Source organism: Artibeus jamaicensis, unplaced genomic scaffold, assembly GCF_021234435.1.
Source record: "Artibeus jamaicensis isolate MK-2021 breed Jamaican fruit bat unplaced genomic scaffold, CSHL_Jam_final contig_61, whole genome shotgun sequence".
Taxonomy (NCBI): Eukaryota; Metazoa; Chordata; class Mammalia; order Chiroptera; family Phyllostomidae; genus Artibeus; species Artibeus jamaicensis.
Genome location: NW_026521906.1, coordinates 229,312 through 300,736, shown reverse-complemented (window position 1 = coordinate 300,736; position 71,425 = coordinate 229,312).

The window sequence follows — 71,425 nt, the reverse complement described above, 5'->3', positions numbered from 1 at the left end:
CAGAGGGTGGTGTATTATATTATGATAAATATAATTTATTTACTTTTTATCTTCATTATTTTTCCATTACCACTTAGTTCCTTTATACTTCCTCCATGCAGAAATCATCATATTGTTGTCCATGTCTATGAGTGCTTTTTCTTTTTTGCTCAATCTCTCCACTCACTACCTTCCCCTTCACAACTAGCTATGATATGTTCTCCAACTGATTCTGTCTCTGTTTTGCTTATTTCAGTCTGTTCATTAGATTCCACATTTGAATAAAATCAGGTGGTCTTAGAGAAAGACCACTTAATTGGAAGGTTTAGTTTAGTTGGGACAATCAAGGAGTCCATCTCAGAAGAAGTGACAACTGATTCAATCTCTGAAGAAAGGGTTAGGGTTTACTAGATATAAAGGAGAGGAGAAAACTGCCTATACAAAGCTGAAGCAATAAGTGAAGGAGCTTGGATATGGTCTAAGACTGAAAATCAGTGTGCCTGGAGTAAGGAGATTGAGAGACTGTTGTTTATAAGGAGGAAAAAACAGAAGGCTGGATGAAGTAGAGCTTTGTACGTTATATTAGGAATTTAGACTTTACCCTAAAAGAATATGTATCTAATAGATACATGTTCTTTGAGGTTTCCTCAAAGAAATCCTTTGAGATCGGTAAGGTGTTGTAATGTAAGGGATGGTATTATTAGATTTTCACTTTTAAAAGTATATATATGGCGGTCTGACTACAGTATTGGGGAGAGAAGTATATTTATGGGAGATCAATCTGGAGATTATCATAGCTATCTGAATTTAAGACAATGGAAGTTTGAAGTATGAGGTTGTACCAGTTAATGGTTTGTGCTGAAATAACTGCCAAATTTGAGACATAAAAAAAGAAGGCGCCTATACCCTTTGTGAGAGCATGGATGGAACTGGAGAGCATTATGCTACATGAAATAAGGTAGGTGGTGAGGGGAAAATACTATATGATCTTACCTTTAGCCAGAACATAATCAACAAAAGAAAAAAACAAGAAAATATAACCAGAGACATTTAAATTAAAAACAATCTAACAATATTCAAAGGGGAGGAGGGAGAGACAGTGGGAAGAAGGGTTTTCAGGAACTACTGTAAAGGACACATGGACAAAACCAAGGGGGATGGTGGAAGCAAGGGAGGGAGGTGGGTTTGGCTGGAGTGGTGGGGAGGGGTGGGGAGAAAATGAATAAAACTAATTGAATAACAATAAAGTAATTTAAAAAATCAAACAAAGGTTTACCTATCATTTATTCAGTGTTTTTCATCAGTCTGGCAGCTGCCCTTGAGGCATATTTTCCAGGCTGTTTGACCTTATGCCATTATAATTGTTTAATTAATTTCATAAACCCTAGACAGAAGAGAGAGAATGGAAAATCTCACACTGACTTTTAAGTGTTTCCTCAAAGAACTGACCATGTAACTCCTACTTACATTTCATTTTTAAAAAGTCACTTCTGTCATGAGTTACTTCAATGGGGTAGAAACTGCACCATGTCTAAATGAACAGCTAGCATCTGGTCTTTAGGTCTACTTTGAACACAGTTTTCAACTGGGTCAATTCTGCACTGAAGGGGACAGTTTGCAAAGACTAAAAATAATTTGTGTTGTTACAACTGAATGGTTGTTACTGGCATCTAGTGGGTGGACAAGAGAGATAATGTTAAAAATCTTATAATGTACAGTACAGTTCCCCATTTAAAAAAAGGGTTTTCTGGTCCAAATGTCCAGCCTGGTCCAGTAGTGCTGAGGTTGAAAAATCTTGCTCTAGTCTCATGGGTAACTGAAAATTTGGTTGTACTTTTCTTGCAATACACACTGACAATGTATAGAAATATATGGAACTCTGCTGAGCTTCTTAACTACTAACCAAGCATCTGTACCAGCCATGGAATTTCCAGGTCATAAGGCAGTTCAATTTTTAGTTTTCTGAGGAAATTCCATATTGTTTTCCAGAGGGGCTGCACCAGTCTGAATTCGCACCAATAGTGCACTAGAGTTTCCATTTCTCCACAGCCTCTCCAGCAATTCTTGTTTGTTGATTTGGTTATGATGGCCATTCTGATTGGTGTATAGTGGTATTTCACTGTGGTTTTAATTTGCATCTCTCCGATGGCTAGTGATGCTGAGCATCCTTTCATGTGTCCATAGGCTCTCTGTATGTCCTCATAGGAGAATTGTCTGTTTAAATCCTTTGTCCATTTTTTAATTTGATTGTTTGTCTTCCTGGTGTGGAGTTACATGAGTACTTTGTATATTTTGGAGATCAAATCCTTGTCTGAGGTATCATTGTTAGATATTTTTTCCATACAGTTGTTTCCCTTTTGATTTTACTGATGTTTTCTTTATCAAGGCAGAAGCTTACTCCCATTTGTTTATTCTTTCCTTTATATTCCTGACTGTAGACTTTAATTTATTATGAATTTATTCTTGTGTGTGGCATAAGAAGGTGGACTAGTTTTATTTTTCTACATGTATTTGTCCAATTTTCTCAACACTATTTATTGAATAAACTATCTTTAGTCCATTTTGTGTGATTGCTCCTTTGTCTAATATTATTTGAGTATAAAAGTGTGGGTTTCTTTCTGGGCTCTTTATATATTCCACTGATCTATGTGTCTGCTTTTATGCCAGTACCATGCTGTTTTGATTAATAAGGCCTTATAGTATAGTTTGATATTAGGTAACATGATTCCCACAGCACTTTTGTAGTATGGGTGGAATGCAGTTTGCTGAAGCCACTATGGACCACAGTATGAAGATACCTCAAAAATTAGAAATGTAACTGCCTTATGACCTAATGATTCCACTTCTGAGAATTTATCCAAAGAAACCTGAAATACTCATTCAAAACAATAAAAAACCCCTATGTCCACTGCAGCATTATTTACAATCACCAAGATACGGATGCAGCCCAAGTGTCAATCAGCAGCTGAATGAATGAATCAACTATGGGGCATTTATACAATGGAATACTACTCAGCTGTAAAAAAAAAAAAAAAAAAAAAAAACAGAAGAAAATGTTACCATTTGTGATAGCATGGATGGAACTTGAGATCATTATGCTAAGTGAAATAAGCCAGTCAGACAAAGACAAATACCATGTGATTTCACTCAGATGTGGAATCTAATGAACAAAATGATCTAACTTTCAAAATAGAGACAGACTCATAGGTAGAGAGCAAGCTAACAGCTCTAGCATGGGGGGATAGGAGGTGGATTGATCAAACAAAAAGGAAAAAAAGGACTAATGGACAGGACAAAAAAAGTGTGGTGATTGAAGGTGGAAGGGGGTACAAAGAGAAAAATTGTTATGAGGGAAAAAACAATAAAAATATTATTTTGCCCCAACCAGTGTAGGTCACTTGATGGGTGGCATCCCACAAAGTGAAATGTTGCTGGCTTGATTGCTGGTCAGGGAGCATGTCTAGGTTTCCAGTTTGGTCCCCATAGGGGCATGTACAAGTAGCAACTGATTGATGCTTCTCTGTCACGTTGATGTTTTGCTCCTTCTCTTTCTCCCTTCCTTCCTCTTTCTCTAAAAATACATTTGAAAATATTAAAGATTATTTTTCTTCAGTTGATTGCTTATTGAAGAAGTATTTCAAATAATTTCTAGATGTAGAAATATGTTTTACTAATTATCAAGACCAGTAAACTGATAGAATGGACAATATGAATTTACTTGGCAGTTTCTCTGCTGGGTAACCTTTCTTTCCTTTATCATGCAATTTCACACTTTTTTTCTACTGTGTATTACTACATTATGTTTTTATCAGGGAGTGCACAATCTAAGCCTTATTTCTGTAGAATGAAAGTCTTAGTCTCTTTCTTAGCTAGGAAAGGGATTTGGGACACAAGAAGACATTCCCAAAGCACACAAAATTCCACTGCTTGTACTGTTACTCACTCTTGGTTTGAGAAAGACCAAATTTATTCTATTGATTTTATGTGGAAGACAAGTGCCAGGACTAGTACTACATTCTAGTGTACTTTCTGTCCAGATCAACTGTGGTTTTCTGGATAAATGTGGTAGTGGTAACTACCAAATTTATATGACTATAGTGACTAGGTGCTGTGCCACTCATTTACATAATTACCTATAAACATAAAATAAATCCAAAAGGTAGGAATCATTATTCCCATTTGGACAAAGTATGGCTGGCTTTCAGTGATGTTAAATGCATTGTTACATGGTCCTCCTCCAAGTAAGACTTAAGAGTTGAACACAGGTCTACTCTATGACCTGCCATAAAACCAGAGCTAAAATTGTTGACATTACAAAAGAGGATCTCCATTTTCCTTCAGCTATGGCTAAGGAATAAAAACCTGTCTCATACATGAGCAAATGAATTTTTTCAATGAACCTAACTGAGTAACTGCTTATTAATTTGAAACCCAAAACAATAATTTGTTTTTACTTATTTTTTGTTTACAAATATTTCTTAAATTTGATGCATTGACAAAAGGTCCACAAGCATATTATCTGTCACAAACATTGTTTACATTTTGTAGGAGACCATTCTGTGTGGTATGGGCCCAGCTCCCACTCAGAGATGCACAGGACCCTCGCCCATGGATAGGTTCTCCCATGGGGAATCAGGCCTGCAATGTGCCTAGGCCACTTTAAGTCTTGCTTTTTGCTAAAAGCTTCCTCACCCTGAATTGAGATACCAAGTGCTTACTGTAACTTCCTAAAATCCATGCTAAACCTTCCAAGGACAAGTGTAACCAGTTCAACTACTTTTCCCTTTTCATTTGCAAATATCCCTCTTTGGGATGTGATTAGCAGCATTGGCTCCTTTGTTTTCTGTAAAAGGTAACCACCTAAAGCAACCTGTGCATAGTAAATGAGGACCATCATGTAATGTGCAAAAAAAGAAATAAAGGTTTGTCATGGTGGAGGCCACAACTTTTGGCTTCTCTTGAGAGCAAAGCTGCCTGCCCTTTTCCTCCACAGAACTTGGTAGTCCATGTGAATGTCTCTCCTCCATCCACAATGTGGTGGACCCCACAAGCTGAGATCCACATCAACTTTTATTGTTTTTCCTCTTTTAGGTATCTTGTATAGGAGTCCTCAGTGGCTTTATGTTTCTTCTTAGATATGTTTAGGATTGCCATTATAGTGCTTTAAATTGATAAATTTAAAAGCACTATAAAGTGCTTTTAAAGTATAAAGATATTTTAAAATCCCCCCAAATTGATAAATTTTAAAGCACTATAAAGTGCTTTTAAAGTATCAAGATATTTTAAAATCCCCAAAACTAAAATATAAGAAGAATTTTAAAAAATATTTTATTTTATTACTTTTAAATAGGGGAAGGGAGGGATAAAGAGAGAAAAACATCAATGTGTGGTTGCTTCTTTTACACACCCTACGGAGACCTGGCCTGCAACCAAAACATGTGCCCTAGGCTTGGAATCAAACCAGGGATACTTTGGTTCAAAGGCTGGCACTCAATTCACTGAGTTACACCACCCAGGGCAAGAAAAGAAGACATTAAAAAAAAAAAGCACCTTAGCAATTTACAGTTATATTCACAAGAATAAAGTCTGATCTATCCAATCTTTGTATCTCCCTGCAAGAGACTAATAATAATTATAATAAAAAACCAGCATCTGTAGGCTGTTATCTTGTATGTGTGTTGGTGATACAACCCAAGCAGCTGTGCCCAATTGTTACCGAACAAGAGGTCTGGCGGGGGTCAATACTAGGCCCACCGAGGGATGCCAAAAAACTACTACAGAACAACAGGGGCCCCTCCCAAGGACAGTATACAAATATCTACTGGGCTCTTCTGTCCACCACCAATTGAAGAGACATCTCTCAAGGCCAAAAATTTGTGAAAAGGAAACAAAATGTTTATTTAATGCTATCCAGGCCTAACACCTCCACTAAAATATCAAAGTCCTTTAGGGTATACATCTACACACACAGCTCTCCCTTCTCCCACTGTCCAAACTCCAGGTACTGTAACTCAGGAAAAGAAGCACACATCTGTGTTTTAGGCCGCTGGCACCATCAGCTGTGACACCACGCAGGCAGGATCTCCAGTTAATCAAAAGTCATGTGGCACCTTCTCATGGTCCACTGGCAAAGAGTTCTTTGTACCAAGTTCCAGGCAAAGTCTCTCCTGCTTCCCAGGCCACGTGGCCTCTTCTATCTCTTCTACCAAGGTTTCAGGGGTCAGCACTCTGACCAAAAGCACGTGGCTTTCTTCTTCACCTGGCTGCAGGGGTCCCCATTCTGGCAAAGCCAAGTGGTACTCTTTCACTCTGCTGAAACCGCGTGGCTCTCCCTTTCACCTGGCTGCAGGGGTCTGCACTCTGGCCAAAACTGCATGGTTTTCTCCTTAATGGCTGCCACATCTGGGTTTAAATCTCCACACCCATCCTCCTTTGCAGCCCCATTTCCGACTCCTCCTACAATCAGTTACACCTGCCAGGACTCCCGTATTATTGCAAGTTTACTGGGCTGCCATTGTTAGTCTGGGCAGGTATGGCCCCATGGCGTGGAGTCAATCAACTCCAAGCTCTCACACAGGTGCTGTAACTCGGAGGACCTGCCCCCAGTTACATCCCAGGTAGAAACCATTCCCTTCTTCCTGGCTCAAAGCATGGTCACAGCTATTTAACATATCTATGAAACCAGTTAAAGGTTATAGATATGTTAAATGACCATTCCAGAGGTTAGCTGGGAAACTGTTGCTATGCTAAACAGCTCTCAATGGCCTTGGTTCCACTTGTTCCTTCCCGCTGAGTTGGGGGGCAGGGGTAAGAACATCTTAATATTTCCTGGAGATCCTGAGCTCTGGACCCCGTCCCAAATCCTATTTTTGGGGCCCCCCTCTTGGCTGTGCCCTGTTACACAACAAGTACTCATTTTGTAAAATGACAGTCAATATAGACCTTCAAAATATACATGAAATATTATTCAAAATAATAAATCACACTACTTTAGAAATGGCCAAAATATGGCTAAAAATAAGATTTCTTAGGATATTATTTAAAACTTTAAGAGAGTTAAAATGAAGTTTCAATTCATTTTAACTAAAAAATAAATATATTTCATCATATTCAGAGCATATTTAAATAAGTAGGTTAATTGGATTTTGAAAAAATACCATTCTTTCAATCAAAAATAATTCAGTTAATACTAAGCACTTGGAAAACGTTCAATAGTAACAAAAATGTTTCACTCAGGATATTAAAGACAAACAAAAAGAAGATATAAAGAGACAGGGCTGTTATAGAAAGAAAGTAAATTTAAAAATTGAGAATTAAAATGTTATAAGGATATTTGAATTAGTGAAATGATAAAACTATCGAAGGGAGATAAATGAGTGATAAGTTATTACATTTTAACCTTTAAAGTTAGAAATGTCAGAAACTTCAGCCAAGATGGAAACATAGGTGGATACACTTTTCCTCCTCACAGAACCAAAAGAAGTACAATAACAAATTTAGAAATAAAAAGCAACCATATGCTCTGGTTGGTGTAGCTCAGTGGATTGAAATCAGGCTGCTAACCAAAGGGTGTTTGGTTCCATTCCCAGTCAGGGCACATGTTGTGGGCCAGGTCCTCAGTAGGGTGTGCATGAGAGGCAACCACGCATTGATATTTTTCTCCCTCTCTTTCTCCTTCCTTTCTCCTCTCTCTAAAAATATAAATAAAATCTTAAAAAAACAGATTTCCAGAAAATTGAACTCTATGGAAGTTGGAAAACCAAGGAGTTAAAGAAAAAACATTCATTCAGCCTGGTGGAAAGGGTAGAGATGGTAACTGTGGTAGAGAGGACATGCAGCAAGGCAACAGCTGGAGGATAAGGTGGGTGAGGTGGTGGCTGGTGGACGGCATGTTCCCACACTCATTATGGGTAAACTAGGAGTAACTAGGGAAAGAGACAGACCGAGCAACCCAGGGTTCCAACTCGGGGGAATAAATCCTCAAAACCTCTGGCTCTACACAACTGTGGGAATTGTGGCAGCATGAGAAACTCCCAGCCTCACAGAAGAGTTCATTGGAGAGATCCATGGGGTCTTAGAACATACACAAGGCCACACACATAGGAATCAGCACCAGAAGGGACCAACTTATGTGTGGGAAGCTGGGGAAGAGACTGAAAACTGGCCAAGAGCTGAGCAAGCAGCATGTTTCCTCTCAGACCCCTCCCTCATATATAGTATCACAATGTAGCCACATGGGTTGCCCAACTTGTAGAATATCTAAGGCTCCATCTTTTACATTGTAACAGGAATGTTGACAAAAAAGATGGCCCAAATAAGAGAACAGATTAAAGCTCCAGAAAAAAATGAAGTGATGAAGAGATAGCCAACCTATCAAATGCACAGTTCAACACTGGTGATCAGAGTGCTCACAGAAATGGTTGAGTATGGTTGCAAAATAAAGGAAGAAGTGAAAGTTATGCAAAGTGAAATAAAGAAAAATATACAGGAAACCAACAGTGAAGAGAAGGAAACCAGAACTCAAATCAATGATTTGGAGCAAAAAGAAGAAATAAACATTCAACTAGAACAAAATGAAGAAAGAATAATTCAAAACAAGGAGGAGAGGCTTAGGAACCTCCAGGACAAATTCAAATGTTCCAACATCCAAATCATAGAGGTTCCAGAAAGAGAAAAAGAAGAACAAGAAATTGAAACTTTATTTGAACAAATAATGAAGCAGAACTTCCCCAACATGGCAAAGGAAATAGACTTCCAGGAAGTCCAGGAATCTCAGGGAGTCCCAAAGAAGTTAGACCCAAGGAAACACACACCAAGTCACATTATCATTAAGTTATCCAAGATTAAAGAGAAGGAGAGAATCTTAAAAGCAGCAAGACAAAAGAATATAGTTACCTACAAAGGAGTTCCCATAAGACTATCAGCTGATTTCTCAAAAGAAACCTTACAGGCAGGAAGGGGCTAGAAAGAAGTACCCAAAGTAATGAAAGGCAAGACCTATATTCAAGATTACTCCAGCAAAGTTATCATTTATAATGAAAGGGCAGATAAAATACTTCCCATATAAGGTCAAGTTAAAGAAGTTCATCACTAAGCCCTTATTATACAAAATGTTAAAAGGATTTCTCTATGAAAAAGATGATCAAGAACATGAACAGCAAAATGAACAACAAATGCAACTATCAACAACTGAACCTTTAAAAAAAGTAAAAGAAAACAACAACTAAGCAGACAACTAAAATAGGAACAGAATTACAGAAACAGAGATCACATGGATGGTTATTAGCAGAAAGGGGGATGAGAGAGAATGGGGAAAAAGGTACAGGAAGTAAGAAGCATAAGTGATAGGTACAAAATTGACAGGGGTATGTTAAGAGTAGTATGGGAAATGGAGAAGTCGAAGAACTTATATGTATGACTCATGAACATGAACTGAGGTGGGGAAATGCTGGTGGGAGTGGGGGTACAGAGCAGAGGAAAATAAAGGGGTGAAAAATGGGACAACTGTAATAGCATAATCAATAAAATATATTTAGGCCCTGGCTGGTGTAGCTCAGTGGATTAAGCACAGGCATGCGAACCAAAAGGTCGCTGGTTCAATTCCCAGTCAGGGCACATGTCTGTCTCTCTTTCTTCTTTCCTTCTCCTGTGTCTAAAAACAAATAATTAAAACCTTTAAAAAATAAAATATGTTTTAAAATGCAAAAAAAGAAAGCTCAAAGTGTGATAATAAATATGCATTAAGTATATGCGAAAAGTTCATTTTGTGTATTAATTAAACAATAGTTTAATGAATGTTTATAAGCTACCGAGTGTTCTGCTAGTCATTGACAATATTAAAATTGAATTCCTGGTCAAGGATCTGAAGAAGTTTGTAATCTATTAATGAGACAGATGTGTACACTAGCTATGAAAACAAAAAATGTTAAATAGTTAAAAAGGATTTATGATCTGGTGATTCTACTGCTGGGATTATATACCAAGAATTCTGAAACACCAATTCAAAAGAACATTGCACACCAATATTCATAGAAACATCATTTATAATAGCCAAGTGCTGGAAACAGCATAAGTGCTCATCAGAAAATGAGTGGATCAAAAAACTGTGGTACATTTACACAATGGAATACTATGCAGAAGAAATAAAAAAGGAACCCCTACCCTTCAGTACAGCATGGATAGAACTGGAGAGTATTATGCTAAGTGAAATAAGCCAGGAGGCGAGACAAATACTACATGATCTCACCTATAAGTGGAACCTAATCAACAAAACAAACATAGGAGTAAAATAGAAACAAAGACATGGAAATGAAGAACAAGGTGACAGCAAGCATAAGGGAGAGGGGAGGGGATCAATGGTGGAAAGAAAGGGAAGAATCAAGGAACATGGACAAAGGACCCATGGACAAAGACAACTAGGGTGGATGATTGAATGTGGAAGATGGGAGGAAGGTATGGCACAGGAGAGTAATTGGGAGAAACGGGGACAAATGTAAGTGAACAAGTAAGGGACAAGTGATAGAAAAAGAAAATAAATAAGTACAACTTTTTTTAAAGTATTAAATGTTAGAGTCGAAACCATAAAAATCCGAGAGGAAAACATGTGCTATAAAATCTCTGACATTGCTTAAAGCAATATTTTATCTGATACATATCTTCAGAAAAAGGAGACAAAAGACAAATAAACAAATGGGACTGCATCAAACTAAAAAAGAAACACAAAGCACAGCAAAGGAAACCATCAACAAAATGAAAATATGATGCACAGAATGGGAGAAAATATTCACTGATACATCTAATAAATAATTATCTAAAATTTATAAAGAACATTTTAAAATCAACACTAAAAAAACAAACCATCCAATTAAGAAATGAGCATAGGACCTGAATAGACATTTCTCCAAAGAGGGCATAGACATATAATAAGATGCTCAACATCACTAATCATCAGAGAAATGGAAATTAAAACCATGAATAAGTATATATTATTTTTATGATATACATACATCTTATATGCATTCTCTTTATTATTATCTGATATAAAGTTATGAAAACATTTTAGTACTTGAAATTTTAAAATATTCCACTGGTTATGTCCAATTATGCCAATATGTCTGATCATTTTAATCAATTCAGAGAGAAGGTAGACAATTTACCACTATACAAAATGGTTGCTAGGCACTATGAAGCTAAATGACTCGTATGAGTAACTGAAGTTCACTCTCATACTATATTTCTTTTGCCATCATATCAATGTCAAAGTTCAACTTTGTATTACTAACATTCAAACCTCCTCAAAAATGTTGGACCATCCTTTTCTATAAAATTGGTTTCAGAACAACAAGAAAATGGAGAGCAGCAAGAAAATACTGTTGTAATAGAGTCTGTAGGACAGGTTATGTTCTCTATCATAGTTTCAAGTTCATTCTAAAAACGTGAAACACTATCAATAAAGGAAGGCATATTCAAGATGGCAACATTGTAACCGATGAAGGACTGCTGAGTGTTTAGATAGTGATCATCTATTTTTCCATTATTGGCAGGCATCCTCTTTGAAGGGATGATGATGACTCTGGCTCATGTGGTCCACCACATTGTGGATGAGGCACCAGAAATTCACATGGACTACCAAGTCCTGTAGAGGAAAAGGGACAGCATGACTTTTTACAAGAAAAGCCTTGTATCTTGCCATGACCAGCCTTTATTTCTTTTCTGGACACATTACATAATGTTCCTCATTTACTATGCATGGGTTTGGGTTCACTTTAGGTGGTTACCTTTCACAGAAAACAAAGGAGATGATGCCGCTAATCATACCAGAGAAGAAGGACATTTGCAAATGTAAAGGGGAAAATGGTTGAACCAGTTATACTCCATACTGGGGAGTTATAGCATGGATTTTAGGACATTACAGTAAGCACTTACTGTCTCAATTCAGAGTGAGGGAGTTTTAGCAAAAGCAAGTCTCATAGCAGTCTAGGTACAATGCAGGCCTGATTCCACACTGGAGAAACTATCCATGGGCATGGGTCCTGTGCATCTCTTAGTGGGAGTTGAGCCCATGTCACGCAGAATGGTCTCCTATAAAGGGCCATGTGGCAGACTGAATGATGCCACTCCTGGACAGATTGCAGACTGCCAACTGCAATGTCTACACAGCCTGCCTCACATCTCAGGGAGTTTGCATGACAAAAGAACAATTGAATTTGCTACACAACAGCACATGACATATATCACCACTTTGCAACAGTAATATTTGAATCATTAATTATAAAGTGATTGTCTCCAGATTACTTTATTAAACAGGTACATTAGCTAGTAAGTTACCTTAGGTATGCAGATATATTGTATCTCTTACCCAGGATAGCTCAGTTGGGCCTCTTAGCTCATTTAAACTCTACCTCTGTGACTCCCACTTATGGCAGTAGCAGTGCAGCAGCTATAAAAAGGGGTGAGGATAAATGTAATATGTTTTTCTTGTTATCCTCTATAACATCCAGCCACAACAATAATGAAGAGATTTGATAAAGAATTTAATATTGAACATCAAGCAGCTGCCAAGGAAACATAACTTCTGATTACTTCTGACCTCAGTTAATCTCAGTCATTAGTACTGATCACATTGCTGAATGTGAACCACTCAACAGTGAGGACTACCAACATGTCAGCTGTTAGGAAGCTGATCTGTGGAAAACTAGACTCTATTCTACCTTCACACATCAAAAAGATGTGCTTTTTTTTCATTCAAAAATCTACATCTTTAAACGGTAACAAAAATTTGATTTCAAGAATAAAAATGGTTCATACATGTTATATTTTAAAAAAATTCTGAGGAATTACTAATTACTTTTATGCCAACAAAGTAGCCATCTTGGAAAAATAATAACAATGATATACAAACAAGGGGGAGATGATGACACAATAACATGGTTTTAAGAAGATAAGATGATTAAGCCTAGTTGAGAAGGTTTAGGGGAAAGTCCATTATATCCTTTTGCCAACTGGGATGTTTTTGTATTAATAGGAAAAACAAAAGAGGTGTGAATAAAAGAATCATGATCAATATAACACAATAGTAGTAATAATAGCTGCTGTTTATTTAACTGTCATTATGTACTGTGCTAAGCATTTTGTATACAGTTTCTTATTTAATCTTACCAATAACAACATAAAGTTGGTCATATTTTTGTCCCCATTTTACCAATAAGGAACTAAAAGATTAGAAAAGCTAATTAACTTGTTGAAAGTAAACCAGTGAGTGAGCTGAAAAACAAACTCAGCTTAGCTTTATTCCAAAAGATCAGAACACATTCTTTTTATCAAAGGAAAATGAAATATAGTAAGAATAAATATTGGGTTCTCTTAGCAAGCCTAAATGGAGTCCCTGTAACAGGGTGCAGCCAAATGGGGATTTGTAGTGGTGTCCAGAACTCAAGGTATCAAGGCAGTATTACAAAAACACTTAGGATGTCCTCACCACCCCCACAAGTCTGACCTGGGGGATGGGACACATGGAGCAGGGTCATTCAGAGCTGTTTCATACAGCAATAGCTTTGCAGCTAACCTCTGATGTGGCCATTTAACATATCTGTAACCTTTAACTGGTTTCATAGATATGTGTAATAGCTGTGGCCATGCTATGAGCCTTGGGGTAGGAAGTGACTTCCAACCAAGATGTAACTGGGAGGCAACTGTTCTGGACACAGTGCCTGCATGAGAGCTTGGAGATGATTGGCTCCATGGCCTGGGGCCACACCTGCCCAGACTTATGGCAGCCCAGAAAAGATGAAAATATAGGAATGCTGGCAGGTGTGACTGACTGTAGGAGGAGTCAGAAATGGGGCTGCAAAGGAAAATTGGTGCAGGAATTTAAATTCAGGTGTGCGGCTGTACCAAGGATAACCACTCAGCCTTGGCAGAGTGGGGACCTCGCAGCTTTGGGGTGTTCCCTTTTGCCACATGGATTAGGAAGCAGGAAGAACTTTTCCTGGAAGAAAAGGGGTAAAATGACTCTTGCTGTTGGGCCATGAGAAGGTGCAGCATGGCTCTGGATTAGCTGGAGATTGTGGCGCCAATACAGCTGATGGTCCGGGGAACCCAAATCATGGATTTCTACTTTTCTTCCTGAGATATGGTGCCCCAGACTAGGGCAGAAGGAGAAGGAAGGACTGTGTGTGTTTGTGGGTATTCTAAAGGACTTTAGTATTTTAATGAAGACATTAAGTCACTACTCTAAGTCTGTATAGCTTTTAAATAAATAATTCCTTTCCTTTTCACCAATCTTTGGCACTGAGAGACATCTTTCCTCTCAAGATGGGCATAGCGAACCTAGTGGGGGAGGGACCTCTGGAGAAAAAAAAGGGGGGTCCTTTAGGCAATAGTATGCTGTACACCCCCTTGGGTCTGTTCTGTAACATTGCTTCCATATCAACCACTGTGACAATCATCAGCAGTACAGAAAGAACAAAACATAGCCCCTGCATTCAAGTTCCTCAGAGTTCAGTCAAGGAAGCAAAATCATAAGCAAATAATCACAGTTCTTTAGGTACAAACTGGAGAAATTATCTCTGGAAAACTAAAGCAACACATGATTTCACCAGAAAAATAGAGTTGTATTGGTTGGAGTCATTAACAACAGATACTGCAAGAATAGCTCCCACCAAATCACGGTGAGTGAACCCAACAAATATTTCACTATTGTTTATGTCATAGTCAAAAGCAGAATATTTGTCAAACAGCGCCTTGGAATTTAAGCTGCTTCCATGTTGTAATTTTGCCACAAACTGGCTTCAAAGAAAGAGAAGGAGAAGGCACATTTGTTCTTTTTTTAATTTTTATTTAATTGTTGTTCAAGTACAGTTTTCTGGGGTTTTTTTTAGCCAGTATATATTTAATACCATTCCACACTAGTTTCAGATGTACAGCAAACTGGCCACAAAACTATGCACTGTACAGAGTGGTCCCTCTGCTGTCCCAAGCACCCATTTGGCCTCAAACCCAGGTACTTCCATATTATTGACTATAGTCTATGTATTGCAAACCATATTTCTGGCTATTCTGCATAACTGCTTGGCCCAGAAGTTTTAAACATGCTAGTTCTTCTCATAGACTATTGACCAAAACAAACCACATAGTACCAAAATGACAGCAAAGAATGGAAAATATAAGAGAGCATGAGGGTACTCAGTGAGCAGTAAAGAACAGTAGGCATGGAACACTCTAGGGAACTCTGCTATCTCATCAGAGAAATCATCGCTAAGTGAATGAACCCCTGTAGTTTTTCTTATTCACACTCCTGTCCTACAAGCATTCGAGACCAGGCAGGATTCAGGCAGCTGAAAGAAAATATGGGAGGCTGTTGGGATGTCTGATATGTCTTTATTCTGGGGCAGGGCAATCTGCTGCAGTGGTAAGTCCTGACTCAATTATATATTAAGTGAACCCAAAACTGGTGGGGTGCCAATACTGGCTATCTAACAGAGCTTAATTCTGCACATGCAGGCCCTTATCATAGTTGTATGAACACTGCTGTGTTATAGTAGCCCAGGTATCCAGGTGAGGGAGCCTGATTGACTTTATTGTCCCTACATTTACCCCCTCAGAGTTCCTCACCCTACAATCTATGTGAGGATGTCTTCTGTGAGGGTCCCTAAGTGAGGAGGCTAGAGCCCTGAACCCAAAGGCTGCAAAATCAGTACGAGCTCCAACAGCAAGCAACCAAAATACAAGCCCTGCTGCCCAAGACAGCAAGAATCCACTGCCGCTCAGTAGTTAAGGATGCCTACCAATCCTGTAGAGGATCACCTGTTAGGCGCTCAATAGCATGGGTCTCAGAAGCTAATGCCTGTAGAGTTTGGCTAATGTTGTGATGGACGTCAGGGACATATACACAGCATTCAGCCCCAACTAGGGCACAAACCCCGCCTTGTGATGCAGTGAGCATATCTAAAGCCATGTGATTTTGTAAGGCTACTTTTCACAACTGATACTCTTCCTCATTTAAAAAGCTCAAGGAATTATGTGTTGCATTCAATGAGTGAGCAATGTGCAAAGCCAAAGGAGTTATCTTGGCCTGGGTGATGATAGAAGCAGCTTGAAGAGAAAAAAAAATGGTTAATGGGTAGTACCACCAGGGAGTACACTTTACTAGGTGTCACACCTTAAATATTTCTCAGTTGATTGGCTGGAATGTGAGAGTTTTCTAAACTAAGGCAGACAAATAAGGCCACCCCCAGGTACAATGGCCAGTCCAATTTCTGAATAAGTAAGTCCCCCTATGTGAGCCACACACCCAGAGGACCCTAGTGAGAACATCAGCTCATGTGCTATTTTGTGCCTTCCAGTAATGCTTAAGACTATACTTCTGATACAGACCTATCAGAGTCCAGCCTACTTGAGCTTGTACTTTGAGGTTCTCAATGTAGAGGGGGCTGGTCCAGTCAACCCCACAGCCTTAGCTATGAGCCAACCCAAGTCATTCCATATGGAATGGAAACTAACAGCTGCAGCCAGTCATGCTCTTGCTCCATTCCAGTGTAGATTTTGGCCCAGGCCAGGTCACATATCATAAGGCAGGGGTGTCAACGTCATTTTCACCTGAGACCACAAAGTAGCCATGGAGAAGTAATTCGTGGTCTGATGGCCTTGGGTACATTACCTGCAATATTGGGGACTTTGTTCCAATCATCCAGGGCACTATTTGCAAGTTTTTCTCTACACCTTGTCCCCAAGGGGAAACAAGGGCCAGCCCATGCATGTGAGGGGCTTTTATCTCCCAGGGCCACGTCCAAGTTGCCATTTGCCCTCACTCCAGGCCCTTGAGTTTAGGCAATAAAATATTTCCTTGCTTTCCCATGTCTGGTTTCAGCAAAGCATCCTTAGTATATACTGGTAGCTGAATTGCAGTGGCATTCCAGTGAAGTAATGCTTCCATCAGAACTTTCCCCCCCACTTCTCTCATTTAAAGTCTGGAGGACAATCTTCAAATGTTTCATCTAGTGCCCCAATGTAGGGAGAGGTGGCAGCTATAGTTCAAAGACCTTGCTTTAGTAGGCTGCTACATTATTCAATCATTCTAGCAGCTTGGTTGGTAATAGGCTACAAGGTACTTCCAATTGATTTGCATGTCTCAGTTCCACTGATGCACTGAAGACCCAGTAAAGTGCATCTCCTGATCATTTTCAATGATCAAGGGTCACCCATAGTTGACACATAAGTGCTCCAGCACAGCAATCACTGCTTTTCGATCTTGGTGGTGTATAGGGTATGCAGCCAACAGTCCAGTGGCCATGTCCACACATATGATAGCATAATTATACCCCTCTGAAGTAGGTAGGTATCCAATCACATCAACCTGCCACTGGGATAACAGTACTTGTCCCTGTACCACCTGCCCAGTAGTTCCCACAGGGCCCTGGGTATGATCTTATGAGCCAACAACACAGGTCTCACAAGCTTCCTTTACTTCTGCTAAGATGACAAGTAACCCCCAATTTTTTATAGTAGACCACAGGGTCTTCAGTCTGGTATGTAAGATGAGACAGTGTAGCCATGGGGTGACTTCTTTTCCTGATGGGCTGGTAGACACCGTTTCCAGCCATTGCACCTTGTGTAGAGTATTAGTGTCATCATACCCAGGGGAGGTTGGTGCATGCCTGGTCATATATTGCACAGTGATTTGATTTTTGGAGACATAATTCCCACAAATCTTGCCACAAGGCCTGCTCCCATAATGGCCTATACATAACCATCCATTGATTCGTATGCTATGTAGAGATCCATAACATCATCCCCAGTATACTACCCAAATATCTGTGCAAATAGGGTCAGCGCTTTATTTGCAACCACAAGCCACATGGCTCGCAGTTCTTCCCACTAACTACTTTGACTACTCCAGTGACAAATCAGATTATGTCTGTTTCTGGTTGAATTGTTACAGCAGTCCACACGGTAGTCTGGCCTCTTCTGGACCCATAAGTATACAAGGCACCTGAGGGAATAGGTGCCTGCCTTTCACAGAAAGGGCTAGTTTCCTTTTTTTTAAAAAATAGTGGCAGGGGGCAGTACATTTTTTATCTACATAGGTAACAAGGCCCACTACTTTCTGCAACTCGGCCCATATGGGGCTAGTTGGAAGAGCACTTCTTTGTTGCAGATAAGCTCCCCACTTAGCCAATGAGGACATGTCCCACATTGTGGGCATGTGGGCTGTCCCACTGCAAGGCTTGGCCATCCAATCTCTGACCCATCTGCAATGAGTTCAGTGGTCTTTACTATCATGGGGGCAGTTTCTCTTATAGTCTCTGTTGTCAATAGGGCATCATACACTGCCACCAGTTGCTTTTCAATTATGGAGTACCACACCTCTGCTCCTTTCTATAGATGGGAATAGAATCCTAGGGGTTGATTCTAGCCACTCTAATCACTACCAAAGACTCTACCCAAATTTTCTTGAGTCACATGCACATCTAGCACATCGAGGTCTGGTAGGATCCAAAGCATGAAAAGCCTGAGCATGTCTAATGATGCGTTTTGCTTTTCAGAAAGCTTGTTCCAAGGTCAGGGTCCAGTCTCAGCTTGCTTCTTTCTTTTACCAAAGTATACAAGGAGTGAACAACTTGAGTGAGGTGAGGCACAAACACTCTCCAGTACCCTAGTAAGCCTAAAACGGTTTAGAGCTACTTCACTGTGGTAGGGATAGAATACACCTTAATCTTACCCATTACCACAATGGGGATTACTTCTGTTTTACCCAACCCCCAAGAATTTGAAAGATAATCCAAGACCTTGCAGCTTTTCATTGACTGAGCAGCCACATGACTTCAGGTGTGACAACACTTGTGGCACTGTTTTCTTTAACTTTGAAAAAGAATCATTGGTTAGCCAAACATCACCAATGTAATGAAAAAGGCACACTTCTGCAGGATGTGACCACTTTGCTAGGTCTTCTGCTACAAGCCCATAACTGATGGTTGGGCTATGTAAATACCCTTGAGAAGGTACTGTAAAGGTCCATTGCTGACTTTCCCAGCAATGGAAAAAGCAAACTGATCTTGAACCTCCAGAGCAATATCAATGCAGAAAAACGCATTTGCCAGATTGGCTATAAAACGGTAGGTACCCAGGTCACTGGTTAACTGGTTCATCAAATTCATCAGAGAGGGGAGTGCTGCATAGATTGGGGGAATGACCTAATTCAGTTCCTGATAATCTACCATCATTCTCCTTGTGCCACTCGGCTTCCACACTGGCCACACGGGGGAGTTAAAGGGACAGTGAGCAGCCCTAATTATCCCTACCTTTCTGAATCTCCTGTAGTAACCATAATTTACTCATGTCCTCCAGGCAGCAGGTACTACTTCACTACATCCCTGTATCCATCACCAGTTATGAGGATGGCAACTGAACAGGGGGTTGTTCAGCATGCCCCCAAGAATAGCTTTTACTAATTGCCCTCTCAAGTGAAACTGACCCGAAGTGGTTTGTATCCACAATCCTTGGAGCACATCAATGCCTAGGATATACTCACGAATGGGGGACACATAAACAGTATATTCATGGGGTAGGGGAGCAATCAGTGATACTCAGGGAGAGCTGCACAGCCTTCACCTTCACACTGCATCCCCCATAATCATCAATATAGGCCATAGGCTCCGGAGACTTGTCAGGGTTTCCATACAGGAGAGTACATTCTGACCCTGTATCTACTAGAGCCAGGACCCACTGGACATTTGTAGAGGACCAGCGGATAGCCAATTCAACATGCAGCCTCTGGTCTCTTCTCTTCCTCTGTAGACAGGTTCCTCAGCCCTCCCCCTATTCAAGTTTCCAAAAGATATCTTCTTATTCTTCTCAGGAGTTTGGCATAGCCATATGGTCTTCCAGATGCACAGGGCGGGCCTCCTGCATTACACCCCCAGGTTTCCCTTTGTTTCTTTCTTTTGGGGCTGCAGGAAACATTGATCAGCTTGCAACTGTTTCCAAAGTTCTAATAAGTACATGTTCAGCTTTCTATTAATTTTATTTTTATCTACTCCAGCCCCCCAAAGGTTCAATGACATCTGGATCCTAGTCACCTTCATGAGTTTGCTTTGTGACTGAGAGACAGAGGGGGCCTGAGACACCGTCTGAACTTCTTTCATCCACCATCAACTCTCCACCTTTTCCAGACTTGCCACCATTGTGGTGACCTCATTAATATGGTCTAACATATGGGGACAAAATAATCATGAGGGATCCAAAAGGGCAGAGGTGGCATGCTGCAGTACTAGATCCCTCATTCCTACCATAAAGTGTTCATCACTGGGGCCATGGGTATTGGGATTAAACATGGCCTGGTGAGTGCCTAATTCCAGTAAGGTATGCACTAACTCTGCCATTTAGTCACAGTGTCTGACACATCTCCTGCATCTGCACAGACCATACAGATAGTGGCCATGACCCATTCTAACAGATGAGATCCTTGTCCCCTTCCATCTATCTGGCTATTTTGTATCAGCTGGCTCAAGGAAGGGTGAGCCCTAATGAAAGACAACTTTTTCATCTCATTATCAGTTCACATAATACTATCCACCCCTATTTCCTTTGCCAGATTGGGGAAGTTCTCCTTTATTATTTGTTCAAATAAGTTTTCCACTAGTAGCTGTTCCTCTTCCCCTTCTGGCACCCCTATAATTCTGATGTTGGAATGTTTAAAGATGTCCTGGAAGTTCCTAAGCCTCCCCTCATTTTTTTGAATTCTTGTTTCTACATTCTTTTCTGTTTGGTCATTTTTTTCCTCTTTCTGGTCCACTCCTTTGATTTGAGTCCCAGTTTTCTTTCCATTACTATTGGTTTTGTGTGCATTTCCATTCATTTCAATTAGTTCAGCCTTCATATGTTCCTCTAATTTGTGACTAAAATCAACCAGTTCTGTGAGCATCCTGATCACCAGTGTTTTGAACTGTGCATCTGAAAGTTTGGCTATTTCTTAGGAACTTACCTAAGAAAAAGAAGACAAGAAAGATGAACAGTGAAAGGACAGAAAACTCACAGTTATTAACAACCACACCTAAAACAAAAGCAAACTAAGAGGATAACTAGATCAGGAGCAGAACCATAGAAATGAAGATCACATGGAGGGTTAGCAACAGGGGAGTGGGAGAAGGAGAAGGGGGGAGAAGGTACAGAAAATAAGTAGCATAGATGGTGGGTAGAAAATAGATAGGGGGAGGGCAAGAATAGTAGGGGAGACATAGAATCTAAAAACTTGAGACACGTGGTCATAAACTAAAGGGGGGGAATGGTGGAGGAGGGGGGGAATGGTGAAGGAGGGGAATGGTGCAGGGTGGAGGGGAATGAAGGCGGGGGACAGAACAACTGTAATGGCATAATCAATAAAATATATTTAAAAAAATACTATCCACCCCTAAATATATCCCAAAGGCTGAGGAGCCATTCTGTCAAGGGCTCCCTGGACCGGTGTTGGAAATGCTTCCCCTGATTAACTAGTTCATCCCTAGTCAATAGGGATAATAAATCCTGTGCTCAACCACCAGGGCAGGGCCAGCTGAATTCCCCCAAGGCACCATAGGCTGCTGTGATTTCATCTTCTGTATCACTATTGGGCAGGTTCTCAGAGGAATTGGTTCTTTTTCCCCCTTCTTCAAACTGTCCACTAACATCAGCTAAGGGAACCACCTTGACTCCACTGTCTTGAGGTCCTCCTCCAAGGAGCATATCCAAGTCTCTAAGGCTTCCTCTTTCCTCTCTTTTTTGTAGTTCTCATAACTTCACCTCATAGCAAAGTGCAGCCTCTGTCTCAGTTTACAAGGCTGTAAGAAACACCCAGCTTATTGCCCCTCTGCCACCCAGTCACTGGACTTTTCCAGGGTCTTCCCTACTACCCATAGAAACCTCTCTACTGTGTCTGGAGTGTGACTAATGTTGAGCCAGCTCTGGGAGAGACCCTAAAGTTCAAGGATACTTGCCACTGAATACCACATGCTGGTGACAGGGATGTCTCTCTAAACCCCAGTCCAGGCATACTGATGGCTGCATATTGTACTGTGGTGAACCCTACTTATTACACCAAGTCTCCTGAAAGTGTTTGAGACAGGGCAAATTAATACAGGATTCAGAATTCAGGTAGCCAGAAGAAAATACAGCTGGTGTGAACAAAAAGCTGGCAGGGTGTCAATACTGGTTATATAACACAGCTTAATTCTGCACAAGCAGACCCTTATCATAGTTATCTGAACACTGCCGTGTCATAGTTTCCCAGATATCCAAGTGAGAAAGCCTGATTGACTCCATTGTCCCTACACTCCTCTACTCATAAGATGGCACTTATTGCTAGGGGAAGAGAAAGTACTTTGATTTACAGCACAGCATGAATGCTTATAAAAGGAGAGTCAATCCAAGGGGAAAAAAGGAAAGATAAAAATATCAAGGAGATGAATAAGAAGTATGAGGTAGATAGAAGAAAGAGAAAAATACTCAAAGAAAAGGTATAGCTGAAAAGTAGTGTGTGTCAGATACAGGAAGCTTCCAGCAATTTTTGACAATGTCAGAGACTTGAGGCTAAGGGGCACAAGAGAGCAGTCTGGAGATATGCTGAGCAATGGCAAATCATAGGGAGAGCTACTTCATCATTTAACTCAGTGAGCTAGCAAGAAGATGGGTGAAAATTGATATATAAGACTACCTGCATAATAAAGCCATTGTGTTGTTCCACAATTTGAGGATTGAAAAGAATGTGCAAGGAAAGTGACACGACTGCCTACTCTCTGACAAAATACATACAAGCATTCACACACTCACACATACACACACACTTACATATATATTCACACACTCACGTGTGCCATGCACATTCATATACCCACATATGACACTCACACAATCACTGTGCATATGTACATGTTCACAGTCAGATATGCTCACACACACACAATACCACAGGCCTTGCACCTGCACACTCAAATGTGCCATATACACGTTCACACATACACACATTCAAGCATGCTGACATAGGGGCACCCAGTTAATATTCTCACACACTCCCTTATGCCCACATATACACATACACACACACTTACATATGCCCCCCCACAAATGCTTGCATGAAGAGTTGGAAGCAAAATAAATGTTAAATTTGTCCTCTACTTTTTATTATTACATTCAAAATTTGATATGGACTTGCAGCCAAGATGGAGGTGTAGGTGGAAATACTGTACATCCTTGCACAACCAAGTTTATGAACAAAAAATATTTAAAAACCAGAACGCAACCAAAACAGAGAGAAAATTAAACTGTACCAAAGTCTGACAATAAGGAACCATTCATCCAGACCAGTAAGAGGGGCAGAGTCAGCGGCTGGTGGAGAGGGGTCACACAGGAAAAAGTGGCTGGATCAACACAGGCATGCAGGCAGCAGTTGGCAGATCCCAGGCACAGGGTAGCGATGGGCAGACCCAGTGAGGGCGCAAGGTGGCTGGCTGACCATGGTCACACATTCACGCGTAGATTAACCAGGCAAAGGAGTGAGCAGTGAGATAGACTGCTCAACCCAGGGCCCCAGGGCCAGGAAATAAAGCCTAAAAGCACCAACTGGAAAAACTTTGGGGGGTTGAGGTGCCAGGAGAGGCCTCAGGCTCACAGAGAGTTTGTTGGAAGAGTCCCACAGGGTTCTGAAGGGTGCACCAGCCCACACATCTGGAACCAAGCACCAGAAGGGCCCAAACTGCTTGTGAAAAACAGCAGAGGGGACTGAAATGTGAGAGATAGAGCAGAAAAAAATGTCACTGCCCCTCTCTGACCCTGCCCCCACATACAGCTTCATAATCCAGCCACATGGGTTGCCCCACCCTGGTGAACATCTAAGGCTCTGAACCTCATATGTAACAGGCAGGAACAGACCAAAACATTATGGCTCAAGAAGAAAAACAGCTCAAAACCCCAGAGCCAATACTTCTAAGCCACCAAGAGATAGCCAATGTAATAGAGCCACAGTTCAAAACACTGGTGATCAGGATGTTCACAGAACTGGTTGAGAAGGAAACTGGGACTAAAATCAATCGAGTGGACCAGAAGGAAGAAAAAAGCAACCAAACAGAAAACAATGAAAAAATAAGAATTTTTTTAAATTAATTTTATTTAGTTATTTTTCAAGTACAGTTTTTTGTCTATTTTTTCCTTCCCAGCCTCCCCCGCCCCTTGCTCCCCACCTCCCTCCCATTTCCACCCCCCTTAGTTCACGTCCCTGTGTCCTTCCTATTTGTTCCTCCAACTCCCTCCCCCTTTTTCCCCTTAACTTCCCTTCCTTCTCCCCTCTGGTCACTATCCCCTTGTTCTCTATTTCAGTGTCTTTGGTTTTTTTTTCTGCTTGCTTATTTGTTTTGTTGTTTAGCTTCCTGTTAAAGGTGAGATCATATGGTATTTGTCTTTCAGCACCTGGCCTATTTCACTCAGCATAATGCTTTCCAGTTCCATCCATGTTGTTGCAAAAGGTAGTAGCTCCTTCTTTCTCTCTGCTGCATAGAATTCCATTGTGTATATATACCACACAGTTTTTTGATCCATTCATTTACTGATGGGCACCTAGGTTGCTTCCAACTCTTGGCTATTGTAAATTGTGCTGCTATGAACATTGTGGTGCATAGGTTCTTTGATATTGATGTTTTAGGATTCTTAGGATATAATCCCAGCAGTGGAATTGCTGGGTCAAAAGGCAGGTTGACTTTTATTTTTCTGAGAAAATTCCATACTGTTTTCCATAATGGTTGTACCAGTCTGCAATCCCACCAACAGTGAAATAAGGACCCCTTTTCCCCACAACCTCTCCAACATTTGTTGTTTGTTGCTTTGTTTATGATAGCCATCCTGACTGGTGTAAAGTGGTATCTCATTGTGGTTTTAATTTGCATCTCTCTGATAGCTAACAATATTGATCATCTCTTCATGTGTCTCTGAATGTTTTGTATGTTCTCCTTGGAGAAGTGTTTGTTCAAGTCCTTTTCCCATTTTTTAATTGGGTTGGGTGTCTTCTTAGAGTGGAGTCGTGTAAATTCTTTGTATATTTTGGAGATTAAACCTTTGTCTGAGGTATCATTGGCAAATATGTTTTCCCATACAGTTGGTTGTCTTGCTAATTTAATACTGTTTTCTTTAGCCACACAGAAGCTTTTTATTTCTGTGAGATGCTTTCTACCTTGTCCTCCAACTCACTAATCCTATCCTCCGCTTCATCTATCCTACTTTGGAAACTTTCTACTGTGTACTTCAATTCGGAAATTGTATTCTTCATTCCCTCTTGTCTCTTGCTGATAGTTTCCATTTCCTTTTTCATGTTGCTGTAGTTTGCAGAGAGAGCATTATAGTTCCCCTGTAGTTTCTGGTAGTTCACTGTGAGCTCTTTGAACTTTGTAATAACCAGTGCTTTGAATTCACTGTCTGATAGTTGATCAGCCTCTATTTCATCTAACATTCTTTCTGAAGTTTCTGCTTTTTCTTTCATTTGGGGATTGTTTCTTTGTCTTCCCATTGTTTGAGACTCTTCTTGTTAGTCTCTGCTTCCAAAATTGATCTGTTCTGAAACACTGGTTTTATGGTGTAAACTTCTGTGGTATGATCCTTTTGAAGTTCAGTGGTACAGACTCCTTGAAGTTTCTTGATGTTCTTCGTCTCCACCTACACTCATGCTGGTCCTCGCACTGGTCCCTGCGTTGGTCGCCTACCACTGCTGAATGTCCCGGCTCTAGTAGCCGCCTCCTCAAGCACCCAGCCCCATTACTACGGCAGTGGCACAGAGGCTGGGAATGTCCCGGCTCCCGTATCTGGCTCTCTCTGCTGCCCAGGGCCGTCACAGGGGCTTGGAGTGTCCCAGTTTCCGTACCTGACTCCCCGGCGTCTAGTCCTGTCTCTATGGCAGTGGTACAGAGGCTTAGAAAGTCCCAACTCCCGTACCTGATTCCCCAGTGTCCAGTCCCGTCGCTATGGCAGCAGCACAGGGGCTGAGACCATCCCAGTTCCCGTAGAGGGATCCTCTGCCACCCAGGGCTGTCTCAGGGGTTTGGAGTGTCCCGGCTTCCGTACCTGACTCCCCCGCGTCCAGTCCCATCGCTATGGCAGCGGCACAGGATTTGAGAGCTTCCCGGCTCCCGTAGCTGGCTCCTCAGGGTCCAGGCCTGTCTCTATGGCGGCATCACAGGGGCCTTTGGTGTCCCAGCTCCTGCAACTGACCCTTCCGTTGCCCAGGCCAGTAGCTATGGCATCGGCACAAGGGTGTCCCCGCTCCAGTTCCTGACTCCTCTGTCTCCCAGGACCGTCACAGGGGCTTAGAGTGTCCGGCTTCCGTACCTGACTCCCCAGCTCCCAGGCCTGTTGCTCTGGCGGCAGCACAGGGGCCACGTGAGACCCAGCTCCAGTAGCTGACTCTGCCCCTGCTGTCTGGTGTTTCAGCGTCGGTCACAATCTCTGGTCTTTTAATTTCATAAATGCTGGGTAACCAATGGTTTATTGTGCTGTTTCTCCATAGATCTCCCAGGATTTTCACCCATGAGTATAGAAGCTAGTATCACCTCCATCTTACTCCGTCGCCATCTTCCCAGCATCCTCCCAAGAGAAATGTACTCGGTGAAAAAAACTGGACTGTTCGCTTCATGTTCAATTTGACATTCACAGAACCGCTTCATTTCAAGTTATATTGTACACATTTCATGAGTCTTTACTTGTTTGCTCTTTTGTATAGTCAAAAGCTTATGGGGAAAGTGTGTGCCTAAGGATATTCACTTAAAATACGTTGCAATTTTATGCATCCATTCACTTTTTTGATAACAAAATGGCATGTTCGAAAAGCTTTTGATATAAAACTTATCAGAAAAAAAACATATATCTGAAAAATACACTAAGTGCTGAAAGCATGACATACACTGTGACACTCCACTCATTTCATCTTCTAGTAAAGTTAGCCGACTCATAAGGTGCTAAACAATTTAGATAACTTTGGTTGAAGATTCATATCATAAAAATGTTTTATTCTCCAGTAACGTAGAAAAATTTACATTTACCAATACTGTATTATCAAAGTGTGGTGTTGTAGAGGTCTTAAAATGGTTACTTTACTTTCATATTCACTAAGACTCTTACATTCTGTTCAAACTTACATGGTACTGTGTACATGCACTCCTTTGTTATGCTATGCTTTTCACCCATAAAAATGCTTTCGGAAAAACTCCAGTATACTTGTGTCTGTGGATCATACAAGATACATTTCTCCATGTTAGCTCACTCATTTTTTGAAAAAAAAAGTTCATTTTTATATTCTTTTTTAAATGACCAATAACAAAATTTACATTTCTGAATAAATACTTCAATTGGAGTGGTAAAAACGGTATGTTACTACCAGACAAATTATGCATTTCAACATTTTCTTAGAGATGTATTATGACAAAGCATTATGAACACTGTAGACAGAGTTGGCTTAAAATGCACTTCCTCCAATACATGATATTCCCCAGTACTTTGAAAGAATTTGTTACAGTTATTCCAGTGAGGAATGTATTCGGTGATGAAAACTGGACTGTTAGCTTCATATTCAGTTTGACATTAAAAAAACCACTTTGTTTCAGGTCATATTGTACACAGTTCATTAGTCTTAGCTTGTTTTCTCTTCTGTATAGACAAAAACGTATGGGGAACATGTGTTTCTAAGGATATTCACTTAAAATATGCTACAGTTTTATGACTTATTCACTCTTTTTATTACAGAACAGTATGTTCAAAAGGCTTTCACTATTAAACTTACGGTAAAAAAACATATATCTGAAAAATACTTAAACTGAGTGCTGAAAACATTACATACACTTTGAGACACCATTCATTTCATCTCCTAGATAGTGAGCCCACTAATAAGGTGCTAAATGCAGTAGATAACATTGATTCAAAACCCACTTCATAGAAAATGTTATTATTCTCGAGTAACATAGATAAGTTTAGATTTCTCGCTGCTGCATTATGAGTGTGGTGTTTTGAAGGTTCTAAAATGGATACTTTACTTTCACATTCACTGAGAACATTCCACTTCTCTTCAAACTTACATGGTAGCATGTACATGCATACCTTACTTTGCCTACGCTTTCTTCCTATAAAAGTCCTTTTGGGAAAACTCTGGTATACTTGCTGCCTGTGGATCATTCAGGATACTTTTCTCCATGTTAGCTCACTAATTGTTTTTAAAGGAGTTCATTTAGATACTCTTTTCCTAACAACCTATAACAAAGGTGATATTTCTGAATAAATACTTCAAGAGGAGAAGATAAACTGTATGTACAGTCAGAGAAGTTACACATTTCAACTTCTCTTTAGAGATGTACATTAACAGAGCATTATACACACTGCAGACAGATTTGGCTCAATACAGACTTTTGACATAACACTTTATTCCCCAGTGATTTGAAAGAATTCATTATGGTTATAGGAGAAAGAAATGTAGTTGGTTACAAAAACTGGACTATTAGCTTCATATTCAGTTTGACATTCATAGAACTGCTTTGATTCAAGTCATGGGGTTCAAACTTCATAAATCTTAGCTTGTTTACTCTTTTGTATAGATAAAACACTTATGGATAAAGTTTGTGCCTACGGTTGTTCACTGAAAATATGCTACAGGTTTATACATCTATTCATTTATTTGATAAGAGAACAGTATTTTCAAAAGGCTTTCAGTATTAAACTTACCACAAAAAAACATATATCTAAAAGATGCTTCAACTGAGTGCTGAAAACACTACATACACTGTGACACACCACTCATTTCATCTTCTAGTAAAGTGAGTCCACTCATAAAGTGGTAAACGGTATAGATACCTTTCATTGAAAACCCACTTCATTTTTTTATTTAGTTATTTTTCAAGTACAGTTTTTTTTTTCTATTTCTCCCATCCCAGCCACCCCTGCCCCGTCTCCCCACCTCCCTCCCATCCCCCCCCAGTCCGCATCCCTGTGTCTTTCATATTTGTTCCTCAAAATCACTCCCCATTTTTCCCCTTAAATTCCCTTCCCTCTCCCCTCTGGTCACTGCTCACTTGTTCTCTATTTCAGTGTCTTTATTTTTATTCTGTTTGCTTGTTTGTTTTGTTGTTTAGCTTCCTGTTAAAGGTGAGATCATATGGTATTTGTTCTTCAATGCCTGGCCTATTTCACTCAGCATAATGCTTTCCAGTTCCATCCATGTTGTTGCAAAGGGTAGTAGCTCCTTCTTTCTCTCTGCTGCATAGAATTCCATTGGGTATATGTACCACAATTTTTTGATCCATTCATTTACTGAAAAAAAAATAGAAAACCCACTTCATACAAAATGTTTTTATTCCCGGGTAACGTAGAAAGTTTAGATTTCTCACTACTGTATTGTCAGAGTGTGCTGTTGTAAAGTTCTTAAAATGGTTAATTTACTTTCATATTCACTTAGATTATTGCAAATCTGTTTGAACTTCCATGGTACCCTGTACATGCATTTCTTAGTTGGGGTACGCTGTCCTCCTAAAAATAGTTTTGGGAAAACTCCAGTATACTTGCTGACTGTGGATCATAGAGGATACATTTCTGCATGTTAGTTCACTTATTATTTGAAAAAGAGTTCATTTAGACACTCTTTTCCTAACAACTGAGAACAGAGGTGGCATTTCTGAATAAATACTTCAAGAGGAGGGGGAAAACGGTATGTACTGCCAGAGACGTTACACATTTCAACCTCTCCTTAGAGATGTAAATTAACAGAGCATTATAAACACTGCAGACAGAGTTGGCCTAATACAGCCTTTTAAAAAAACACATTATTCCCTAGTGATTTGAAATAATCCATTACAGTTATACCAGAGAGAAGTGTACTTGGTGACTAAATCTGGACTATTAGCTTCATATTCAGTTTGATATTCACCAAACTGCTTCATTTCAAGTCATGTTGTTCACAGTTCATGAATCTGAGCTTCTTTGCTATTTGTATAGAGAAAATACAGGGAAAGTTTGGGTCTAACGTTATTCACTTAAAATACGCTAGTTTATACATCTATTCACTTATTTGATAACACAACAGTATTTTCAAACCACTTCCGCTATTAAACTTTGCACAAAAAACCCATATATTTGAAAGATACTTCAAGTGAATGCTGAAAACACCACATACACTATGACACACCACTCATTACATCTACCAGTAAAGTGAGCCTACTCATAAGGTGTCGAATGGTGTAGATAACTTTGGTTAAAAACCCACTTCATACAAAATGTTTTTTTTCCCCCGAGAAATGTAGAAAAGTTTAGATTTCTAACTACTGTATTTTCTGAGTGTGATGTTCTAAAAGTCTTATAATGGTTACTTTACTTTCATATTCACTGAGACTATTGCAATTTTCTTCAAATTTGCATGGTCCCATGTACATGCATTCCTTAGGCTACACTTTCATCATATATAAAAACTTTTGGGAAAACTCTTGTTTTTTTTTTTTTTTGCTTACTCTGGTTCATAGAGAATATATTTCTGCATGTTAGTTCTGTCATTGTTTAAAAAAGAGGTCATTTAGATGTTCTTTTCCTAACAACTGATAACAAAACTGACGTTTCTTAATAAATGCTTCAACTGAAATGGTAAAAATGGTATGTACTACCAGAGAAATTATGCATTTCAACGTTTCCTTAGAGATGTACATTGACAGAATGTTACAAACGCAGTAGAAAGAGTTGACTTAAAATGCACTTCCTACAATACATGTTATTCCCCAGTACTTTGAAAGAATTCATTATGGTTATACCAGAGGGAAATGTACTCAGTGAAGAAAACTGGACTGTTAGTTTCATATTCAGTTTGACATTCAAAAAACCACTTTGTTTTAAGTCATATTGTACACAGTTCATGAGTCTTAGCTGTTTTGCACTATAGTGTAGACAAAAACTAATGGGGAAAGTGTGTGCCTATAGATATTCACTTAATATATGCTACAGTTTTATGTATCTATTCACTTATTTGATAACAGAACAATATTTTCCAAAGGCTTTCACTATTCCACTTACCACAAAAAAAACCATATATCTGAAAGATACTTTAACTGACTCATAAGTTGCTAAACGGTGTAGATAACTTTGATTGAAAACCCGCAACATGTTTTTATTCTCAAGTAATGTAGAAAAGTTTACATTCACTACTGTGTTATCAGATTGTGGTGTTGTAAAGGTCTTAAAACGGTTACTTTACTTTCATATTCACTGAGACTATTGCAATTCTGTTCAAATTCACATTGTACTGTGGACATGCATTCCTTAGTTAGGCTATGCTTTCCTCCTATAAAAATACTTTTTGGAAAACTTTTGTATACTTTCTGAGTGTCGTTCATAGGGGATATATTTCTGAATGTTAGTTAATTCATTGTTTGAAAATGAATTCATTTAGACGCTCTTTTCCTAACAACCGATTACAAAAGTCACATTTCTGAATATACACTTCAACAGGAGGGGTAAAACCTGTGTGTACTGCCAGAGACGTTAGACATTTCAATTTTTCCTTAGATATGTATATTGACAGCATTATAAACACTGCAGACAGAGTTGGCTTAATAGAGACTTCTGACAAAACTTGTTATTCTCAAACTAACAAGTGGGTGAGATGAAAGTATTCTTTATGGTTATACCAGAGAGAATGTACTTGGTGATGAAATCTGGACTTTTCCTTCATATTCAATTTGACATTCACAAAACCGTTTCATTTCAAGTCACGTTGTTCACAATCTATGAATCTTAGCTTGTTTGTTCTTTTGTATAGACAAAATACTTATGGAGAAAATGTGCATAAGTTTATTCACTTAAAGTATTCTACAGTTTTCTGCATCTATTCACTTATTTGGTGACAGTACAGTGTGTTCAAAAGGCTTTTGCTATCAATCTTACTGTAAAGCATATATTTCTGCAAGATGCTTCAACAGAGTGAGGAAAATAGTACATACACTGTAAGACACCACTCATTTCATCTTCCAGTGAAGTGAGACAACTCATAAGGCACTAAACAGTATAGATAACTTTGGTTGAAAACCCACTTCATGCAAAGTGTTTTTTTTTTCTTGAGTAACATAGAAACGGTTATATTTCTCACTGCTGTATTGTCAGAGTGTGCTGTTGTATGTGTCTTAAAATGGTTATTTTAGTTTCATATTCACTGAGACTATTGCAATTCTGTTCAAACTTTCATGTTACTGTGTTCATGTGTTCTTTTGTTAGGCTATGCTTTCCTTCTATACAGATACTAACTACTTGGGCTAGGGTTAGGGTTAGGATCAGGGTTACTTTTAGGGCTTAGGTTTGGGTTATGGTTTGGGCTGAGAGTAGGGTTAAGGCTAGGTTATGGTTATGGTTTTGGTTAGGATTAGGTTTAGGCTACAGCTAGGCTTAGGTTTAGAGTTATCATTAGGGTTAGGAGTAGGGCTAGGATTAGGGCTAAGGCTAGGGTTAAGTTTAGGGTTATGGTTAGGGTCAGTGTCAGAGCTAGATATAGGGGTAGGGTTAGGGTTAGGGTTAAGTCTAGCATCAGGCTAACATTTTGTGTTAGGGATACAGTTAGGTTTAGAGCTAGGGTCATGGTTAGGGCTAGGGGTATTGTTCAGGTTAGGGCTACAGTTAGGGTTAGCATTAGTGGTAAGGGTAGGTGTAGTGGTAGTTCTAGTGTTATATTTAGCAGAGCACTAGGTTAGGGTTTAGGTTAGGGTTACAGTTAGGGTGTGGGCTACGGTTAGGGTTAAAGCTAGGTTAAAATTTAGGGTTAGGGCTAGGGTTAGGATTATTGTTAAGTTACAGTTATGGCTAGGGTTTGGGTTAGGTGTAGGGTTAGGGCTATGTCTAGGTTATGCGTTAGGGATATAGTTAGAATTAGTGTTCGGTTTTGGGTTGGGTTTGGGCTATGGTTAGAATTAGTGTTAGGATTAGGTAAGGGTTAGAATTAGAGTTAGTTTAGGTTAAGGGTTTGGTTTAGAATGAGGGTTACAGTTAGATTTAGGGTTTATGTTAGATTAGGTTTAGGGTTAAAGTTAAGGTTAGGGTGTTCATTAGGGTTAAGGTTATGGTTAGAGCTATGGCTAGGATTAGGTTTAGAGTTAGGGCTAGAGCTATGGCTAGGGTGAGGCTTAGGGTCAGGGTTATGGTTAGAGTTAAGCCTAGGGTTAGGATTAGGGCTAGGGATAGGGTTAGGGTTAGGGCTAGGGCTAGGGTTAGTGTTAGCATTAGGTTTTGGGTTATTTGTAAGGTTGGGTTTTAAGCTAGGGTGAGAGTAAGTTTAGGTTTAGGGCTAAAGTTAGAATTAGGCTCAGGGTCAGGGCTAGGAATAAGGTTAGGGTTAGGTTTAGGGCTAGGTCTAGGGCTAGGTTTAAGGCTAGGGTTAGTGTTACATTTAGAATTAAGGTTAGGGTTAGTGTTAGGGCTCAGGTTAAGGTTACAGTTAGGACTTGGTTTAAAATTAGGGTTAGGAATAGGGATAGAGTTAGGGCTAGGTTAAAAGTTAGGGGTAGTGTTAACATTAGGTTTAAGGTTATGATTATGGTAGGGTTAGGGTTAAGTTTAAGGCTAGGGCTAGAGTTAGTGTTAGTATTAGTATTAGGGTTAGGTGTAGGGCTAGAGTTAAGGCTAAGGCTAGGGTTACGGCTAGGTTTAGTGTTAGGGGTATGGATAGAATTAAGGTTGGGCCTAGGGCTAGGGTAAAGGCTAGGGCTAAAACTAGGGCTAGGTCTAGAGTTAGGGCTAGGGCTATGGTTTGAGTTAGTTTTAGGGTTAGGTCTAGGGTCAGGGTCAGGATTAGAAACAGGGTTAGGGTTAGGGTTAGAGTAAAAGCTAGGGTTAGTATTAGGGTTAGGGCTAGGGATAGGGATAGCGTTAGTGTGAGGGTTAGGGCTAAGTTTAGGGTTAGGGCTTGGCTTAAGTTTAGGGTTAGGGGTACAGTTAGAGTTAGGGTTGAGGTTAGGTTTTGGGTTTAGGTTAGGGTTAAAACTAGAGATGTGGCTAGGGCCAGGATAGGGATAGGGTCAAATTTGGGATAGAAATAGGTTTTTCTAAGAGTTAGGTCTAGGGTTAGTGTTAGGGTTAGGGCTAGAGTTAGGCCTGGGGTTAGAATTCAGAGTAGGGCTATGGTTTCAGCTAGGACTAGGTTTCAGGCTAGGATTAGGGTTAGGGATAGGGATAGAGTTAAGTTTAGTGTTATGTATAGGGTTAGGGTTAGGGGAAGGGTTAAGTCCAGGGTTAGGGCTAGAAATAAGTCTAGAGTTAGGGTAAGGGTTAGGGTTAGGGTTAGGTTAGGTTTAGTGTTAAGGTTAGGGATACGGTTAGTGTTAGCGTTATGGTTAGTGTTAGGGCTAGGGCTAGGGTTATGGTTAGACTTAGGGTTAGGGTTAGGAACAGGGTTAGTGTTAGGTTTATGGCTAAGGTTAGGGGTAGGGCTAAAGTTAAGCTTAGGGTTAGGGCTAGGTTTAGCCTTAGGTTTGCGGTTAGGTTTTGGGTTTTGGTTCAGGTTAGGACTAGAGATGGGGCTAGGTCTAGGATTAGATCTAGGGTTAGAATTGAGGTTAGCTTTAGGTTAGGGGTAGGATTAGGGTTAAGTTTATGGTTAGGTCTAGGGGTAGAGTTAGGGGTAGAGTGAGGTCTAGGGTTAGGGTTAGGGGTAGGGCAAGAATTGAGGCTAGTGCTAGGGCTAGAGCTAGGAATAGGGTTAGGGTTTTATTTAAAGTTAGATTTACGTTTAGGGTTATGGTTGTGGTTAGGGCTAGGGCTATGGTTAGGGTTATAGTTAGTGTTAGAATGAGGGCTAAGGCTAGAGCTAGGGTTTGGCTTAGGGTTAGGCTTAGGGTTAGGGTTAGATTTGGGGTTAGGAATAGGGATAGGGTTAGGGTTACAGTTAGGGTAAAAGGTAGGGTTAGGGTGAAGGATTAGAGGAAGGACTAGAGGAAGGATTATGGTTTTCATTAGGGTTAGGGCTAGGGGTAGCATTAGCATTAGGGCTAGGGCTGGGGTTTGTCTTATGGGCAGGGTTCAGGATAGGGTTATGTTTTGGGTTGGGGCTAGGTTTGGGGTTTGGGCTAGGGTTAGGATTAGAGATAGAGTTACATTATATTTGGGTTAGGGTTTGAGTTACAGCTTAGGCTAGGTTTAGTTTTAGAGTTAGGATTAGGGGTAGGACTATTTTAGGATTAGGGCTAGGGCTATGTTTAGTATTAGGCTTAGGGTTAGGTTTAGAGTTAGGGTTCAGTTTAGGGTTAGGCTTAGGGTTAGGGTTAGGGTTAGGAATAGGGTTAGAGTTAAGGTTAAGGTTAGTGTTAGTGTTAGGGGTGGTGCTAGGGATAGGGTTAGAGTTAGGGTTAGGAATATGGTTAGATTTAAGGGTAAGGCTAGGGTAATGTTGGGGCTAGTGCTAGGGCTTGGTCTAGGGTTAGGGCTAGCGCTATGGTTAGGGTTAGGTTTAAGGTTAGGTTTAGGGTTAGGGTTAGGGCTTGGGTTAGGTTTAGGGCTAAGGTTAGGGTTAGAGCTAGGGCTAGGGTTAGAGTTAGTGTTGAGGTTAAGTTTGGGGTTTAGGTTTAGGTGAGGACTAGAAATGAAGCTAGGGCAGTTTTATGTTAGGGGTAGAATTTGGGATTTGGTTAGGTAAGGGTTAGGGTTAGGTCTAGGGTTAGTGTTAGTGTTCAGTCTAGGGTCAGTGCCATGGTTAGGATTTGGGGTAGGGCTATGGTTTTGGCTATGGCTTTGGTTAGGGCTAGGATTAGGTTTAGGGCTAAGGTTAAGTTAGGGCTAGGTCTAGGGTTAGGGTTAGGAATAAGGTTAGCTCTAGGGTTATTGTTGAAGTAGGGTAGGGTTAGGGTTAGTGCTAGGGCTAGGGCTATGGTTAAGGTTAGGGTTAGGTTTAGGGTTAGAGTTTGATTTAGTGTTATGCTTAGGGTTATGGCTAAGGTTAGGGTTAGGGTTAGGGTTGGAATTAAGGCTAGGGCTAGGATTCTGGTTAGGGATTGTGTTGGTTTTGGGTGAGGAATATGGTTAGGAACAGGGTTAGTTTTAGGTTCACGGCTAAGGTTAGGATTAGGGCCAGGATTAGAGTTAGAGTTGAAGTTAGGTTTTTGATTTCTGTTAGGGTTAGGATTAGAGATGGGGCTAGGTCTAGGGGTTAGAGTTAGAGCTAGACTTAGAATTTGGGTTAGCTTTAGGTTAGGGCTAGGGTTTGGCTTAAGTCTAGGATTAGGTTTAGGGTTAGGACGAGAATTAGGGCTAGCGCTAGGGCTATAGGTAGGGTTAGGGTCAGGGTTTGGGTTAGTGTTACAGTTAAGTTTAGGGTGTGTTTAGGGTTAGGGCTAGCATTAGGGTTTGGGTTATGGTTAGGGCTAGGGTTACAGTTAGAGTTAGGGTTAGGTTTAGGATAAGGGCTATGGCTAATGCTAGGGTTGACTTAGGGTTAGTATTAGGTTTAGGGTTATGGATAGGTTTAGGCTTAGGGTAAAATTTATGGTTAGGGTTAGGACGAGGGTAAGGGTTAGTGCTTTTTAAGGTTAGGGCTCGAGCTAGTGTTCAGGTTAGGGCTAGGGTTTGTCTTACGGTTAGGGTTAGGGATAGAGTTAGGTGTCTGGTTGGTCTAGGGTTTGGTTTGGGGCTAGGGTTAGGCCAAGGGATAGGGTTATGGTTGGAATTAGGGTTTCGTTTAGGGTTAGGGTAATGGTTAGGGTGTTTGTTAGGGTTAGTTTTAGGGTTATGTTTAGGGTTAGCGATAGGTCTAGGGTGAGGCATATGGTTAGGTTTAGGGATAGGGTTAGGGTTAGGGTTAGTGATGTGGTTAGAATTAGGGGTAGGGTTAGTTTTGGGTTACGGTTAGGGCTAGGGTTAGGGCTAGGGCTAAAGCTAGGGGTAAGTCTCAGATTTGAGTTAGAATTAGAGTTAGGTTTATGGTTATGGTTAGGGCTAGTGCTAGAGTTAGGGTTGGGTTTGCATTATGATTTGGGATTGGCGAAGGGCTAGGGTTCAGGCTAGGGCTAGAATTAGGTTTAGGTTTTTGGCTTAGGGTTAGGACTAGGTTTAGGGTTACGGTCATAATTAGGGTTAGGGTTAGTGTTATGTCTAGGGCTAGGGTGAGTGTTAGAGTTAGGATTTGGCTAGGCTAGGGCTAGAACGAAGACTAGGGTTAGGTGTAGGGCTAGAGTTAGGGTTAGGGTTAGGACTAGCATTTGGGCTAGGCTAGGGTTAGGGCTAGGGCTATGGTTAGACTTAGGGCTAGGGTTAGGGCTAGGGTTAAGGTTAGGTAAAGGTTTTGGTTGGGGTTAGGGCTAGGGTTAGGTTTAGGGCTAAGGCTAGAGTTAGGGTTAGTGTTAACATTAGGATTAGTGTTAGAGGAAGGGCTAGGGCTAGGGTTAGTTTTAGAGTTTGGGTTAGTGGTAGGTCTAGGGTTAGGGTTAGGGCTAGGTCTAGAGTTAGAGCTTGGTTAATTTTTAGGGCTATGGCTAAGGTTAGTGTTAGGGCCAGGTCTAGGTTAGGAGCTAGGGCTATGGTTAGCATTAAGTTTAGGTTTGAGCTTAGGGCTAGGTTTCAGGTTAGGTTTAGGGCTAGGAATAGGGTTAGGGCTAAGGCTAAAGCCAGGGCTAGGTCTAGGGTTAGGGCTAGGACTACGGTTAGCATTAGGTTTAGGCTTAGGCTTAGGTTTAGGATTAGGGTGAGGGTAAAAGCTATGGTTACAGTTAGGGTTAAGGCTAGGGTAAGGGTTAATTTTTTCAATAGGGTTAGGGATAGGGTTGTGGTAAGAGCAAGGACTAGGTTAGGTTTAAGGTTAGTGTTAGGGATAGGGTTTGGCTTAGGGTTAGGGCTATGTATAGGGTTAGGGTTAGGTTTAGGGTTAGGGCTAGGGCTAGGGTTAGGAGTGGGGCTAAAGCTAGGGCCAGGTCTAAGGTTTGGGCTAGGGGTATAGTAAGCATTAGGTTTAGGGTTAGGCTTTGGGTTAGGGTTAGGCTTAGGGTTAGTTTTAGGTTTAGGTGTAGTTTTAAATTAGGGTTAGGGTTAGGGTAAAAGCTAAGGTTAAGGTTAGGGGTTGGGTTAGAGTTAGGGTTGAGGGTAGGTTTTTGTTTTAGGGTTTTTTTAGGGCTTGAAATGGAGCTAGGGTCAGTTTTATGGGTAGGGTTAGAATTTGCTGTAGGGTTAGGTTAGGGTTAGGGTTGGGGCTGGGTTTAGGATTCGGGGCAGGGCTACGGTTTCACTACAGCTATGGTTAGGGCTAGGATTAGGTTTAGAAATAGGGTTAAGGTTAGGGTTAGGTCTAGGGTTTGGGTAAACGGTAGGGGTAGGTCTAAGATTAGGGTTAGAAGTAGGGTAATGGTTAGGGCAAGTGATAGGGCTAGGGCTAGGATTAGGGTAAGGTTTAGGGTTAGAGTTAGATTCAGTGTTATGGTTAGGGTTACGTCAAGGGTTAGGGTTAGGGATAGGGTTAGGAACAGGGTTAGTGTTAGGGTTAAAGCTAAGGTTAGGGTTAGGGCTAGGATTAGTTAGGGTTGAGGTTAGGTTTCTGATTTAGGGTAGGGTTAGGATTAGAGATGAGGCTAGGTCTAGGATGAGGGCTAGGCTTAAAATTGGGGTTAGCTTTAGGTCAGGGTCAGGGTTAGGGTTAGGGTTAGGTCTTGGATTAGGGTTAGGTTTAAGTTTATGGTTAGGTCTAGGTTTAGGGGTAGGGTTCCACGTAGAATTAGGTCTAGAGTTAGGTTTAGGGGTAGGTCTAGAATTAGGGATAGTGCTAGGGTTAGATCTAGGGTTAGGGTTAGGGTTAGGGTTTGGGTTAGTGTTAGAGTTAGGTTTAGGTTTGTGGTGAGTGTTAGGGCTAGAATAAAAGTTATGGTTATATTTAGGGTTAGGGTAGAGCTAGTTTTACAGTTAGAGTTAGAGTTAGGATGAGGGCTAGGCCTACTGCTAGGGTTAGGTTTAGGGTTAGGCTTAGGGTTAGGGTTAGGTTTAAGGTTAGGACTAGGGTTATGGCTAGGGTAAAAGCCAGGGTTAGCATTAGGACTAGAATAAGGTTTAGCATTTTTGTTTGGGTTAGGGCTAGGGTTAGGTTTTGCTTTACAGTTAGGGTTAGGGATAGTGTTAGGTTTCTGGTTATAGCTAAGGTTATGTTTGGGCTAGGGTTAGGACTAGGGATAGGGTTACAGTTTGAATTACAGTTAAGGTTAGGGTTAGGAGAATTGTTAGGGTTTTTGTAGGGTTAGGGTTAGGTTTTGGGTTAGCGTTAGGGATAGGGTTTGGCATAGGGTTAGGTTTAGGGACAGGTGTAGGGTTAGGATTTGGGCTAGGGCTAGGGTTAAAGTTAATGTTAGGGTTAGGGTTGAGACTAAGGCTAGGGTTAGAGTTGGGGTTACTTATATGGTTAGAAATACAGGTAGGGTTTGTGTTGGGTTACGGTTAGGACTAGGGCTAAAGCTAGGGTAAGTCTAGGGTTTGTGTTAGGGATAGGTCTAGGATTATGGCTTGGGTTAGTTTTAGGGTTAGGGCTAGAGTTAGGGTTAGGTTTTGCATTAGGATTTGGGATAGTTGAAGGGCTAGGGTTAGGCTTAGGGTTAGGGCTAGGGTTGGTGATAGGGTTAAGGTTAGGTTTCGGGATAGGGTTAGGACTAGGGTTAGGGTTAGGGTTAGAATTGGGGTTAGGTTTAGTGTTACGGCTAGTGCTAGGGTGAGTGTTAGAGTTAGGGTTTGGGCTAGGCTAGGGTTAGGGCTAGGCCTAGGTTTAGACATAGGGCTAGGTTTAGGGCTAGCCTTAGGATTAGGGTTAGGGTTAGGGTTAGGTAAGGGTTTTGCTTAGGGCTAGGACTAGGGTAAGGTTTAGGGCTTGGGCTAGAGTTGGGGTTCTTGTTAGTGTTAGGATTAGCTTTAGGGGAAGGGCTAGAGTTCATGTCAGGGCTAGGGTTATACTTAGGGTTAGATATAGTGATAGGTTTAGGGTTAGGGTTTTGGCTAAGGTTAGGACCAGGGTTAGGGTTACAGTTAGAATTAGGATTTAGGTTAGGGTTATGTCCAAGGCTAAGGTTAGTGTTAGAATTAGGGTTAGGGTTAGGACTAGCATTTGGGCCAGGCTAGGGTTAGGGCTAGGGCTAGGGTTAGACTTAGGGCTAGGGTTAAGTTTAGGTAAAGGTTTTGGTTAGAGTTAGGGCTAGGGTTAGGTTTAGGGCTAAAGCTAGAGTTAGGGTTAGTGTTAACATTAGGATTAGTTTTAGAGGAATGGCTAGGGCTAGGGTTAGTTTTAGAGTTTGGGTTAGTGGTAGGTCTAGGGTTAGGGTTAGGGCTAGGTCTAGATTAGGGGCTAGAGCTATGGTTAGCATTAGGTTTAGGTTTAAGCTTAGGGCTAGGTTTCACATTAGGTTTAGTGGTAAGAATAGGGTTAGAGCTAGGGCTACAGCTAGGGCTAGGGCTAGAATTAGTGCTAGGGTTATGGTTAGCATTAGGTTTAGGGTTAGGTTTAGGGTTAGGGTTAGGTTTAGGCTTAAGGTTAGGTTTAAGGTTAGGTTTAGGATTAGGGTGAGGGTAAAAGCTATGGTTAGGGTTAGGGCTAAGGCTAGGGTGAGGGTTAATTTTTTCAATGGGCTTAGGGCTAGGGCTAGGGTTATGGTAAGGGCAAGGGCTAGGTGTAGGCTTGAGGTTAGTGTTGGGGTAGGGTTAGGCTTAGGGTTTGGGCTACGTTTATGGTTAGGGTTAGAGTTAGGTTTAGGGATATGATTAGAATTAGGGGTAGAGTTAAAATAGTGTGAGGGTTAGGCTAGGGCTAGGGTTAGGGCTAGTGCTAAAGCTAGGGCTAGGTCTAGGGTTAGGGCTAGGGTTATGGTTAGCTTCAGGTTTAGGGTTAGGTTTAGGATTAGGGTTAGGGTTAGTGACAGGGTAGGGTTAGGGTAAACACTAGGGTTAGGGTTAGGGCTAAAGTTAGGCTTCCGGTGAGGGTTAGCTTTAAGGTTATAGTTAGGGCTGGGGTTAAGGTTAGGGCTAGAGTAAATTTTAATGTTAGGATTAGGATTGGGCCTAGAATTAAGTGTAAAGTTAGGGTCAGGGATATGAATAGAATTAGGGGTAGGGTTAGGGTAGGATTATGGTCAGGGTAAGTGCTAGGGTTCAGGCTAGGGCTAGGGTTAGGCTTAGGGTTAGTGTCAGTGATAGGGTTAGGGATAGGGCTAGGGTTAGGGCTAGTGCTAGGATTAGGCATAGGGATTGGGTTACAGCTATGGCTGGGGCTAGGGATACAACTAGGTTTAGGGTTATGGTTTGAGTTCGGGCTAGAGTTAGGCCTAAGTTTAGGATTACAATTAGAACCAGGGTTAGAGTTAATGTTATGGCTAGAACTGGGGTTAGTGTTAGAGTTAGGGTTAGAGGTAGGGCTAGGGTTAGGGCTGGGGCTAGGGTTAGACGTAGGGATAGGGTACGGCTAGGGTTAGACGTAGGGATACAACTACGGTTAGGGTTAGGTTTAGGGTGTAGTTAGGGTTAGTGTAATGGATGAGTTTAGGTCTAAGGCCAGAGTTAGTGTTAGGGTTAGCGTTAGGATTAGGTTTAGGAAAAGGGCTAGGGTTTGGGCTAGGCTTAGGCTTAGGGGCAGGGTTAATGATAGGGCTAGGGTTAGGGTTATGGTTACAATTAGGGTTAGGACTAGGGTTATGACTAGGGCTGGGGTTAGTGTTAGAGTTAGGGATAGGAGTAGGGCTATTGTAAGGGTTAGGGTTTTGTTAGGTTTAGGGCTAGGGTTAGGCTTAGGGTTAATGTTAGGGATAGGGTTGGGGGTAGGGTTTTGGCTAGGGTTATAGTTAGGGCTAGGGTTTAGATTAAAGTTAGGTTTAGGGTTGGGGCTAGGACTAAGGTGAGAATTAGGGTTGGGGATATGGTTAGAATTAGAGGAAGGTTTAGGGTAGATTTTGGGTTAGGGCTATGCCAAACATTAGGGCATGAGTAAGGGTTAGGTTTAGGGTTATGGTTAGAGTTAGGGCTAGTGTTTAGGTTAAGGTTAGGTCTAAGGTTATATTTAGAGTTTGAGTTAGGGATACGATTAGAATTAGGGATAAGTTTGTGGTGGGGTTATGGTTAGGGATATGGTTAAGGTTAAAGTTAGGTTTAGGGTTGGGGCTAGGGTTAGGGTTAGGTCCAGGATTTGGGTTAGGGTTAGGATTAGGTTTAGAGCTTGGGTTTTGGTTAGGACTCTGGGTAGGTTTATGGCTAGGGCTAGGGTTAGAGTTTTGGTAAGGGCTAGGGTTAGAATTAGGGTTAGGTTAAGAGTTTGGGTAAAGATTAGGCTTAGTGTAAGGGTTAGGGTTAGGGTTCAATTAGAGTAAGGTTTAGCATTAGGGGTAGGATTAGGGTTAAAGATAGGGTTAGGGCTAGTGTTAGGGTTAAGGTTAGGGTTAGTGCTAGGGCTAAGTCTAGAGTTAGGGTTAGGTTAGGGTTATGGTAAGGGCTATGGTTAGGGTTAGGTTTGTGGCTATTGCTAGGGTTAGGGTTAAGGTTAGGACCAGGGTTAGGGTTATGGTTAAGGCTCAGATGAGAGATAGGGTTAGGGTTAGGGACAGGTTTAGGGCTTTAGTTAGGTTTAGTGTTAGAATTAGGACTAGGGCTAGGGTTAGTGTTAGGTTTAGGGCTAGGTTTAAGGTTAGGTGTAGGGTTTGGTTTAGGGCTAGGTCTAGGGTTAGGGATAGGGTTAGGGTTAGATTTAGGTCTAGGGTTTGGGCTTGGTCTAGTGTTAAGTTTAGGGTTAGTGTTAAGGCTAGAGCTATCACTAGGATTAGGTTTTCGATTAGGGCTAGGGTTAGGGTTAGGGATAGGACTAGTGTTAGGGTTTTGAGTATACCTATTGTTAGAGCTAGGGTTAGGTTTAAAGTTAGGGCTAAGGCTAGGGTTAGCATTAGGGTTAAGGTGAGGACTAGGGTTAGGGTCAGGCTTAGGGTTAGGGCTAGGATTAGAGATTGGGTTAGGGTAAAGGACAGGTTAGGGTTAGGGTTAGGGATAGGGTTAGAATAAGGGCTAGGGCTTGGATTAGGGCAGGGTTGAGACTCAGGCAAGGTTTAGCAATAAGTTTATGGTTAGAATTAGGGTTAGGGTTAAGGTGAAACTAGGACAAGGTTTAGGTTTTGGGGTAGTGTTATGGTTAGGGCTAGGCCTAGGGTTAGTGGTAGAGTTAGGAGTATGGTTAGGGTTAGGGTAAGGACTGGGGTTAGTGTTAGGATTAGGGCCTGGGTTAGGGTTAGCTCTAAGGTTAAGGCAAGGTTCAGGTTTAGACTTAGGGTTAGGGCTAGATTTAGGGTTAAAGTTAGGACTAGTGTTAGGGTTAGGGTTCTTGTTATGGGTAGGGTTAGGGTTAAGTTTAAAGATAGGGTTAGGATTAGGGATAGGGTTAGGGTTAGGGGTATGGCTAGGGTTAGGTTTAGGGTTAGTGCTAGGGTTAGGGATAGGATTTGAACAGGTTTAGGGTTAAGGTTATGGCTAGGGGAGGGCTAGGTCTAGTGTTAATGTTAGGGTTAAGGCTAGGGCTATGGCTAGGGTTAGGTTAAGGGTTAGAATGAGGGCAAGGGCTAGAATTAGGGTTAGGGTTAGGTATAGGCCTAGGGTTAGGGTTAAATTCAGGAGTAGATTTAGGATTAGGATTAAGAATAGGGTTAGGTGTAGGGTTAGCCTGAGGTTTAGAGTTAGGGCTACAGTTATGGTTATGGTCAGGGTTAGGTCTAGAATTAGGTTTAGAATCAGGATTAGGGATAGGGTTTGCGTTAGGGTTGGACTAGGGTTAGAGTTAAGGTAAGGGCTAAAGATTGGGTTAAGGTTAGGTTTGGGCTATGGCTAGGGCTAGGGTTATGGTTACAATTAGAGTTATGTTAAGGGCTAGGGCTAGGCTTAGGGTTAGAGTTAAGCCTAGGGGTCAGGTTAGGTTTAGGGTTGGAATTAAGGTAAAGTTTAGGGGTAGGGTTAGGTTAAGGGCGATGTCTAGAGCTATGATTAGGTTTAGGGTTAGGGCTAGGATTTGAAATAGGGTTAGGGTTTGGACAGATTTAGGGCTGAGATTAGGGTGAGGATTAGAATTAGGTCTAGAGCTAGGGTTAGGTTTAGGTTTATGGCTAACTTTAGGGTCAAAGGTAGGGGTAGGATTAGGGCTAGGGTTAGGGTTAAGGTCAGGGCTAGGGTCTGGGTTAGGTCAGGGTTGAGGCTAGGGCTAAGATTAGCAGTAAGTTTATGGTTAGAATTATGGTTAGTGTTAGGGCTAAAACTAGGACAATGTTTAGGTTTTGGGCTAGGGTTAGCCTTAGGGTTAGGACTAGGGTTATGGTTAGGGTTAGGTCCAGGAATAGGGTAGGGTTAGGTTTGGGAATAGGGTTAGGATTAGGGTTGGGATTAGGTTTAGGTTTAGGGCTAGGTTTAGGGTTAGGCTTAGGGTTAGGAGTAGGGTTAAGGTTAGGGTTAAGACTAGAGTTAGGGGTAGTATTAGGGCTAGTTTTAGGAAGAGGTTAGAATTAGGGTTAGTATTAGGGTAGGTTTATTGTTAGACATAGGGGGACGGTTAGGGGTACGGATAGAATCAGGTCTAGGGTTAGGGTTAGGGCTAGGGTTAGGGCTAGGTCTAGTGGTAAGGTTAGGGTTAGGTTAGAGTTAGGACTTGGATTAGGGTTGGGGCTAGGGCTAGGGTTATAGGTAGAGTTAATGGTATGGTTAGGGTTAGGATAAGGACTAGGGTTTGAGTTAGGATTAGGGCCAGGGCTAGGGTTAGGTCTAGGGTTACGGCAAGGTTTAGGGTTAGAGATAGGGTTAGGGCTAGATTTAGGGTTAAAGTTAGGACTAGGGTTAGGGTTAGGACAAGGGTTAGGGCTAAGGTTAGGGTTATGATTAGGGTTAGGGTTATGGATACGGGTAGGGTTAGAGTTAGGGCTAAGATTAGGGATAGGGTTAGGTTTAAGGACAAGTTTAGGGCTGAGGTTGTGGTTACGGTTAGGTTTAGTGTTAGGGGTAGGCTTAGAGTTAGAGTTAGGACTAGATACAGGGTAAGTTTAAGGCTATGGTTAGGGCTAGGGCTAGGGTTATAGTTAGGGTTAGAGTTAAGGCTAGGGATATAGCTAGGATTAGGGTTAGGGTGACTGCTAGGGTTATTGTTAGGGTTAAAGCTAGTATTAGTTTTAGGGTTTGGGGTAGGCCTAGGGTTAGGGCTAGGGTTAGGTTTAGGGTTAGGGTTAGTGTTAGGGTTTGGGTTTGATGCAGGATTAGGGTTAGGTTTAGATTTAGACATAGGTTTAGGGCTAGGCTTAGGGTTAAAGGGGTAGGGTTAGGGGTAGGGTTAGATTTAGGGTTCGGGATAGGATTAGATTTACAGTTAGGGTTAGTGCTAGTGTTAGAGGTAAGTTTAGGGTTAGGACTAGGGTTAGGGCTAGGGTTAGGGTTACAGTTAGGGGTAACGGCAGGGTTCGGGTTAGGTTTCAGGTTGGGTCTGGGGTTAGAGTTAGGTTTAGGGCTAGGGTTAGGGGTAGATTTAGGGCTAACTTTAGTGTTAGATTTACTTTAGGGTTAGGATTAGTATTAGGGTTATGGTTAAGGTTAGGACTAGGGTTAGTGTTTGGCTTAGGCTTGGGTTCAGGTTAAGGCTAGGTTTAGGACTATGGTTAGGTTTAGTTTTGTTTCTGGCTAGAGTTAGGGGTAGGATTAGGGCTAGGTTTAGGTGTAGGATTAGGTTTAGGGTTAGGGGTACGGGTAGGGTCAGGGTTAGGCTAGGGGTAGGGCTAGGGTTAGGGATAAGGTTAGGGTTAGGGTTAGGGTTAGGGTTGGGTTAGGGTTAGGTGAGGATTAGGGTTGGACTAGGGTTAGGGTTAATGTAAGGGCTAGAGAATGGGTCAGGGTTAGGTTTTGCCTATGCCTAGGGCTATGGTTATGGTTAGAATTAGGGTTATGGGTAGGGATAGGATTAGGACTAGGTTTACCATTAGGTTTAGGCCTTGGGGTAGGATTAGAGTTCCAGTCGGAATTAAGGTTAAGTTTAGGGGTACGGTAGGATAAGGGCTATAGCTAGGACTAGGATTAGGTTTAGGACTATAGTTAGGGGTAGGGTTAGGGCTAGTATTAGAAATAGGATTCGCATTAGGGACAGGTTTAGGTCTGATGCTGGGTTAGGGTTAGAATTAGGGCTATAGCTAGGGTTAGGGTAAGGTTAGGGCTAGGTCTTGAGTTAGGTGTATGGGTAAGATTAGAACTAGGTCTAAAGCCCTGGCTGGTGTAGCTCAGTGGATTGAGCGTGGGCCTGCGAACCAGACAATCGCGGTTCGATCCCAGTCAGGGCACATACTGGGGTTGCAGGCGGGTTCCCTGCAGGCCAGTTCCCAGCAGGGGATGCATGAAAGGCAACCATACATTGATGTTTCTCTCCCTCTCTTCTTCCCTTCCCCTCTAAAGATAAATAAATAAAATCTTTAAAAAAAAAAAAAGAACTAGGTCTAGGCTTAGGCTTAGGGGCAGGGATAGACATTGGGTTAGGGCAGGGTTGTCTGCTAGGGTTAGGGTTAGCACTAAGGTTAAGGTGAGAATTAGGGTTAGGTTTAGGGCTAAAGCTGGAAAAAAGTTTAGGTTTGGGGCTATGGTTAGGATTAGGGATAATTATAGGTTTAGCATTAGGGTTAGGTTCAAGATTAGGGTAGGGTTAGGTTTGAGATAGAATTTGGACTAGGGTCAAGGTTAGGGTAAGTTTTAGGTCTAGGAATAGGGCTAGGGTTTGCCCCAGAATTAGTTTTAAGGTTTGGGGTAGGCCTAGGTTAGGGTTAGGAATAGATTTATGTTTATGTTTAAGTTTAGTGTTAGGGTTATGTGGGGCTAGGTTTAGGTTTAGGGGTAGGGTTAGGGTCAGGTCTAGGATTAGGGTTAGGGTTAGGTCTAGAAATAGATTTAGGACTAAGGTTAGGGTTAGGGTTTTGGTTAGGGCTCGGGCTAGTGCTAGGTTTAGGGTTAGGATTAAAACTAGGGGTAGGGTTAGGTTTTGAGTTAGAATCAGGGGTACAGTTAAGGGTAGGGTGTGAAACAAGACTAGGGTAAGGGTTGGGGTTAGGGCTAGGTCTAGTTGTAGGGCATAGGGTTAGGGTTAATGATAGGGTTAGGGTTAGGGTTAGGGCTAGGTTTGGGGTAATGGGTTAGGTTATGGTTAGGGTTTGGGTTAGGACTAGGGTTAGTGTTAGAAATTGGGCCAGGGTTAGGGTTGAGGGCAAGTGTTAGGGCTAAGGTTAGGGTTAGTCCTAGGGTAGGGCTAGGGTTAGGATTAGTGTTAGGGGTAGGGGTAGGGTTAGGACTAGTGTTAGGTTTAAGTTTAGGGCTAGGGTTAAGGCTAGGTTTATTGTTAGGGTTAGGATTAAGACTAGGGTATGGCTAGATCTATGGTTAGGGTTAGGTCTAAGGTTAGTGTTAGCGTTTGGGGTAGGCCTAGGGTTAGGGCTAGGTTTTGGTTTAGGTTGAGAGTTAGGGTTAGGTCTAAGGCTTAGGTTAGGGTTACAGCTAGGGTTTGGGTTACAGTTAGGTCCAGGATTAGGGTTAGGGTTAGGTTTAGAGATATGGTTAGGACTAGAATTAGTATTAGGGTTAGGGTTAGGGCTAGGGCTAGAGTTAGGTTTAGGGTTAGGGGTAGGACTAGGGTTAGGGTTAGGCTAGGATTAGGGTAGGGTTAGGGTAAAGACAGGTTTATGGCTGAGGTTAGGGTTAGAATTAGAGCTAGGGATTGTGTAAAGCTTAGATTTAGGGCTTAATTCAGGGTTAGGGGTAGGGTTTGTGTCAGGGGTAGGGCTAGGGCTAGGGTTAAGGGTAGATTTAGGGTAAGAGTTTGGGTTAGGTGTAGGGTTAGGGTTATGGTTAGGTTAGGGATAGGGTTAGGGTTAGGGATAGAGTTAGGTTTAGGACTGGAGTTAGGGTTAGTTTTAGGAATTGGGTTATTGCTAGGTCTATGGTTATGGTTAGGGTTAGGGCTAGGTTTAGGGTTAGGGGTAGGGTTTGAATCAGGACTAGGGTTAGTTTTATGGTTACAGCTAGGTTTAGGGCTAGGTCTAGTTTTAGGTTTAGGATAAGGATTAGTGTTTGAAATAGGGTTAGGGCTAGGGTTAAGGCTAGGTTTATGGTAATGGATAGGGTTTGAATTAGGACTACGGTTAGTGTTATGGTTAGGGCGAGGTATAGTGTTAGGGTTAGGGTTACGGCTAGGGCTAAGGTTAGGGTTTGGGTTAGGGTTAGTGTTAGTGGTAGGTTTAAGTTTAGGTTTAGGGATAGTTTTAGAGTTAGGGGTAGGGTTAGGGTTAGGGTTTGAATCAGGAATAAGGTTAATGTTAGGGTTATGGCTTGAGTTAGGAGTAGGACTCCTGTTAGAGTAAGGGTTAGGGCTAGAATTAGGGCTAGGGTTAGGGTTAGAGTTAGAGATAGATCTAAGTTTAGGGTTAGGGGCCAAGTTAGGGTTAGATTTAGGGTTAGGGCTAGGGTAAGGGCTACATATAGTGGTAGGTTTAGGGTTACAGTTAAGTCTAGGGCTAAGGTTAGGTCATGGCTTAGGGTTAAGGTTCAGAGTAGGGTTAGGGTTAGGAATAGATTTAGGTTTAGGGTTAGGTTTAGGTTTAAGTTTAGGTCTAGGGCTAGGTTTAGGGCTAGGTCCAGGATTAGGGTTAGGGTTAAGTTTAAAGATAGGGTTAGGACTAGGATCGGAATTAGGGCTAAGGCTAGGGTTACGATTATGGTTAGGGCTGGGGGTAAGATTAGGGTAAGGGATTGGGTTAGGACTAGGGTTAGGGTTAGGACTAGGGTTAGGTTTAGGGTTAGAGATAGAATTAGAAATAAGGTTAGGGTTAGGGCTAGTTGTACAGTTAGGTTTAGGGCTAGGGTTAGGGCTAGGTCTAGTGTTAAGGTTAGAGTTAGGGTTAAGTCTAGGGTTAGGTTTAGGGTTAGTGTTAGGGTTAGTTTAAGAGTTAGAGTTAGGGGTAGGGTTAGGGGTAGGAATAGTATCACAACTAGGGTTAGGGTTAGGGCTAGAGCTAGGGCAAGGTCTAGTGATAGGGTTCACGTTAGGGTTAAGGCTAGGGCTAAGGTTGGGTTAGGATTAGGATATGGGTTAGGGCTAGGTTTAGGGCTAGGTTTATGGTTAGATTTAGGTTTAGGGTAAGGTCTAGGTGTGGGGTTAGGGTAGGGTTAGAGTTAGGTCCAGGATTATGGTTAATTTTATAGATAGGGTTAGGACTAAGTTTAAGGTTAGGGTTAAAGCTAGGGCTAGGTCAGGTTTAGCATTAAGGTTACGGGTAGGTATAGGGGAAGATATTGGGTTAGGACTAGGGTTCACTCAAGGACAAGAGTTAGGGCTAGGGTTAGGTATATAGCATTAGGGTTAGGTTTATGGTTAGGGCTAGCATTAGGTTAGGGGTATGGTTAGTGTTAGAGTTAGGGTTAGGGTTAGAGGTATGGTTAGGGCCAGGGTTAGTTCTAGGTTAACTTTAGGTTTAGGTTTGGTTTAGGTTTAGGTTCAGGTCTAGGGCTAGGGTTACAGTTAGGGGTAGGTTTAGGGTTAGGTTCAGGATTAGGGTTATGTTTTGAGATAGGGTTAGGATTAAGGTAAGCGTTAAGGTTAGGGTTATGGCTAGGGCTTGGTTTAGGGTTAGCATTAAGTTTAGAGGTAGGCTTAGAAGAAGGGATTGGGTTAGGACTATGGTTAGAGTTAGGGTTAGTGTTAGTGTTAGCATTAGGGTTAGGTTTAGTGTCAGAGCTAGGGTTAGGTTAGGGGTAGGGTTAGAGTTAGGGATAAGTTTAGGGCTAGGGTTAGGGTTAGAGTTAGCCTTAGGGCTACTTTTAGGTTATGGACAGGCTTATGGATAGGGGTAGGGTTAGGATTAGAGTTAGGGTTGGGACTCTTTTTAGGATTAGAGTTACAGTTAAGGCTAGGGCTATCGCCTGGATTATGATTAGGGTTAGGGCTAGGGTTAAATTTAGGCTTAGGTTTAGGATTCGGGTTAGGTCTAGGTCTAGGGATAGGGATAGGGCTAGGTCTAGGGTTAGGACTAAGGTTAGGGTTATTGTTAGGTCTAAAATTAGGACTAGGCTTTGGTTTCAATATAGGGTTAGGACTATCGTTAGGGTTAGGATTATAGTTAAAGCTTGGGCTAGGTTTAGGGTTAGGGTTAAGACTAGGGCTAGGTAAGTTCCAGGTTAGGGTTCTTGTTAGGGCTAGGGTTAGAGTTAGAAATAGGGTTTGAATCAGGACCAGGGTTAAGGTTGGGGTTAGAGCTAAAGTTAGGGCTAGGTCTAGTTTTAGGGTTAGGGATAGGGTTAAGGATAGGCCTACGTTTAGGGTTAGGGTTAAGTTTAGGCTTAGGGTGAGGACTAGGTTTAGGGATAGAGTTAGGGCCACTTTTAGGGCTATAGTTAGGGTTAGAGTTAGGGTTAAGTCTAGGGTTAGGGTTAGGGTTAATGTTAGGGTTAGGGCTAGGGTTAGGATTAGACTTAGGGTTAGAACTAGGGTTAGGGTAAGGGTTAAGACTAGGGTTAGGCATAGGTTAGGGTAAAGTTTAGGGCTGGGGTTAGGTTTAGATTTAGAGCTAGGATTCAGGGTAGTTTTGGAGTAGGGGTAGGGGTAGAATTAGGGTTAGATATAGGGCTAGGTTTAGGGCTAGGTCTAGTGTTAGGGTTATGGTTAGGGTTAAGGATAGGTCTAAGTATAGGGTTAGGGTTATGTTTAGGGTTAGGGTTAGGAGTAGTTGTAGGGATAGAATTAGGGCTATGTTTAGGTCTACATTTAGTGTAATGGTTAGGGTAAGGTTAGGTTTAGGGTTAGGACTAGGGTTAGGTTAGGGTTAGGCCTAGGGTGAATGTTAGGGTTATGGTTGGAGATAGAGTTAGGGTAAGGGTTTGGGTCAGGAAAAGATTTACGTTTAGGGTTAGAGCCAGAATTAGGGTTAGGGTTAGATTTCGGGTTAGGCCTAGAGTTAGAGTTTAGGGTAGATTTAGGGGTAGGGTTAAAGCTAGGTCTAGTGTTAAGGTTAGGGTTAGGATTAAGGCTAGGCTTAGGGTTAGTGTAAGGGTTAGGTCTAGGGGTCGAGGTAGAAGTAGGGTTAGGGTTAGAAATAGTTTTAGGGTACGGATAGCGTTACAAATAGGGGTAGGGTTAGGATTAGGTTTAGGGTAATGGTTAGGGTTACATTTAGGGTTCTGGGTTGGGATAAAGTAAGGATTAGGACTAGAGTTAGGGGTAGGTTTAGGACTAGGTCTAGTGTTAGGATAAGAAATAGAGTTAAGGCTAGGGATAGGGTTAGTGTTAGGGCTAGTTTTAGGTTTTGCTTAGAGTTAGGGTTAGCTTTAGGGTTAGGTTTACAGTTAGAGTTAGGCATAGGGTTACAGGTGGGGATAGAATCAGGACAAGGGTTAGGGTAAGGGGTAGGGCTAGGTCTAGTGGTAGGGTTAGGGTTAGGGTTTAGGCTAGGGCCAAGGTTAGGGTAAGAGTTAGGGTTAAGATTAAATGTAGGTTTAGGATTAGGGTTAGGGTTAGGGTTAGAGTTAGGGTTTGGGTTAGGTTTAGGTTTAGGTTTATAGTTAGGGCTAGAGTTAGGTTTAGGGCTAGAATTATGGTTATGGGTAGGTCCAGGATTAGGTTTAGAGTTAGGGTTAGAATTAGGGCTATGTTTAGGTCTATGTTTGGTGTAATGGTAGAGTTAGAGTTAGGGGTAGGGTTAGGGTTAGGTTTAGGTTTAGGGTTAGGACTAGGACATGGGTCTCTGGATCTTCTGTATGTCCTCCTTGGAGAAATGTCTGTTCAAGTCCTTTGCCCACTTTTTTTTTTATTATTAACCTTATTTATTTAAAATATACCTGTTTTTCTTCCTTAACATTTAAATCCCTGAAGGGTAAAAATGGAAGTAAATTAGAGGAAGAAATTAGAGGAAGAAATAGAATAGAATTTTGAGAATTCAAGAGGAAACAGTAAAGTCATAACTAGGAGAAGATTTATGTCAACTTTAGGGTACTTTTTCTATATTTTGTAAATTTATTTTAATACTCTAGACACAACACAAATTTCTTAAAGAACTTTGCCCACTTTTTAATTGGGTTGCTTGTCTTCTTAGAGTGAGGTCATGTAAATTCTTTGTATATTTTGAAGTTTAAACCCTTGTCTGAGGTATCACTGGCAAATATGTTTTTCTATACAGTTGAATTTTTTTAATTTTAATACTGTTTTCTTTAGCCGTGCAAAAGCTTTTAATTTTGATGAGATCCCATTTGTTTATTCTTTCCTTTATGTCCTTTGCTCTGGGGGACATATCAGTAAAAAAGTTGCTGCGTGAAATATCTGAGATTTTCTTGCCAATTTCTTTTCTAGGACTTGAATGGTGTCACAGCTTATATTTAAGTCTTTTATTCACCTTGAATTTATTTTGGTGTATGGTGTATGGAATTTTCTAAAATAACTAAAAATGGACCTGCCTTTTGATCTACCAATTCCACTGCTGGGATCATATTCTAAGAACCCTGAAACACCAATCCAAAAGAACCTATGCACCCCAATGTTCATAGCAGCACAATTTACAATAGCCAAGATCTGGAAACAACCTAGGTGCCCATCAGTAAATGAGTGGATCAAAAAATTATGGTACATATACACAATGGAATTCTATGGAGCATAAAGAACGAAGGAGCTCCTACCCTTTGGGACAGCATGGATGGAACTGGAGAGCATTATGCTAAGTGAAATAAGCCATGTCTTGAAAGACAAATACTATATGATCTCACCTTTAACAGGAAGCTAAACAATGAAACAAACAAGCAAACAAAATAAAAACAAAGACACTGAAATAGAGAACAGGGGGACAGTGACCAGGGGAAGAGGGGATGAAATTTCAGGAGAAAAAGGGGAAGGATTTGCAGGAACTAGTATAAAGGAAACATGAACAACAACTAAGGGGAGTGGAAATGGGAGAGAGGTGGAGAGCACTGGGGGGTGAAATGAGGGGAGTAAAAAACAGAAAACTGTACTTGAACAATCATTAAATAAATTTTTAAAATTTGAAACATTAAAATAAAAAGCCATTCACTATCAATGTTACCACAACACGTATTTCTGAAAGATATTTTTATGGGGTTCTGAAAATAGTACATAAACTGTGAGACACCTATCATTTCATCTTCTATTAAACTGAGCCCACTCATAAGGTGCTAAATGGTATAGATAACTTTGATTGAAAACCTACTTTATACAAAAATGTTTTTATTTCCAAGTAATGTAGAAAAGCTTATATTTCTCACTACTGTATTATCAGAGTGTGGTGTGTAAAGGTTTTCAGTTTGTTATTTTAGTTTCAAATTCACTGAGACTATTGCAATTCTGTTCAAACTTACATGGTTCTGTGTACATGCATTTATTAGTTAGGCTACACTTTTCTTCTATAAATATACTTTTGGGAAAACTCTGCTATACTTGCTGACTATGGTTCATAGAACATTTATTTCTGCATGTTGGTTAACTTGCTGTTTGAAAGGAAGATTATTTAGATGCCCTTTCACTCCCAACTCATCAAGAAAAGTGACATTTCATAAATAATACTTCAACAGGAGTTGTAAAAACATATGTATTGTCAGAGACATTATGCATTTCAACTTTTCCTTAGTAATGTATATTGACAGAGCATTATAAACGCTGCAGACAAAGTTGGCTTAAAACACAATTCTGACAAAATATGTTATTCCCCAGTGATTTGAATGAATTCATTACTGTTATGCCAGGAGATTTACTTGATGATGAAAGTTGGACTCGACTTCATATTCAGTGAAAATCACAAATGCGATTCAATTCATCACATTCTACACAGTCTAGGAATTTTAGCTTGTTTCCTATTTGTATAGACAAAATACTTATGGGGTAAGTGTGTGCAAATGTTATGCTCTTAAAATACACTACAGTTTTATGCATCTATTCGATTGTTTCATGAAACAACAGTATGTTCAAAATCCTCTCATTCTAAAACTTACCGCAAAACATATATTTGTAAAAGATAGTTCTACAGAGTGCTGAAAATGGTAAATACATTGTGAGACACCACTCAGTAATCTTCTAGTGAAGTGAGCCAACTCTTCACTAGATACACTAATGTAATGCCAGAAACATGCACAAATGCCAGAGACATTATGAATTTCAGCTTCTCCTTAGGGATATACATTGACAGAGTGTTATAAATGCTGCAGACAGGGTTGGCTTAAAATGCACTTTATAGAACACATGTTATTCCCCAGTAATTTGAAAGAATTCATTACTGTTATACCAGAGAGAAATGTACGTGGTGACAAAAACTGGACTGATTGCTTCATATTCAGTAAAATTTACAAATCTGCTTCGTTTCATCACGTTCAACATGGTCCATGAATCTTAGCTTATTTGCTAAGAAGCTCTTTTCTATAGAAGAAAATGCTTTGGCACAATGTGTGTGCATAAGGTTAGTCATTTAAAATATGCTACTAATTTATGCATTGATTCACTTATTTGATGACAAACAGAACAGTATGTTCAAAAACCTTTTGTTATTAATCTTAACGCAAAACACGTAATCTGAAAGATATTTCAACAGAGTGCTCAAATCAGTACATACACTGTGAGTCACCTCTCATTTCATTTGCTAGTAAAGTGAGCCCACTTATAAGTTAGTAAACAATCTAGGTATCTTTGGATGAAAACTAATTTCAAAAAGGAATGTTTTTATTCCGTGTAATGTAGAAAAGTTTAGATTTCCCACTACTGTATTATCATAGTGTGATGCTGTAAAAGTCTTAAAATTGTTATTTTAGTTTCCTTTTCACTGACACTACTGCAATTCTGTTCAAACTTACATGGTACTGTGTACATGCTTTCCTTAGTTAGGCTTTGCTTTCCTCCTACAAAATTACTTTTGGGGAAACTCTGGTATACTTGCTGAGTGTGGTTCATAGAGGATATATTTCTGAATGTTAGTTAACTCATAGTTTGTAAAGAAGGTCATTTAGACCCTCTTTTTCTAACAACCGATAACAAAGGTGACATTTCTGAATAAATGTTCCAACAAGAGAGGTAAAAATGGTATGTACTGCCAAAGACATTACGCATTTTAGCTTCTTCTTAGATATGTACATTTTTTAAATATATTTTATTGATTATGCCATTACAGTTGTTCTATTTCCCCCCTTAGAGAGCATTATAAACACTTCAGACAGAGTTGGCTTAATACAGACTTCTGACAAAACACATTATTCCCCAGTGATTTGAAAGAATTCATTACGATTATACCACAGAGAAATGTACTTCGTGACAAAAAGTGGATTGTTAGCTTCATATTCAGTTTGACATTTACAAAACTGCTTTATTTCTTTTTTAAATATATTTTATTAATTATGCCATTACAGTTGTTCTATTTCCCCCCCTTCATTCCCCTCCACCCTGTACACCCCCTCCGCCACCATTCCCTCCCTTTAGTTTATGACCACGTGTCTCAAGTTCTTTAGATTCTATATTTCCCATACTATTCTTGCCCTCCCCCCATCTATTTTCTACCTACCATCTTTGCTACTTATTTTCTGTACCTTCTCCCCCCTTCTTCTCCCACTCCCCTGTTGCTAACCCTCCATGTGATCTTCATTTCTATGGTTCTGCTCCTGATCTAGCTGTCCTTTTAGTTTGCTTTTGTTTTAGGTGTGGTTGTTGATAACTGTGAGTTTGCTGTCCTTTCACTGTTCATCTTTTTTATCTTCTTTTTCTTTGGTAAGTCCCTTTAACATTTCATATAATAAGGGGTTGGTGATGATGAACTTCTTGAATTTGACCTTATCTGAAAAGCACTTTATCTGCCCTTCCATTCTAAATGAAAGCTTTGCTGGATAGATCAATCTTGGATGTAGGTCCTTCCCTTTCATGACTCCAAATCTTTCCTTCCAGCCCCTTCTGGCCTGGAAGGTCTCTTTTGAGAAATCAGCTGACAGTCTGATGGAAACTCCTTTGTAGGTGACTGTCCCTTTATCTCTTGCTGCTTCTAGGATTCTCTCCTTCATTTTAATCTTGGCTAATATAATGATGATGTGCCTTGGTGTGTTCCTTCTTGGGTCCAACTGCTTTGGTACTCTCTGAGCTTCCTGGATTTCCTGGAAGTTTATTTCCTTTGCCAGATTGGGGAAATTCTCCTTTATTATTTGTTCAAATAAGGTTTCCACTCGTGGCTGTTCTTCTTCCCCTTCTGGTACCCCTATAATTCAGATGCTGGAACGTTTAAAGATGTCCTGAATGTTCCTAAGCCTCTCCTCATTTTTTTGAATTCTTGCTTCTTCATCCTTTTCTGTTTGGTCATTTTTTTCCTCCTTCTGGTCCACTCCTTTGATTTGAGTCCCAGTTTTCTTTCCATTACTATTGGTTTCCTGTGTATTTCCCTTCATTTCAGATGAGATTGGGCATGTTCAGGGTGGTATGGCCGTAGACTCCTTCATTTCAATTAGTTTAGCCTTCATATGTTCCTCTAATTTGTGACTAAGATCAACCAGTTCTGTGAGCTTCCTGATCACCAGTGTTTTGAACTGTGCATCTGAAAGTTTTGCTATTTCTTCATTGCTTAGATTTACCAGCTCTGGGGCTCTGAGTTGTTGTTCTTGAGCCATGTTTTGATCTGTTCATGCCTGTTACATATGAGGAGCAGAGCCTTAGTTGTTCACCAGGGCAGGGGCCACCCAGGTCACTGGTTTATGATGCAGTACGTAGGGGTGTGATCAGAGAGGGGCCACCCAGGTGGCTGGTTTGTGATGCTGTATGTGGGAGCGGGGTCAGAGAGGGACAATGGAGGTTCCCTCTGCTGCTTCCCGCCACTGGGGCCTGTGTGGTCCATCTCACTGCTCGCTCCTTCATCGGTTTATCTGCACATGAATGTGTGACCATGGTCAGCCCTCAGTGGGTCCACTGCCTTGCACCCTCAGTGGGTTCGCCCGCTTCCCTACACCTGGGATCCATCTATGGCTGCTGGCTCACCTGGGCCCCATGCCCGGGTCAGTCTGGTGGATCTCTCCTACCCGACCCCACTCTGCTGCTGGCTCTGCCCCTCTTACCGGTTTGGCTGAAGGGTTCATTGTTGTCAGACTTCCATGTAGTTCAATTTTCTGTCATTTGGCTGTGTTTTTGTTGCTAAAACTTTGTTGTTTTTAAACTTAGTTGTGGGAGAAGATGCAGTGCTACCACCTATGCCTCCATCTTGGCGGAAGTCTAAAACCGCTTCATTTCAAGTGACGTTCTACACAGTCCATGAATCTTAGCATGTTTGCTCTTTTGTATAGACTAAACACTTATGGGAAAAGTGTGTGCATAAGGCTATTCACCTAATATACGCTACAGTTTTATGCATTTATTCACTTATTTGATGACAGAACAGTATGTTCAAAAGGCTTTTGCTATTAATTTTACCACAACAAAACATATCTGAAAGATATTTCAACTGAGTGCTGAAAACACTACATACACTGTGAGACACCACTCATTTCATCTTCTAGTAAAGTGAGCCCACTCATAATGTGCTAAAACGGTGCAGATAACTTTGGCTGAAAACCCACTTCATACAAAATGTTCTTATTCTCGAGTAACGTAGAACAGGTTAGATTTCTCACTACTGTATTATCAGAGTGTGGTGTTGTAACGGTCTTAAAATGGTAATTTTAGTTTCATATTCACTGAGACTATTGCAATTCTGTTCAAACTTAGTGTACCATGTACATGCTTTCCTTAGTTAGTCTATGCTTTCTTTCTATAAAAATATTTTTGGGAAATCTTATCTATACTTACTGACTGTGGTTCACAGAGGATACATTTCTGAATGTTAGTTCACTCACTGTTTGAAAAAAAGGTCTTTTAGGCACTCTTTTTCTTAAAAAGTGTGTGCATAAGGTTATTCACCTAAAATATGCTTATTCAAACTTATATGTTACCGTGTACATCTATTCTTTATTTAGGCTATGCTTTCCTCCTGTAAAGATACTATTAGGGCCAGGGTTAGGGTTACTGCTAGGGCTTAGGTTTTGGTTTTGGTTATGGCTGAGACTAGGTCTAAAGCTAGGTTATGTTTATGGCTTGGGTTAGGGTTAGTTTTAGGCTTACATTCAGGGCTAGGGTTAGAGTTATTGTTAGGGTTAGGTGTAGGGCTAGGATTAGGGCTAGGTCTAGGGTTAGGTTTAGGGTCAGGGTCAGAGCTTGATCTAGGTGTAGGGTGTTAGGTCTAGAGTTAGGCTTATGGTTTGGGTTAGTAATACAGTTACATTAGGGCCAGGGTCAGGGTTAGGGCTAGGGTTAAACTTCAGGTTCGGGCTACAGTTTGGGTTAGCATTGGTGGTAGGGGTGGGAATAGTGGTAGGTCTAGGTTTATATTTAGGTGTAGCACTAGGATAGGGTTTAGGTTAGGGTTACAGTTAGGGTTTGGGCTAGGGTTAGGGTTTAAGCTAGGTTAAAATTTAGGATTAGGGCTAGAGTTAGGATTAGAGTTAGGTTAGTGTTATGGCTAGGGTTTGGGTTAGGTATAGAGCTAGGGCTACATCTAGGTTATGCATTAGAGATATAGTTAGAATTAGTGTTAGGTTTTGGATTGGGTTTGGGTTAGGGTTAGGGTTAGGTAAGGGTTTGAATTAGGGTTAGTTTAGGTTAAGGGTTTGGTCAAGAATGAGGGTTACAGTTAGATTTAGGGTTTATGTTAGGTTAGGTTTAGGGTTAGAGTTAAGGTTAGAGTTACGGTGAGGCTTAGGTTAGGGTTATGTTTAGGGTTATGGTTTGAGCTAAGGCTAGGGTTTGGTTTAGAACTAGGGGTAGGGTTAGGATTAGGGCTAGGGCTGGGGTTAGTGTTAGCATTAGCTTTTGGGTTAGGTGTACAGCTAGGTTGGAAGCCAGGGCTAGGGTAAGATTAGGTTTAGGGCTAAGGTTAGAATTAGGCTCAGGGTCAGGGCTAGGGATAATATTAGGGTTTGGGTTAGATTTAGAGCTAGGGCTAGGATTAGGTCTAGGGCCAGGACAAGGGTTAGGGTTACAGTTAAAATTAGGGTTAAGTTTAGGGTTAGGCCTAGGGTTAAGGTTACAGTTAGGGCTTGGGTTAAGGTTGGGGTTAGGGATAAGGATAGAGTTAGTGCTAGGTTGAAAGTTAGGGGTAGTGTTAGGGTTAGGTTTAGGGTTATTATTATGGTAGGGTTAGGATTAAGTTTAAGGCTAGGGCTAGAGTTAGTGTTAGCATTAAGATTAGGGTTAGGTGTAGGGCCAGGGCTAGAGTTATGGCTAAGTTTAGGGTTAGGGCTATGGCTAGGGTTATGGTTGGGGCTAGGGCTAGAGTAAGGATTAGAGCAAAATCTAGGGCTAGGTCTAGAGTTAGGGCTAGGGCTATATTTGGGTTAGGTTAATGGTTAGGCTTAAGGTTAGGGTTTGGGTTAGAAATAGGGTTAGGGTTAGAGTAAAAGCTAGGCTTAGAATTGGGTTTAGGGCTAGGGTAATTGTTAGGGTTTTTGTTAGGGTTAGGGCTAGGGCCACAATTAGTGTTAGGCCTAGGGCTAGGGATAGCATTAGTGTGAGGGTTAGGGCTAAATTTAGAAATAGGGTTACTGTTTGGATTAGGGCTAAGCTTAAGTTTAGGGTTAGGGCTATGATTAGAGTTAGGGTTGAGATTAGGTTTTGGGTTTAGTTTAGGGTTAAAACTAGAGATGTGGCTACTGCTAGGTTTAGGGGTAGAGTTAGAATTTGGTATTAGTGTTAGGGTTAGGGTTAGGGTTAGGCCTGGGGTTAGAAAACAGAGTAGGGCTATGGTTTCAGCTAGGACTAGGTTTTGGGCTAGGATTAGGGTTAGGGGTAGAGTTAAATTTAGTGTTAGGTATAGGGCTAGGGTTAGGGGAAGGGTTAGGTCCAGGGTTAGGGTTAGAAATAAGGCTAGGGTTAGGGCTAAGGTTAGGGTTAGTTTTAGTGTTATGTTTAGGGATACGGCTAGTGTTAGGGTTATGGTTATGGTTAGGGCTAGGGCTAAGGCTAGGTTTATGGTTAGACTTACGGTTAAGATTAGGATGAGGGATAGGGTTAGGAACAGGGTTAGTGTTAGGTTTATGGCTAAGGTTAGGGGTAGGGCTAAAGTTAAGCTTAAGGTTAGGGCTAGGTTTAGCCTTAGGTTTGAGGTTAGGTTTTGGGTTTTGGTTCAGGTTAGTACTAGAGATGGGGCTAGGTCTAGGATTAGATCTAGGGTTAGAATTGAGGTTAACTTTAGGTTAGGGGTAGGAGGATTAGGGTTAAGTTTATGGTTAGGTCTAGGGGTAGGGTTAGGGGTAGAGTGAGGTCTAGGGTTAGGGTTAGGGGTAGGGCAAGAATTGAGGCTAGTGCTAGGGCTAGAGCTAGGAATAGGGTTAGGGTTTTATTTAAAGTTAGATTTAGGTTTAGGGTTATGGTTGTGGTTAGGGCTAGGGCTATGGTTAGGGTTATAGTTAGTGTTAGAATGAGGGCTAAGGCTAGAGCTAGGGTTTGGCTTAGGGTTAGGCCTAGGGTTAGGGTTAGATTTAGGGTTAGGAATAGGGATAGGGTTAGGGTTACAGTTAGGGTAAAAGGTAGGGTTAGGGTGAGGACTAGAGGAAGGATTAGGGTTTTGTTAGGTTTAGGGCTAGGGGTAGGGTTAGCTTTAGGGCTAGGGCTGGAGTTTGTCTTACGGGTAGGGTTAGGGATAGGATTATGTTTCATCTTTGAGCTAGGCTTAGGGTTTGGGCTAGGGTTAGGATTAAAGATAGGGTTATGTTATATTTGGGTTAGGGTTTGAGTTACAGCTTGGGCTAGGTTTAGTCTTAGAGTTAGAATTAGGGGTTGGGGTAGGATTAGGGCTAGGTTTAGGTTTAGGGCTATGACTAGGGGCAGGGTTAGGGCTAGGGCTAGTTCTAGGATTAGGGCTAGGGCTATGTTTAGTGTTAGGCTTAGGGTTATGGTTAGGAATAGGGTTAAGGTTAGGATTTGGGTTTAGGCTAGGGTTAGGGTTAGGACTAGGGTTAAGGTTAAGGTAAGGATTAGGCAAGGTAAGGTGCTAGATCTATGGTTAGAGTTTGGGTTAGGGATATGGTTAGAATTAGGGGTAGGATTCAGGTAGGGGTATGGTTAGAGCTAGGGATAGGGTTAGGGCTAAGGCTAGTTCTAGGATTAGGGCTATGTTTAGTGTTAGGCTTAGGGTTAGGCTTAAGGTTAGAGTTTGGTTTAGAGTTAAGCTTAGGGTTAGGGTTATACATATGGTTAGAGTTAGGGTTAAGGTTAAATTTAGTGTTAGGGCTAGGGCTAGGGTTAGAGTTAGGTTTAGGGATATGCTTAGAATTAGGGATAAGGTTAGGATAGGGTTAGGGCTAGTGCTAGGGTTTGGTCTAGGGCTAAAGCTAGTGCTTGGTTTAGGGTTAGGGCTGGGGCTATGATTAGGGTTAGATTTAAGGTTAGGTTTAGGGTTAGGATTAGGGTTAGGGTTAGGGCTTGGGTTAGGTTTAAAGCTAGGGCTAGAGTTAGGCTTATTGTTAGGTTTAGGTTTAGGTTTAGGGTTTGGGCTAGGGTTAGTTTAGGGATCGGGTTAGGGTTAGGGCTAGGGTAGGGTTAGGGTTAGAGTTAGGATTGAGGTTAAGTTTTGGATTTAGTATAGAGTTAGGACTATCGATGGGGCTAGGTCTAAAATTAGGGGTAGGTTTAGAATTGGGATTAGCTTTAGTTTAGGGTTAGGTCTATGGTTGTGGTTTGGCTTAGGTCTAGGGTTATGGTTAATTTTATGGTTAGGTGTAGGGTTAGGGTTGGGGGTAGGGGTAGGTTTAGGTCTAGGGTTAGGTTTAGGGTTAGGACTAGAATTAGGGCTAGTGATAGGCCTATAGGTAGGATTAGGGTCAGGGTTTGGGTTAGTGTTAGAGTTAGGTTTAGGGTTGTGGTTAGGATGAGGGCTAGGGCTAATGCTAGGGTTTGGCTTAGGGTTAGGCTTAGGGTTAGGGTTAGTTTTAAGGTTAGGAGTAGGTTAGGGTTAGGGTTAGAGTTACAGATAGGCTAAAATTTAGGGTTAGGGTTAGGAGGAGGGTAATGGTCAGGGTTTTTTTTAGGGTTAGGACTAGATCTAGTGTTTGGGATAGGGCTAGGGCTAGGGTTTGTCTTATGGTTAGGGTTAGGGATAGGGTTAGATGTCTGGTTGGGCTAGGGTTTGGTTTGGGGCTAGGGTTGGACTAGGGATAGGGTTACAGTTTGAATTAGGGTTAGGATTAGGGTAATGGTTAGGGTTTTCATTAGGGTTACATTTAGGGTTAGCACTAGGGCTATGATGAGGCATAGGGTTAGGTTTAGAGATAGGGTTAGGGTTTGGGTTTGGGTTTGGGTTTGGGGTCGGGTTAGGGTTAGGGCTAGGTTTAAGGTTTAGGCTAGGGTTGCGACTAGGGCTAGGGTTAGAGTTCAGGTTAGTGATATGGTTAGAATTCGGGGTAGGGTTAGTTTGGGGTTATGGTTAGGACTAGGGCTAGAGCTAATCCTAGGGGTAAGTCTAAGGTTTAGGTTAGAGTTAGGGTTAGGTTTAGGGTTACGGTTAGTGCTAGGTTTAGGGCTAGGGCTACAGTTAGGGTTGGGATTGCATTAGGATTTGGGATAGGTGAAGGACTATTGTTTGGGCTAGGGCTATGGTTAGGCTTACAGTTCAGGCTCATGATAAGGTTATGGTTAGGTTCTGGGCTAGAGTTAGGACTAAGTTTAGGGTTATGGTCAGAATTAGGGTTATGGTTAGTGTTATGGCTAGGGCTAGGGTGAGTTTTAAAGTTAGAATTTGGGATAGGCTAGGGTTAGGGCGAGGACTAGGGTTAGAGATAGGACTAGGGTTAGGGCTATGGCTAGGGCTACTACTAGAATTAGGGCTAAAGTTAGGGTTAGGGTTAGGGTTAGGGTTATTGTTATGAATAGGGCTAGGGTTAGAGTTAGGGTTAGTTGTAGGTTGAGGGTTAGGGTTAGGACTAGCGTTTGGGTTATGGTTAGGGCTAGTGTTAGAGATAGTGGTAGGGTTATGGGTAGGTTTACGGCTAGGGCTAAGTTTTGGGTTTTGGCTAGGGTTAGTGTTAGGGTTAGGTTTAGGGTTAGGGCTAGGGTTAGAGTTAGGTGTAATGTTAGGGGTAGGGTTTGAATCAGGACTAGGGTTAGGGTTTGGGTTGGGCTAGGGTTAGAATTAGGGTAAGGTAAGAGTTAGGGTTAGAGTTAGGTTTAGAATTAGTATAAGGTTTAGGCTTAGGGTTCAATTAGCATAAGGTTTAGGGTTAGGGGTAGGATTAGGGTTAAAGATAGGTTTAGGGCTAGAATTAGGGTTAGGGATAGGACTAAGGCTAGGGTTAGGGTTAGGTTAGGGTTACAGTTAGGGCTAGGGCTAGTGTTAGGGTTACGGTGAGATTTATGGTTAGTGCTAGGGTAGGGTTAGGGTTAGGACCAGGTTTAAGTTTAGGGTTATGGCTAGGGTAAAGCTAGGACTAGAGTTAGAATTAGGGTCAGGGGTAAGGCTTGTGTAGGGCAGGGTTGAGTCTTGGGCTAGGGTTAGCCATAAGGTTATAGTTAGAATTAGAGTTAGTGTTAGGGGTAAAGCTGGAACAATGTTTATGTTTGGGGCTAATGTTAAGGTTAGGATTAGGATTAGGGGTAGAGTTAGGGTTAAGGTTAGGTCCAGGATTATGGTACAGTTAGGTTTTGAGATAAGGTAAGGGCTAGGGTTAGGGTTAGGGCTGGGGTTAGGGTTAGTGTTAGGGTTAGGTTTACAATTAGGGCTAGGATTAGAGTTTGGGGTAGGTTTATGGGTAGGGTTAGAATCAGGACTAGTGTAAGGGTTAGGGCTAGGGTTCAGGCTAGGTCTAGTGTTTGGGTTAGGGTTATGTTAAGGCCAGGGCTATGGTTAGGGTTAGGGTTAGGGTAAGAACTAGGGTTAGGGTTTGGTTTAGGGCTGGGTTAGGGTTAGGGTAAGAACTAGGGTTAGGGTTTGGTTTAGGGCTGGGTTAGGGTTAGGTCCAGGATTTAGGTTAGGGTTAGGTTTAGGACTGGGATTTTGGTTAGGGCTATGGGTAGGTTTAGGACTAGGGCTAGGGCTAGGGCTAGAGTTAGAGTGAGTGCTAGTGTTATAATTAGAGTTAGGGTAAGAGTTTGGGTTAGGGGTAGGGTTAGGTTTAGAGTAAGGGTTAGAGTTATGGTTCTATTAGAGTGAGGTTTAGGGTTGGGGTAGGATTAGGGTTCAAGATAGGGGTAGGGCTGGTGTTAGGGTTAAGTTTAGGGTTACTGCTAGGGCCAAGTCTAGAGTTAGGGTTTGGTTTATGGTTACTGCTAGGGTTAGGGTTATGGTTAGGGCTTGGATGAGGGATAGGGTTAGGGTTAGGGACAGATTTAGGGCTTAAGTTAGGTTTAGTGTTAGAACTAGGGCTAGGGTTAGGGTTAATGTTAGGTTTAGGGCTAGGTTTAAGGTTAGGTGTAGGGTTTGGTTTAGGGCTAGGTTAGGGTTAGGGGTAGGGTTAGGGTTAGGGTTCTGGCTAGTGCTTGGGTTAGGGTTGGTGTTAGGGTTACAGTAGGGTTAGAGTTAGGGATAGGGTTAGAGTAGGGTTAGAATTAGGACTAGGGTTAGGGTTAGCATTAGGGCTGAGGCTAGGGTAGGGTTAGAATTAGGGCTCAGATTAGGGATAGGGTTGGGGTTAGAGATAGGTTCAGTGCTGAAGTTAGTGTTAGGGTTAGAATTAGGGCTAGAGCTAGGTTTAGGGTTAAGTTTAGGGTTAGAAGTAGGGGTAGGGTTAGGGCTAGGGTTAGGGTTAGGGTCAGGGTTAGGGGTTGGGTTAGTGTAGGCTTGAGGCTAGAGCTAGGGTTAGCACTAAGGTTATGGGTAGAATTAGGGTTAGGATTAGGGCTAAAGGTATGAAAGGTTTAGGGTTTGGGCTAGAGTTAGGGTTATGGTTAGGGTTAGTGGTAGGATTAGGGGTTTGGATAGGGTTAAGACTAGGGTTAGGGTTAGGGCAAGGGGAAGGGCTAGAGTTAGGGTTAAGTTTAGGTCTAGGGTTAGGTTTAAGTTTAGGGGTAGGGTTGGGCCTAGTTCTAGTGTTAGGGTTAGGGTTTGAGTTAAGCTTTGGGTTATGGCTAGGATTACAGTTAGTGTTAGGTCCTGGACTAAGCTTATGGTTAGGTTAAGGATAGGGTTTAGACTAAAGTTAGGGTTACAGTTAGGGTTACAGTAAAAGTTAGGGTTAGGACAAGGTTGAGAGTTACAGTTAGGAATAGGATTAGGGATAAGGTTAGGGTTAAAGACAGGTTTAGGGCTTAAGTTAAGATTAATGTTGGAATTAGGGCTAGGACTAATGTTAGTGTTATGTTTAGGGCTAGGTTTAGGTTGAAGATAGGGTTAGGGTTAGGGCTCTGGCTAAGGTTTTAGTTAGGGTTAGCATTAGGGTTAGGTTTAGGGTTAGGGTAGGGTTAGCGTTAGGGGCAGGATTATGTGGAGGGTTAGACTCAGGACTAGGTTTAGGGTTAGGGTTAGGGCTAGGGTTACAGATAGGGTTGGGGTTAGGGACAAGTTTAGGGCTAAGGTTAGTGTTAGGGTTAGGTCTAGTCAGGGTTAGGTTTAGGATTAAGGCTACAGCTATAGCTATGGTTAGAATGAGGGTTAGGTTAAGTGTTAGGGCAGGAGTTAGGGCTAAAATTAGGGTTAGAGTTATGGTTAGGGCCAGGTTTAGGTTTAGCACTGGGGTTACTGTTAGGGTTAGGGCTAGGTTTATGGCTAGGACTAGAATTAGGGTTGGGGCTTGGGTTAGGGTTTGGTTTAGGTTTATGTTTAGGGTTAGGGCTATGTCTATGGCTAACTTTAGTGTTAGGTCTAGGGTTAGGGTTAGTGTTAGGCTCAGGATTAGAGTTATGGTTAGTTTTAGAGTTAGGGTTAGGCTACCATTAGAATTAGAGTTAGGGCTAGGTTTAGGATTAGGTCTAGGATTAGAGTTAGTGTTAAGGCCAGGGTTAGGATTAGGGTTAGGTTAGGTTTATGGTATGGGTAGGGTTTAGTTTAGGGTTAGGGTTAGGTCTAGTGTTAAGGTTAGGTTTAGTGATAGGGTTAGGGGTAGGTCTACTGTTAGGGTTAGAATTCGGTTTAAGGCTAGGACTATCACTAGTATTAGGGTTAGGTTATGCTAGGGTTACAGTAGGGTTAAAGCTAGGATTAGTGTTAGGGTTTGGGGTAGGCCTAGAGTTAGGGCTAGGTCTAGTGTTAGGGTTAGGGTTAGGGTTAAGGGTTTGGTTACAGTTATGGTTATGGTTAACTTTAGGAAGGGGTTTGAGTTAGGCTTAGGTTTACATTTAGGGTTAGAGTAGGGGTAGGTTTAGGGGTAGAGATAAAATCAGATCTAGTGTTAGGGTTAGGGTAAAGGCTAGGGTTTGGTGTAGGTCTAGAGGGAGGGTTAGGGTCAGGTGTATTGGTAGAACTAAGGTTAGGGTTAGGGTTAATGTTATGGTTAGGACTAGGTTTAGGGTTAGGAGTAGGGGTAGTGCTAGGGGTAGGTTTATGTTTAGGTTAGGGCTAGGTCTAGGGCTATGTCTAGGGCTAGGTTTAGGGTTAGGGCTAGAGTTAGGGTTAAGGTAGGTCCAGGATTAGGGTTAGGGTTAGGTTTTGAGATAGGGTTAGGGTTAGGACTAGGGTTAGGGCTAGGTCTGCGGTTAACATTAGGATTAGTGTTAAGTCTAGGGCTAAGGTTATGTTTAGGATTATGGTTAGGACTAGGGTTAGGTTTAGGGCTATGGTTAGGTAATGGGTACAGTTCTGTTAAGATTAGGGCTAGTGTTAGGGTTAGGTGTAGGGTTAACGCTAGGGCTATCACTAGTATTAGGGTTAGAGTTAGGGGTAGGATTAGTGTCAGGGTTGGGGTAGGCCTAGGGTTGGGGCTAGAGTTAGGTTTAGGTGTCGTGTTAGGGTTAGGGCTAGGTCTATGGCTAGAATTACTTTTAGGGTCAAGGTTACATCTAGTGTTAGGTCCATGGTTAGAGTTAGGTTTAGGGTTAGGGCTTCAGCTAGGCTTAGGTTCAGTGTTAGGAGTAGGGTTAGGGATAAGGTTAGGGTTAGAATTAGAAAATGGACTAGGGTTAGGGTCACAGTTAGGGGTAGTTGTAGAGTTATGGTTAGGACTAGGATTAGGGTTAGTTATAGAGCTAGGGTTTGGGCTTGGCCTAGTGTTAGGTTTAGGGTTAGTGTTAAGGCTAGGGCTATCGCTAGGATTAGGTTTTCAGTTAGGGCTAGGGTTACGGTTAGGGTTAGGGCTAGGATTAGTGTTAGGGTTTGGGGTAGGCCTATTGTTAGGGCTAGGGTTAGGTTTAGGTTTAGGTTTAAGGTTAGGGTAAGGCTAGGGTTAGCGTTAGGGTTAGGGTTAAGGCTAGGATTAGAGATTGGGTTAGGGTTAGAGATAGATTTAAGGCTGTGGTTAGGGATAGGGTTAGAATAAGGTCTAGGGCTAGTGTTAGGGGTAGGGCTAGGGCTTGGGTTAGGGCAGGGTTGAGGCTCAGGCTAGGGTTAGCAGTAAGTTTATGGTTAGAATTAGGGTTAGGGTTAGGACTAAAGCTAGGACAAGGTTTAGGTTTTGGGCTAGTGTTATGGTTAGGGTTAGGGTTAGAACTAGGGGTAGAGGTAGGGGAAGAGTTAGGGTATGGTTAGGGTTAGGGTTAGGGTAAAGACTAGGGTTAGTGTTAGGATTAGGGCTAGCGTTAGGGTTAGGTCTAGGGTTAGGGCAAGGTTTAGTTTTAGACTTAGGTTTAGGGCTAGATTTAGGGTTAAAGTTAGAACTAGTGTTAGGGGAGGGCTAGGGTTAAGGCTAAGTTTAGGGTTAGGTTTGGGCTAGAATTAGGGGTAGGGTAAGAGTTATGGTTAGGGTTAGGGAAAGGGTTAGGACTAAGGTTAGGGTTAGAATTAGGGTTAGGGCTAGGGTTAGGGTTACGGTTATGGGTAAGGTTGGGGTTAAGTTTGGAGATAAGGTTAGGATTAGGAATAGGGTTAGGGGGAAGGCTAGGGTTAGGTTAACTTTAGGGTAGGGTTAGGGATAGGGTTAGGGCAGGTTTAGGGCTAGGGTTATGGCTAGGGGAGGGCCAGGTCTACTGTTAAGGTTAGGGTTAGGGTTAAGGCTAGGGTTATGGCCAGGGTTAGGATAAGGGTTAGTTAGAATGAAGGCAAGGGTTAGGATTAGGGTTAGGATAAGGGTTAGTTAGAATGAAGGCAAGGGTTAGGATTAGGGTTAGGGTGAGGTTTAGAGTTAGGGCTACAGTTAGGGTTAGGGTCAGGGTTAGGTCTAGAATTAGGTTTAGAGTCAGGGTTAGGGATAGGGTTGGGGTTAGGGTTCGACTACAGCTAGGGCTAAAGTTATGGTTACAATTAGGGTATATTAAGGTTTAGGGTTAGGGCTAGGTTTAGGATTAGGGTTAAGGTTAGGTTCAGAGATAGGGTTAGTTTTAGGGCAGGGCTAGGTTAGAGTTAACATTAGGGTTAGGGTTGGTGGTAGGTTTAGGGGTTAGGTTAGGATTAAGACTAGGTTTAGGGTTAAGGCTAGGGGTAATGCTAGGATTAGGGTTTGGCTTAGGTTTATAATTAGGGTAGGGTTAGAGTTAGGGGTTGGGTGAGGTGTAGGATTAGAATCAGGACTAGGTTTAGGGTTAAGGTTAAGGCTAGTGTTAGGGCTAGGTATAAGATTATGGGTAGGGTTTGAATCAGGAGTAGGTTTAGGGTTAGGTTTAGGGCTAGGTCTAGAGTTAGGTTTAAAGTTAGTGTTGATGCTAGGGCTAAGGTCAGGGTTAGCATTAGGGTTAAGTTTAGGGTTAGAACTAGGGTTAGAGTCAGGTGAAGGGTTAGGGGTAGGGTTTGGTTCAGGACTAGGGTTAGTGTTAGGGTTATGGCTAGGGTTAGGGCTAGGTCTAATTTTAGGGCTACGGTTACGGTTAGATTTACTGTTAGAACTAGAGTTTGGGTAATGGTTAGGGCTAGAGTATGGGCTTGGGTTAGATATAAGGTTAGAGCTAAGGTAGGTTTAAGTTTAGGGCTAAGGTTAGGGCTAGGTCCAGTGTTAGAGTTAAGCCTAGGCTTATGGCTAGAGTTACGTGTAGGGTCAGAGCTAAGATTAGCATTAGGGTTTTTGGTAGGCCTAGGGTTAGGGCTAGGTTTAGGTTTAGATTTAGGGTTAGGGCTAAATCTCGGGCTGGGGGAGGCTTAGGGCTATGGTTAGGGTTAGTGTTAGCTCCAGGATTAGGGTTAGGTTTAGGTTTAGAGATAGAGGTACAACTAGGGTTAGTGTTAGGGTTACAGTTAGGGCTAAAGTTAGGGTAGGGTTAGGTTTAGGGTCAGTGTTAAAACTAGATCTAAGTATAGTGTTACTGTTAGGTTTAGGGTTAGGGCTAGGACTAAGGTTAGGTTAGGTTAGGTTTAGGGCTATGATTAGGGTTATGGTTAGGGTTAGGCCTAGGTGTAGAATTAGGGTTAGGGTTGGAATTAAGATTAAGTTTAGGGGTATAGTTGGGGTGAGGGCTATGGCTAGGACTAGGATTAGGTTTAATGTTAGGGCTAGAGTTACGGGTAGGCTTAGGGCTAGGATTAGAAATAGGGTTGGGGTTAGGGACAGGTTTAAAGCTGAGTTTAGTGTTAGGATTAGAATTAGGGCTATAGCTAGAGTTAGGGTTAGGTTTAAGGCTAGGTTTATAATTAGGGGTAGGGGAAGGATTAGGGCTAGGGTTAGAGTTAGGGTTAGGGTCAGGGCTGGGGCTTGGGTAGGGCAGGGTTGAGCCTTGGGCTAGGATTAGCAGTAAGGTTATGGTTAGAATTAGGGTTAGAGTTAGGGCTAAATTTAGGACAAGGTTTAGGTTTGAGGCAAATGTTAGGGTTAGGGTTAGGATTAGAGCTAGGGTTAGGGTTAGGTCCAGGATAGGGTAGGGTTAAGTATGGAGATAGGGTTAGGACTAGGGTTATATTTAGGGTTAGGGCTAGGGTTTGAGCTAGGGTTAGGTTAGCGTGAGGGTTAGGTTTACAGTTCAGGCTAGGATTAGAGTTTGGGGTTGGTTTAGGGGTAGGGTTAGAATCAGGAGTAGTGTAAAGGTTAGGGGTAGGGTTAAGGCTAGGTCTAGTGTTAGGGTTAGGGTTACATTAAGGGTAGGGCTATGGTTAAGGTTAGGGTTAGGGTATGTGTTCAGACTTGGGTTAGAGTTAGCATTAGGGTTAGAGTTAGGGGTAGGGTTAGAGTTAGGTTTAGGGTTTGGGCTAGGGTTAGTGTTAGGGTTAGGTTCAGGATTTGGTTTAGGGGTTAGGTTAGGTTTAGGGTTTGGGTTAGGGCTAGATTTAGGGGTAGGGTTAAGGTTAAGGACAGGTTTAGGTCTAAAGTGAGAAATAGGTTAGCGTTAAGCCTAGGGTATGTCTAGGATTACAGTTAGGGTTATGTCCTGGATTAAGGTTAGGTTTGGGTTTAGAGATCGGGTTTGGACTAGGATTAGGGTTAGGGACAGTTTAGGGCTTAAGTTAGGGTTAGTGTTAGAATTAGGGCTAGGGCTAGGGTTAGTGTTAGGTTTAGAGTAAGAAATAGGGTTAGGGTTAGGGTTCTGGGTACATCTTGGGTCAGGTTTAGCATTAGTGTTAGGTTTAGGGTTAGGGTAGGGTTAGAGTTAGGGGTACGGTTACAGGTAGGGTTAGACTCAGGACTAGGTTTAGGTTTAGGGTTAGGGTTAGGGCTAGTGTTATGGTTTGGCCTAGGTCTAGTGTTTGGGTTAGTGTTAGGGTTAATGCTAGGGTTATGACTAATATTAGAGTTAGGGTTAGGGCTAGGGTTAGTGTTTGAATTTGGGTTTTGCCTAGGGTTAGGGCTAGGGTTATGTTTAGGTTTAGGTTAATTTATAGAGTTAGGACTAGCTCTGGAGCTAGGTTAAGAATTAGGGTAGGGCTATGGTTAGGTTTAGGGTTAGATCCAGGATTAGGGTTAGAATTAGATTTATAGATAGGGTTAGGCCTAGGGTTATGGTTAGGTTTAGGGCTAGGTCTAGGATAAGGGTGAGGTTTAGAATTAGTATGAGGGTTCGGCTTAGGGCTAGGACTAGGGCTAGTGTTAGGGTTAGGGTTAGCATCAAGGTTAGGTTTAGGGTTAGGTCTAGGTTTAGAGGTAGGGGTACTATTTAAGTAAAGGCTAGAATTAAGTTTGACTTAGGGCTAGTGTTATGGCCTGGCCTAGTTTTAGGGTTAGGGTTAGGGTAAAGGATAGGGCTAAGTTTAGGGTTAGGGTTAGGTTTAGGGTTTGGGTTACATTTAGGGTTAGCGTCAGGTTTAGAGTTAGGGTTAGGGCTAGTGTTAGGTTCAGGGTTAGGGTTTGCGGTATGGTTAGAATTATGGTTTTGGTTAGGACTAGGGTTAGCGCTAGGTTTAGGGCTGAATTTAGGGTTGGGGTAGGGTTAGTTCCAGGGTTAGGATTAGAATTAAGGTTAGAGCTAGGTTTAGGGTTAGGG